The sequence below is a fragment of the Euphorbia lathyris genome, chromosome 1 (genome assembly GCF_963576675.1).
Source record: "Euphorbia lathyris chromosome 1, ddEupLath1.1, whole genome shotgun sequence".
In the NCBI taxonomy this organism is placed as follows: domain Eukaryota; kingdom Viridiplantae; phylum Streptophyta; class Magnoliopsida; order Malpighiales; family Euphorbiaceae; genus Euphorbia; species Euphorbia lathyris.
In genome coordinates, this window is record NC_088910.1 from 34160805 (window position 1) to 34232893 (window position 72089).

The 72089-nt window shown below is 35.4% G+C and overlaps 4 protein-coding genes and 2 long non-coding RNA genes across 8 annotated transcripts in view; 3 read left to right on the forward strand and 3 right to left on the reverse strand.

Annotated features, from left to right (window-relative positions):
• LOC136227526 (chromophore lyase CRL, chloroplastic) overlaps positions 1 to 2803 on the forward strand; it is a 3156-nt gene extending 353 nt beyond the window's left edge. Inside the window, exons 1-9 of the mRNA XM_066016220.1 lie at positions 1 to 97; positions 198 to 247; positions 385 to 445; positions 540 to 575; positions 840 to 890; positions 1482 to 1574; positions 2010 to 2114; positions 2310 to 2402; positions 2520 to 2803. The exon at positions 1 to 97 is cut by the window's left edge and continues 353 nt beyond it. Coding sequence (XP_065872292.1) covers positions 1 to 97; positions 198 to 247; positions 385 to 445; positions 540 to 575; positions 840 to 890; positions 1482 to 1574; positions 2010 to 2114; positions 2310 to 2402; positions 2520 to 2663 — 730 coding nt within the window. The 3' untranslated portion in view covers positions 2664 to 2803. The remainder of the gene's footprint in view (positions 98 to 197; positions 248 to 384; positions 446 to 539; positions 576 to 839; positions 891 to 1481; positions 1575 to 2009; positions 2115 to 2309; positions 2403 to 2519) is intronic.
• Positions 2804 to 5310: 2507 nt separating this feature from the next.
• LOC136229182 (uncharacterized) lies at positions 5311 to 6316 on the reverse strand. Its single transcript, XM_066017812.1, has 4 exons — positions 5964 to 6316; positions 5794 to 5852; positions 5588 to 5705; positions 5311 to 5497 (listed from the first exon to the last, which is right to left on the reverse strand). The coding sequence occupies exons 1-4, from the start codon at positions 6206 to 6208 to the stop codon at positions 5413 to 5415; spliced, it is 507 nt and encodes a 168-aa protein (XP_065873884.1). The 5' UTR covers positions 6209 to 6316; the 3' UTR covers positions 5311 to 5412.
• A 1499-nt stretch (positions 6317 to 7815) lies between these two features.
• LOC136227534 (probable beta-1,4-xylosyltransferase IRX10L) lies at positions 7816 to 11615 on the reverse strand. Its single transcript, XM_066016231.1, has 4 exons — positions 11121 to 11615; positions 9333 to 9721; positions 8904 to 9145; positions 7816 to 8623 (listed from the first exon to the last, which is right to left on the reverse strand). The coding sequence occupies exons 1-4, from the start codon at positions 11227 to 11229 to the stop codon at positions 8110 to 8112; spliced, it is 1254 nt and encodes a 417-aa protein (XP_065872303.1). The 5' UTR covers positions 11230 to 11615; the 3' UTR covers positions 7816 to 8109.
• A 16893-nt stretch (positions 11616 to 28508) lies between these two features.
• LOC136229243 (uncharacterized) lies at positions 28509 to 29450 on the reverse strand. The gene is made up of 2 exons (XR_010689027.1): positions 29305 to 29450; positions 28509 to 28915 (listed from the first exon to the last, which is right to left on the reverse strand). It is a non-coding gene; the product is annotated as an uncharacterized lncRNA (long non-coding RNA).
• Positions 29451 to 39523: 10073 nt separating this feature from the next.
• LOC136227544 (uncharacterized) lies at positions 39524 to 42874 on the forward strand. 2 transcript variants are annotated; one of them, XR_010688122.1, is made up of 4 exons: positions 39524 to 39874; positions 39945 to 39996; positions 40079 to 41619; positions 42609 to 42874. It is a non-coding gene; the product is annotated as an uncharacterized lncRNA (long non-coding RNA). The 2 variants fall into 2 exon arrangements; XR_010688120.1 differs by having other exon boundaries at positions 39945 to 41619.
• An 11531-nt stretch (positions 42875 to 54405) lies between these two features.
• Positions 54406 to 72089, forward strand: part of LOC136227551 (uncharacterized) — a 20041-nt gene continuing 2357 nt past the window's right edge. Inside the window, exons 1-6 of one of the 2 annotated variants that reach the window (XM_066016251.1) lie at positions 54408 to 54614; positions 54688 to 54943; positions 55022 to 55058; positions 55135 to 55240; positions 68694 to 68804; positions 68922 to 69176. In XM_066016251.1, the coding sequence (XP_065872323.1) occupies positions 54501 to 54614; positions 54688 to 54943; positions 55022 to 55058; positions 55135 to 55240; positions 68694 to 68804; positions 68922 to 69047 (750 nt within the window). In that variant the 5' untranslated portion in view covers positions 54408 to 54500 and the 3' untranslated portion in view covers positions 69048 to 69176. Of the gene's footprint in view, positions 54615 to 54687; positions 54944 to 55021; positions 55059 to 55134; positions 55241 to 68693; positions 68805 to 68921; positions 69177 to 72089 lie in introns of those variants that run through there. The other variant, XM_066016259.1, reaches the window with a different exon arrangement.

Consider the following 72089-nt stretch of genomic DNA (forward strand, 5'->3'; position numbering starts at 1 on the left):
TTTGATTGGAGGTGCGATTCTGGTTAAACGCCTCACCAAATCCACTACCCGTTGGGACCATGCTCGAATTGTAGCTCAATCTCTTGGCGGCGAGAAGGTCATCTTCAACTTTGCTATTTATATTTTCAAAGCTTTTGCGTTTCTTTCGCTTTTTTAATCGTGGTGCATTTTAATTTTTGTTTTTTTGTTGGGTTTAGTTTTCGAGAGAACAAGCTTCCAGAGATCCCGATAATTTCTTCAACATCAGGTAATCTTCTACTTCTTCCTCTTCCTTGTAGTCAGCTATGAAATAGGATGCGTGTATGTGTCTTGTTGAAAGTTAAATTTTATTTTGTAGTGGTTTTGTAAATACTTTCAATATTTATGGGGATTCTTTGTGGGCAGAATGCTTACGTGCCCGGCAGCAGAGATGGTAGATGGTTCAAAGCTTCACTACTTCGAACAAGTTAGTTTAGCCTAATACCTTGGCTACTGCTTTTGCAATCTTAAATTCAGTTAATATGTTCAATTATTTTTTATCAGTATTCTCTTTTTATTAGGCATTCTGGAGAACTCCTCAAAAGCCCTTCCGTCAGGTACTCTTTCACCTTCTCATGTCCATGTCCACAATCAATAATTTGACATCATGTGAATCTTTGTTGCCCTTTTTATTTGGGATTTCTATTTATTCATATTCGGTTGTCCTACTTAGATTGCTGAATGAACTTTTACAATGTGCTATATAGTCTAGAAAGTTCCTTTTTTATTCTTTTGTTTACTGCTTTTGACATAATTCAGCTCTTAATTTATTGCTTATGAGTCTTCTGCAAAAAGGTATTTATTAGTTGTATTTCCTGCAGAGATTCTTTACGGTGAAGCCTTGTCCAAAGGAGTTAAAATGCGATGTTGAGGTGAGTTTATACTACCATTTTGGTTCACAAGTGTGAAATATCCTAACTAGCATTCTCAATTAGCTTTTTCCTCACATTTGAAGTACTTGAACATAGATTATCCATCAAAGTTCAGAGGGCCCAATGAAAAAAATGGCTTATAATATCTTAAAGTGATATTAGTATTTAACGTTTGCGATTCTTTTTCCTTACATTGGTCATGCTATCTCATGCATATATTTACTTGAAACCCTTTTTAGAAGTAACCCCAATTAATTATGAAGAATTCCTCTTCCATTTTTCTTGATTGGTTGTTGGAATATATATACTCTTTTGGGCTTGGTGCTAATCGTGTAGTAAATTATTGGGATGTGTCATCTGTAGCTGAATGCTAGAACTTTACCCCTTATTTTATTATGACAAGGCTAATGCATTTTCTGGGTGAGTAATTTTTTTACACCACTCTCAAGAAGCCCTCTTTTCACCGCAATGTTCATTATTGGTGGTGTTAGATTATTGATTCATTACTATTACAATTTGAGGTAGTGAGGAGAATCTTATGAGCACATTGAACAATCTAAGATTCATTTTCATTGTTTCATGATTGGATAGGTGAGTACGTATGCTATCAGAGATGCAGAGGAGTATAAAAACTTCTGTGATCGGCCAAAGGATCAGCGTCCACTGCCAGAAGAAGTTATTGATGTAAGACTTCTGGATTTAATTTGATATTGACTTTAATTAATCAGCTTATGCTGTTGAAATCATTTTAAAACTTTTTTTCATGATGAAGTGAAATTGTTCCATTATAGCTTTGACAAAATTATCAGTTATAAGTTCATTAAATGGCTTCCTTAGCTGGGATTTTAGGCTGCCCTTTATCAACGCCTAATTTGTGCTAGCAACTTCTGAGTGAATTTGATTACCTTAAAGATTAATCGGGTGAAGGAAATGTTAGCTGGAGATTTGCAACTCTGTTTTTTTTTTTTTTTTTTTTTTTTATAGACTATTAATGCATAAAAGAATTTACAATGTCAAGTTCTGCTTTACCAAAATGGTTAGCTTTAAATTCTGTGGTCAAATGTGTCAAATTTGTATTTGTCTAATTTCGTCTATTTTCAATTTATCATGTAAGGACAGGATATCGCAGAACATTTGACAACAATACATCTTAAGCGTTGTGACCGTGGAAAACGCTGCTTATATGAAGGTTCTACTCCCCCTGGTGGATTCCCAAATTCTTGGGTATTTTGCTTTCTCACCCTTCTAAGCATTATTCAGTTTACTGTCTTCCTAGTCATTTTGTGATTCTTGGTGTGTAATCAATAATGTATAGTATAGTTTTTTCGCCTTTCAGAGACGTGGATAATTGAGTGTAAAGTGATAATAACTTATTGCTAAATCAGTATTGATTTTAATACTAAACAATCATTTTCACAGAATGGAGCAACCTTCTGCACTTCTGAACTTGCAATTTTGAAAAATAATGAAATACATACTTGGGATAGGGGCTACGACGATGATGAAAATCAGGTTAGTCTCATGATCTGCTCGTGGTTGTAACATAATTAATTGTCGCGTCTTTGACAATGAATTGAGAATGTCGTATAAGATTATATTTTATTAATTGTTTTGTTTTGGTTGTTGCAGGTTTGGGGAGTGAAGGTCGGACCATACGAGTTCAAGCCTGCACCAGCTTCTTCTAGTGTAAATGATTTGTTTTCTCCATTGAATTTCCCACCTCCATTATCAATGGATAGAAAAATTGAGGGTTCTTTTGTCTTAGAAGAATGATCACCTTCAAAAGCTACATATATAAGCGACTATGGTGTAAAGTTCAAAACTTATGTAATTATGTCAAATTGCTATTACCCAACCCAACCAGTTTTGGATGATTAAAATATTGAAATTCATGAACATTGCCATTGTGGATAGTCAACAATTGAAACGGGAAAGTGATGATCATGAACACTGGAGAACTAAGTTGAATTTGGTGATGGTGAGGCATTGACTCATTGCACAAAGTCAGTCCTTTTTTAGTTCAGATGATTAGTCTCTTCTAACAAGGGAGACTATTGTTTGATAACGCCTGAGAATGGATGTTTTCTTATGTATGCAGGATCGATCTTATGACCCTTAAAATGGTAGGAGAACAAAAAAACGTTGTGTCTCGAGATAAGTGCATTAAAATGTTTCGTATGTGTTTTTCTTTTCAAGGCTTAATACATGAATGTCCCTGAACTCGGGTTTTTTTACCACTTGAACTTTGGTGATGTACTGATTAGAGCCTCCAAATGCATAATGACAAAGTAAGAGAAGATTCGAGTAAATAAGCAAGTTTATGGCCTGATAGGTCATTTTAAATAGATTTAATGAGTTAAAAGGTCTTGTTTTTTTTAAGGAGGTTCAAGGGATCAATGTTACTTTAAGTAAATTTAAGATATAAATGGGGCCAATTGGTTTTATTGGACGGAATTTAAAGAGATTTGGATGTATTTTTTTCAAAAGGGTTAAGGTGCAAAAATACCTTTAACGTTTTGGGTCAGTAGCAATTTTACCCCTAATGTCTAAAATAGTGCAATTTTACCTCTAATGTTAGAAGTCAAGAGCAATTTTACTCTTAACGTTGATAAATTGGGTCAATTTGAGAAATAATTCATCAACTGTGTTCTCGGTCATGAATCTTGTCATCTATACTTCACACGTGCGTTATTTTATTAGTAACAAATCACAAACATATGTTGGGATGTGAAAAAAATAAGAAAAAAATATTAAAAATATACTGTCTTTTGTACGAATTAGACAAAAAAAAAAAATCAAAAAATTCACTGAATTTGTAAATATTAATCTCCAATTTTATTATTAAATTACAAAAAAACATTATATCCTTTTTTTTAGAACAAATTGATATGCAATTGGTGCAAAATAAAGAAAAAAATAACTGTATTTTATTAATAGTGTCTGAAATTGATCCAATTTATCAACGTTAGGGGTAAAATTGCTTTTGGCTACAAACATTAGGGATAAAATTGCATCATTTTAGACGTTAGAGGTAAAATTACTCCTGACCCAAAACGTTAGGGGTAATTTTGCACCTTAACCCCTTTTTAAAATATCAATCACTACCATGCATTTATTGATAGTTAATTCGAGCCCGACTATCATAAAACTTCTATTTCTTCTAAAATACTCTCTTTGGTTTCTAATAGATTTTATGTTATCAATGAACTTTTGACAACAATTTATCATTATCTGGGAGGGTAAATGTGTATCTCAACACAGAAAGGACAAAACCATGGAGTCTTTTTTGAAGAAAAAACCTGAAGTTGAGGTATGAAGGACAAAGTTTGTCGTTTATTTAAGTATTTATAAAGATGTTTTCATAGTTTAAAAAGTTTGTAAATGTTTATAAATTTATATATTTTTTTTTTACACTTGTAAAGATAACCATTCAAATTTATCTACATGATGTCTATTCAAAGTAAATTTTTTAGTAATGTTTATAAGTTTGTGTTTGTTTCCATTTTTCGAAAATGTCTCATTTCTTTTAATACTTAACAAGAAATAGAAAGTGTTTGGTAAAATTTCGAAACTGTTTTCTTTTTCTAGAAAAAACAACTAATATCTACTGCCTATCGACAATCGCAAACAGGATAAACGGAAACAAACAGACTTTAAATTTGTATCTTTTTTTTACACTTGTAAAGATAACCATTCAAATTTATCTACATATTCACTGTTCAAAGTAAAAAATTTAGTAGTCTTTGGAATGACTCATTATTATTGTGTTATACGGAATATGATTTATCTTTGTACTCGTCCCAAAAATAAAAAGAGAAGGTTTAATTTGTAGGGAAAAAAAGAAACGTCTATATCCATTCCTTTGTTATTCATCTCATTTGAGTAAATTGCCTGCTTAATTTGGTTATTATAAATAAAGTTGTAATCGAGCCGAACCGAATTTTGTCCTGGTCTTGTTCGGCTCGTTAGTTAGAGCTTAAGATCTTGTTCGTGAACTTGTTCACGAGCAATATGTTAATTTTGTTTATAAACTTCGCCAGCAAACAACTCATTAATTATGTTTATTTGAAAAAAAATTTAATACAAAACTACATACTTTTGAAAACAACAAAATTAAAATTTATACAAAACTATTTAAAAAATAGTAGAGACTATTTGCTTTTGAACGTAATGAATATTATAGTCGAGCTTATTCATGAATCTATAATCAAGTTTGTTTGTTTGAAAGCTTTCGAATGAGTCTCGCTGTGTTCAAACTTAATTTATTAATAAATAGAACCGAATACGGTTGAACTTTTACCAAGCTCAACTTATTTAGAGCACTAATCATAAACTTGTTGAGCTTGAATACCAGAAGTGATGCAGGCTTGATAATGATTTTGCAGTATGTGATTGTAATTGCATTTCAAATTTATCAAAGTTAGAAAATCAAAATTATGATTGCTGTCAAGGTATTTGTCTAATAGAACAAAATAACAATAACAAGAGTATATATTATAAAACTAATGGGTTGGGTTGGGTTTCAACCCTGAAAACTGCTATTAAGGTACAAGTATAGACCAGCAAGTGCAACAACTCCCACAAGGATTGCAATGGGCAACGCCTTCCTGCCAAGTTTTTAAAAAACACAGTATACATTTCAGCCAAAATTACTCAAACAGGAAAACAAAGTAGAAAGAAGAGGCATAAATCCAAACCCAATAGCTTCATCTCTCTGAAGCTGAGCTTTGCGTTCTTTTCTCGTAGCAGTTTCATTTGCATTTTTTGTCACAGGAGGCGTATATACCCTGAATCTCCTTTTAGGGGCACCACAAACTGCAACCATCATATTCATTTCATTCAGGATCCACACAATTTATCTTAAACAAACAGTAAAATTGGAGTACAGAAGAAGTAAAAGTACCAGGGCAGAAGTACTTGTCAGGCTGTTTCTCAAAGGGAGTCCGATCATTGTAAATATACCTGTATGTAATGTGATACCAATTCCCAAATTATTATAAAATCTCTACAATACAAAACACAAAGTGGAAATTAAATTAAGTTGAAGAAAGCTAATTATAATTAAGTACCCACCCGCAATCGCGACAAATATAGGATTGCTTGGAAGCAACACGCATGGAGAATTTGGGAGCCGGAGATGGAAGAAGCTGCTGCTGGTGATTAGAAGAAGTAAGCAAGAGGTGAATTGATGGAGCAAAAAAGGAAGATTTCAAAGCAAAACGATCAGATGGAGATCTGAGCCCAACATTAGTGCTAACTGGAGATAAAACTGCTGGGGTTTTTACAGATTGAATTCTTGTGGGTACATGAAAAGCCATTGCTTTAGTTTTCACTAACTAATTCTTCTTTTTTTCTCCAACAGTGATGAAGAAGAGATAGAGGAAGGAGATAAGAGAGTGGTGAATACTAGAATCATTTGGGGGAAACTGGGCTTTTGCCTTATTGTCTGTTTTGGACCAACGTCCAAGTGAAGCGTGGCTTCCATGTCTCCCACACAAGCCCCTACCCCTACGCACTTTTTATTTTTTGTTTGTTTTTTTAAATTCAATTGGAGAAATGCATATATACTTGTTAAGGTGAGGTAAGAAATGATCAATTTTATCTTCAATATCATGAATTTGAAACCTCATTCTACAGAAGAAAAAAATCATCCATTAAAGTTTCGTGGGAATCATTCAGTTGAACAGTTTAAGACCTTTTTTCTAAATTCATTTTGAACCAATATAAAGATTATTACCGTTTATATCAAGTAGTCACCGTTTCTGATTTTAGGATAAGATGATGACTCAATTAATGATTTTTACTTAATCATCAATTACTTAATTCAAAGATCTAATTGATAATTTTTATAGTTTAAGATCTTAATTAACTTTTAAAACAAATTTTGAGTTCATGTATATAGAATAATTTTGGATCAAATAATGTACTTATAAAGTGAGACTCTTATATGGACTCACACGAGGAGGAACCAACAGGTGCAATGCACCAAGGATCGTAGATAATCACCTAAATCGATCTTTATTTGTGAAATGTTGATTACACTTTTAATAAGGGGCGACTTTAGTATTTTAGAAACTATAGATCTAGCTTTAATATATATACATTTATAAATTTAAATTTAATAAATACAAAATTTAATTAATTTTTGAACCAAATAAAATGAAAGCCCTCAACAGTGAAATTAAAGATTAAACCTAGGGACAATTTGTAAAGAATCAAAACAATTAGTAATATAGTATACTTTAAAAGTGAAGGCACTCAAAAGTGAATTGAGGTTTTTTTTATCAATTTGTTTCAAATAAATCATTCATATAATTTTCCCTTAATCATTTTAATAGTTTTTTTCTAACCAAAAAGAAATTTTAATAGTTTTTTTTAGTCTTTATATCCTCTATGCACACTTTGCCCATTTAATTACTGATATTGAGTTTTTATTACAATTGATTCTCAAAAATACCATTCATTTCAATTTAGGTCTTTGGTCAAGAGGTTTTATGGTCTTTGTCTTTGACTCACTCATTAAACGACTCATCATTCCTGCACCATACCATGCGCTTCTCCTCGATGAAATTTCCTTTAAATTTTTTTAAGTTCGTTTCCCCCCTTTGATTTAAAAAGCGGTACAAACCAATCTCACACAAAACAACATCAACAATGTAATTTTAACTTATCGGTGCAACTCGGAAACACCACTCGCTTCGTCCAGATCGCTCTTCTTCCACGTTATACCTTATTCCCACTCCTTTCATCTCCGCGATATCATGCACACCTCCGCTTTAAATCTTCACCGTCCTTAAATTTTCAGCTTCCTTTCAATCCCAATTCGGTAGCTTGGCTATTCTTCACCTAACAATCTATCGCTATTGGTTTCTCTTATATCCAGCTTCACATTTTCGAAAAGAAGAAAATGTCCAACATAAAAACATCAACCAACTGTAATTTTAGTCATTCCAACTTACCTTTGAAGTACAAAATCATAATAAAGCTACAATGGTGCAACTAATTTAACTGATGAGACACATACCAGTTTTGCTATAAAATTTCCTTTACTAAATGGAAAAAAATACAACTCATAGCAAAGCCCCAAACCCTGTAAAAGCTAATTCACTACCCAACATATTGTATAAAATCAAGATTTACACTTTCTCACGAATTCTATTAGCGGGGGCTAAGGGAATAATGCTGAGAATTTCTTCAAGGAATTTGATGTTAAAATCTGCTACCATGGCTTCAGATCACCAACAGGACCAGCAGTCCAGTTCAACACCTTCTCACCTGGCCTCAAGTAAATACTTCTATCATGTGGCAATTTACGCGCCAGTCCATTCAGAACTTGATGGAAGGCATCTCCCGCTTGAGCTGGTTGTGGGAAAAGCATTGCTTGCTTCATTGAAGGGTTCGCGAGCAATCTCTGTTTCCTCAGTATTACATCTGGAGGAATTGATGTGAGAATGGTGTCCAAGTTAGGCACATCTTTCTCATCAACATACACGCCGATATCTTCCCATGGGATTGCATCGGCAAAGGGTAAAACGATATCATCTGCTATAATGACAGGAATGCAACCAAATATCACTGCTTCTACCAATCTTGGACTCCATGGGGCCCAGCCAAGCGGACATAGACAGAATACTGCTCGTTGCATGTCTTCATAGTATGTTGTTGGGTGCTCTGTCGATATGTCGAAGAGCGGATTGTCTTTAAAGTTCTCCCACACTGCTGCTCGTGCACCTCTGCAACAATGGGAATGTCAGGTAATTTGCGAGTATCAGCAAAGAAAGATTAAACTCGACCTATTCTACATTATTAATGTAGCACAATACAACTAATTTTATCTGAATATTCTTTTCTTTTGAAATTGACAACAAAGCTTACTTCATGACTTAAGGACATTCTTTCCTACAGACAAGTTTCATCTGAACAGTTCAAGAAATGGACTTATGCCTTGAATGGTAAACCAGATGTAAGATATTTGACAACTTTGGAGTATCACAAAAACCAAATGTGAAATACCTTGCATAGTAGCCTCCTTCTGGATCATTTCCCACATCATAGAACAATCCTCGGAAGTAAACAAAGATAGATCGTGGGGTTTTCTCAGGAATCAAGTGGGCTTGCATTTTCTGTGGAGGTGCATATGGAGGAATTGTGATTGAGCCTTCGTTTAAGCAAACATGATTTTTTTGTCCAAAAGTTTGCACCAACGTAGCACGTTGAAGCATAGGAAGAATTCCTCTTTCAATGGCTTTCTCTTCCTACAAATATTATATGATTTTAACAAAATTATAGCAGTGTAAGTTAATTAGGAAATCCAGGATCATCTCATTTTTCAAGAAAACTTAAACATTGCCGCACTTTCAGAATCCATAAAATCAGATAACTGGGAAAAAAACAGCTTCTCACCCTGGAAACAATAACATGAAAGAAATAGATCTACTTTACCTGATAATGGAAGCAAGCTCCAAAGTCATGGGGCACTACAAAAAAGTGATCAGCTCCTTCAGTCCGATTCCAATAGGGCCAGTTTGAAGAAATAAGCTGGATTGCACTTCTCATCATTCTTGGTGATTTAAAAGGTAAAGGAAGGCCATTTGGTGTCAAGTCACAAGTGGTGTACACAGGGGTATAGAACCAATCAGCCTCCTTAGGATTCAGTGTTCGAACTGGGCTAGACATGAGAAAACGATGCATAAAGATCTCAGCAGCAAACATGTGATTGAGGCATCTTGGATCCTTTTGTAGGATTTTCTTGTTGTATTTGCTTGGAAGTTCATAAACGAAAACTTTTAATCTGCCCACAGGATTATCTTCCAAGACATCACCAGCGCTACCTACATGTCATGCAACCCCAATCTTACACTACGTCTTGCACATGGAACTTTACAGAGAGCTAAACAGTTTTATTAACATAGTAATGACAGTATATGCAGAAAAAACTTCAACATAAAGAATAAAGACCTATTTTGGTCCTTCTCTTGTTTTAACCTTTACCATATCAACATTCATTCACCAATTAGGTATACAGATCTACCACAAGATGTCTGATAGATTTACTGCTCAAATTTCCTTATTCATACAACTTAATAGAAACTGAAGCATCAGTTTAATACAACTTCCCAGAGTCTTTCTAAGTTCAAATAACACTGGGCAACATCAAATAGGCAGGACAAACATCAGCTGATGGACTAAGATTAAAAAAAAAAACCTTTTACTCTTTCTATATATACCGATACTCCTACTAAGTACGGATGTCAAGTATATTCCATTCCATCCAGTTATCAAGTTATTTCAAAGATATTTTTAGTCAATCTACTCAGATGAACTGAGTCCAAATGTGGGTAAGCATTTTCTATTCGATTTAGGATAAATCTAAGACATTATATAGCTAGAATGATAAGCTCGAAAGCACCCCTTTGTACATTTAACTTAAGTATCTTTCTACCCTTTCCAAGTGATAAGACAACAGAGTATATACTATCCTGCCATGGACAATACATGATAATAACAAGCACCATTTACTTGTGTTTCAAACCTAATTTATTGTCTGACCAAACCCCTAATTAGTGTCTAATCAATTATATTCAAGCCAGGACTATCTCAGGTATCATGCACATACAATTTGAGTTCAAATTGCATCTCATAGACGTCTAACTGTACCAGAATACCTATCCACTTAATACCCAACCCAAGGACGAAATGGGGCAAAGCAGCAAAAAAGGGTATGGTAGCAATTGATCATCCTCTAGATGTAACCCCAAAGCAAGTAAAATGGAGGAAACAGATTACCCTAATCAATGATTGAAATACATAGCCCTCCAACACCAACCTATTTCACCTACTCTAAAGTAATATGTGTAGTTAGCACGGATTTTGATACTTTGGATCAGTATTTTAAAGTTGGACGATTAGTAAACTACACGAATGGAGTTACCTATGATTTCGGTAAAATGAAATTAAAATTAACCTCAAAGAACAATGTCAACTACGCAGAAGACACTTGGACTGGTGTTAGAAACTAACCCCTGAGCTTCAACTCGAGCGGATCCCAAAAATTCAGGTATTCCAACAATGCTACGAGAACCAAGGGATCAAAACCCTAAAACTTAGCCATTAAAATCCAGATACAAGGACTACTAAATCCATAAATCAACCGTATAAACATACAGAGATTCAAATGACAATTAAACTTATTGCCAATCTACCACCATATAGAGAGAGAAGAAAGCCCACCTGAAATTCTCTCTGTGGGTTGACTCCTGCCCAGCTTCAAAGCACAAACACTCGATACAAAAACAGCATACCAGAGAATTCCAACGAAAGCCCACTTCCAAATCTCCATTTTTACCTTTATCCCCTTAAATCAGAAACAAATTGAAATAAATCTATGGAAGAAGTCAGTTCAAAGAAGAAAACCCAGATGAGAAGGGGAGCAGAGTTCCTGAGGAAGTGACAAAGGGGGAGGAGTTTTAGCAGCGAAAGGAGGAGGAAGAAGAAGTTGAAATGTCACAAGAAGAAGTAGTTGCAGAGGTTTCTTAGAAAAGGAAGAAATGGGTTTGTTTCATCAATGGAGAAACAAGTAACAACGAGAGAGATTGATAGAGAAGGCGAAGCAAATATGGTTGAACCAAGAGATTCTTGAAGAAGCTGTATTACTATAAATTAAATATAATCTGTGAGTTCGATGGAAAGTCCACCTCATTACCTGATCCCAGATTTTCATTGTTCAACCATCATCAACCTTTTCTTATTATTATATATAAATTAAATTTACAATTTTTTGAGTAAAAATTCATTTTTGTTTATCATTTTCAAATATTACGTGTTTTGGGGGCTCAAATTGTTTATTCCTAAAAACATTTTCTTACTCAATGAAAAACTTAACACGAGTAATTTGATTTTTGAAGTAAAATAGGACCAAATTTGCAATTATAGAAGAATTCGAAAATTATTTTGTAATATTTTATATAGTTATACAGTGTCTTTTATACTTACTTTGTTTTTTTATAAAATAAATTTTACTTTGTTTTTTTCACCATTAGATGAGCTTACTTTATCAAAGTTCATCATTATTCAATAATGGAATATGATGGAAAAAACAAAATAAGATTATATATTCTATTTCAGTTTTTTTTGAAAATATATATTCTATTTCAATTAAATACCATACGTTGCTTTCTTTTTATATATATTTAGAAATTTTTATATGTTTTCGTGGTATTGCTTCTTTAGAGAATATTGATTTTCTTTTATTTCCTTCAATTAAAACATTATTTCATTTTCATCAACAACAATAATAATAATGATAGGCAGTTTGTTTTCAAATTTCCAAATTGTTTTTAGTTTTTAGTTCAAACAGTCGATAATATAATGTTTTTTTATAAAATTTTCTGACTATTCGGTCTGAAGTTCGTCAGAGACCTTTAAATTGATCATTTCCGAGGTTCGTCAGACACCTTTAAATTGATCATTTCCCAAATTAAAGTTTTCTCGATAATATAATGTTTAGTTAGGTTTTATAGCTTTATTTATTAGAAACAAGGGTTAATTAAAAAAAAAACATTATAGTTTCGCGTTTTTACAGTTCGGTACATGTGACTTTTTTAGTCCCACCACATGATTTATACCATTAACAAAAATGGGGCAATTTTTTTCTAAAAAAAAAAGACAATCCATGCGATTTCTACCATTAGAAAAAACGAGCAAAAAACCACCATATGAAAATGGGAGCGAAATCTTAAACATGTATACAGTAAATAAAAACATCATCGATGGTTTTAATCGTTGAGTGAATTCCCACACGGTTGAAACATAAATTTCATATAATTATCTGTTAGTTCATTAATCATTTTACTATCATCTTCACTTACACATTTTCATATTCCTTCTTTGTTAAGAAGAACAAGAGAGAGTAAAAAAAGAAGAAGTGAAAAGTGAAAAAAATTCCCGAAAATACCACTCCATTTTAACTATGTTAAGGAATTTGCAAAAACGGTAAAAACTACATGGTTAATTTTGGAGTAAAAAAACCACAAGTATCGATTTGCAAAAACGTAAAAACAATGAGTTTTTTTTAAATAATCATAGAAACAACAAATGTTTAGATATTTTCACTAAAAAAAAAAAAAATGAAAACACTTTTCATAATTATTTAATTTCAACAAAATCATCCTATCATATTTTCATAAACACATGTTGCTTTACTCAACAGGATTTCTATTTCATAAGTGTATCTTGTTCCTTGTTGAATAATTAAAACGATACTGATACTAATGATTTGAAGTAATGGAGAGCAATTCATAAAAATATATTCAAAATCTTGGATATATATAAACTAAAAAAAATAAAAAAAATTAAATGTTACCTTTAACCGTAACATTAAAACTTTTATAAAAAAAAAAAAAACCTTTTAACAGATAATTTTAAAGTTTTATTTATTTATATATATAAATTACTATGCTATCAGTAGCAAAATAGCTCATCAAGGTTGATATGTATACATCCTATTCATTTTAACGAGAGAGTATGATGTAATGAAAAGGGACAGAGACCCCCAATAAGTCTGCCACAAGCGAGAACGAGAATGGGACTACTAAAAAAAAATAACCCTCACCTAACAATAGAAAACCTTTCTCGAATGCAGGATTAAATTCCAGAAACTCTGCCGCCCTTATTCATCTATACTCGCTGCCACGCAACGCACTCTCCAGATAAGAAGCAAAACGCGCTGTATAATGAGTGGTTCATTATATCCCATTGAGATACTCTGACCATTCAATCACATCACATGTGACACTATTAAATCATATTTTTTATTAATATTTGGATAAATAATTTATTAGTCCCCGTGTTTTTACTTAATACACTGTTTAGTCCCTCTATTTTGAAAAACATATTATAAGATCCATATCTATTGTCAATAGTAACAATTTAGTCATTTTGTCTAGTTTTTTTAAATTTTTAACCGAACATATCTTAGCTTTCAGGATAACTATAGTAGATATTGTTATTTTCCAGCTGTCTCTTTATGCCAAATATAACGGTTAAAAAGCTAAAAAAAATTAGACAGAATGACCAAAGGGTTAATATTGACAACGATAGGGATCTTATAATGTGTTTTTCAAAATAGGAGGACTAAACAGTGTGTTAGATAAAAATGAATGGACTAATAAATTATTTACCCTTAATTTTTTTAATATACTCTAATAGCCATAATGGATTTCTCTAATATCAAAGGGACATGTAATGAGCTCGGAACTACCAATAAATATCTCTTGGAGCGCAAATCCGTTTAACAACAGCGGAAATAATCAACCTTGGCTCTGTATCCCGGAACTAGGAGGTTACTACACCAGAGGAGCAATTTCCGTTGTTCCACGAACTAAGAGCGCACACCAAGTACAGAGGGGGGTGGCGACTACTGAGAGAGGGAACAGAGGAATTGTCTTTATGCAATATCTGATCTTTTGCCTAGGGTAAACTAGCTAGTGTATTCTGTGTGTTATGTTTAAGCTCCATAGCTATCTATTTATAGCTATACTAAACTTAAAAGCCTAACCTTAACAGATCAAGTTACGGGTGGACCATAAATGGATCGGTAAATGGGACATACACGTTTACTCCATTTATTCCTATATCATTAATTTAACTACACAATTTATTTTCTAACAAAATAAAATATATAGCAAACTATATAAATATATGTAATTTTTTTTTGTAAATTTGTAGGGTATATATATCAAAATATATAAATTTTAAAAAAAAATATATAAGTGTTACACTTGGAGCAATGGTAATATTAGGGATGACACCGGGTAGGGTACCTGCGAAATCCCAAACGCTTACCCGTTTATTTTTTAATTATCTGTACCCGTCTCGTTACTTTAACAGGTATACTGGATATCCATGAGTACCCTTACATGTTAAGAATCAAGATATAAAACAAAAAATACTACAAATTTAACAATTTATAAATCCATCTAAAAATTAAACAAATTAAACCTTAATCAATAAAAATAAAGTAGCTTAATGTTATTGATTGAAAAACAAAAGATTGAGTTTTGAATCCCACCTCTTACATCTAGCTAATATGATCCTTCCAAAGATGGAAAAAAGAATGACAATTTGATATGTTGAAAATGCATGGAATGGGGTTTACATAGGCGTTGGATCCAATAACGTGCAAGCAGTGGCGGATCCAGGATTTGAGGGAGGGGGTAAAATTCTATGTAAATTTTTTTAGACAAAATAGCATTAATTGAAAAAAATAGGCAAAAGGCATCCTAAGGCCCCTGACCTTTCCTTGTTTGATGTATTAAGCCCTCGATCTTTCATTTAGACACATTGAGCTCTTGATCTTTCATTGTTTGGTACATTAAGTCATCGATCTTTCATTTAGACACATTAAGACCTTGATCTTTCATATATGAGTGTATTAGGTCCTTTTGTAAATCAATTCATATATGGACGTATTAAGGGTATGTTTGGTTCAACTGTTAGCTAATAGATGTTGCTGTTAGCTGTTTGCGGTTGTAGTAAGTTGTTTGTTATTAGTTGTTTAATTATTAGTGTTTTACTCCAAACCGTAGGAAACATAGCGTTTGGTTAGGTTTATATAACCGCGGTGCTTAGTATTTTCAATGGACACTGCAGCATATTTTAAATTAGCACCATTAATATAGAAATCAAATTTTATTTTATTTTTCTTTTGAATTTGGTTATTCACCCTTAGATCTAAACTTATTAAATCTGAGTATTGATATGATTCTAATAAGTCTAGATCTAACGGTGAATAATATTTAGTGTCACTTAGAGCAATATCGATACAATGTAAAGGGTAAACAAACTGAAATTACAAAAGAAAGAAAATATTTTGGATATATATGGATTATTAGTGTATGCGTTATTTATTTATTTCTTGAAGCAATGTGTTTCTTAGTTGTATCTAATATATCTTATTAAAATCATAAAATAATAATAATAATAAAAAAAAGTGGTTCCGTTGAAGATCCATAAGATCTGGATAATGGATTTAAAGGTTGTGTTGAGTGAGTTGGGCTAATGTTTTCCCGCCCACTTAAATCAAGCGATTTTTTCATGAAAATTAAATTATTATTTTAATATATTTTAAGGATTCAAATTTATAAATTAGACGTGTAAAATATATTTTATAGAATTAAAATTTATGAATTGGGATGTAAAATTTATAAATTAAAGTATAAAAATATATTTGATTTATAATATATAAAAAATAATGATATATTTTAGAATTTATTTTTGTAATATGATTTAATTATAATTTTTACAACTAATATTATTTTCATGTAAAAAATCTAAAATTATAATTACAGGGTTAGGATATGCTTACTTTATAAGTAAGCCTTATTTTGTTTTATTCACCATTGGATGGTGATGAACTTTGACAAAGTAAGCTCGTCCAATGGTATAAAAAACAAAGTAAGCATATATAAGACATACTAGAAAAAAAAATAATTCTAAATAAGTCATTATTTTCTATATATCACAAATAAAATATGCTTTTATATCCTAATTAAAAAAATTTAAACCCCAATTTATAAATTCTAAACTCTAAAAAATATATCCTAAACCCCTAATTTATAAACCATAGCCTTAAAATATATTAAAAATAATGATTTCTGATTTTTATAATTCATGTTATTGCTTGACATAGTTGTAAAGTATTAAATGATGGAATTGTTTTATAAATATTAAAAAAATAAAGCTAAAAATATTACTCCATCCATTTCATATTACATGCCTTTTTCGAGATTTTTTTAGTTTCATATTACATGTCATATTATATGATCAATACACATTAAGTCACATTCTGTGCAAGCACTATAAAACGTAGGTTTATGAAAAGTAATTAAAATAATGGATTTATCATATAATAAATAAATAGTGAAATCAATAAATAAAGGACAATTTCTACCAATAAATAAATAAATAAATAAAGGACAATAATTTTTTTTCCTAATATTATAATTTCTATACAACTCTAAAAAAAGATATGTAATATGAAACGAATGGAGTAGTTGATAATGTTAAATTTTAAATTTTAAAATAAATAATTTTTTTTTTTGGAACAGAAGGAAGGGCCTAGGCCCCGGAAACAAACAAACCAAAAACTAATCTAGATTCCGAGCTCTCCTGAGGATGCCCGAACCAGAATTGTCTGAATCAATGATGTCCATTAAGCCTGCAGGGGGATTCTCACACTCGTGATACCCTAAACACCTTTCGCCTGCGAAATTTACCATAAAATCCGCTGCTCTATTCCCTTCACGAAGGACATGAACAACTTTGACATCCCAATTCGAACCAATCTGTTTTCGACATTCCTCAAGAAGCCAATCATACCGATGTACCCGATACCCTTTTGTTCTGATAAGCTCCACCGTTGATTGAGAATCGAGCTCAAAAATTACCTTCTTCCACCCCTTTCTCCTGGCAAGTTCCAACCCGTAATAGAGGCCCCAAATCTCCGCCAGATCCACGGAGCAGTTACCCAACCTGCAGAAAAATCCCCCTAACCAGCTTCCGTTACTGTCCCGGGCGAGCCCGCCGCAAGTCGCGCGACCTGAAATGTTACTCCGAGCCCCATCGCAGTTGAACTTGATCCATCCCTCCGTCGTTGGCAACCACTGAACCAGACGATCCCGCGTATGCGGCGGCGCAGCACACGCGTTCCGACAGGTCCTCACCGCCTCAGCTTGCTCCGACGCGGCGCGAATAACAGTGTCAATCTTTTCCGTCAGCCCTCGACCGACGCCTTCAAACACCAATTCATTCCTCCATTTCCAAAATAACCAGCAGCATGTTCCAAAAACAATTGCCCAAGAAATACCATTCCACTTCCCTCTATCCTGTAACTTACACAACATCCACGGTTTAACCTCCCCTGAGAAGAACTCCGTCTGCCGATTCAAAGGAATGAAGAAAGTCCAGATTCTCCTTGCTTCACTACAATCCCGGAGAAGATGAATTAGATCTTCTCTAGATCCACAGATCCCGCAATCCTCATCACTGCTGATATGCCTCCTGACCCGGTCGGCATTGGTAAGAACAGCCTCATGCCCCATAGTCCAGAGAAACATTTTAATTCTCTCGGTTACCTTAGCTTCCCAGATACACATCCAATCTGCAGCCGACCAACTCGTTTCAGTAGCAGCAGATTGGTTGAATTGGAGCGCATAAGCCGTTTTCGTCGAGAAGCTGCCTGTTTTGCTCGGTTCCCAACTCCAACTGTCCATGTTATCGTCATTACTGAACAGGACTATAGAGGCAAGATTGTGCAGCTCGTCCTGAGGAAGCACACTACGTAATCTGTCCCAATCCCAGCCATGCCCTTCAACCCAGTAATCTGCCACATTCTGACTCATCTCCTCCTCCGACAAGGGGGCAAGAGCTTTGTCAATAAGTTTACCAGCCTGAAGCCAGTTATCTGACCAGAACCGAGTGTTCCGCCCATTTCTAACAAGATGGCAAATGCCTTTTTTCAGAATATCCGCTCCTAGGACAATTCCCTTCCAAACTGCGCTTTGCGGGTTCCGTTTTTTGAACATATCCAGCCCGCCCTTGTTCCCCCCATAAATACCTTTGAGCACTTTGGCCCAGACGCAGTCATGTTCAGTGAGCATCCTCCAGCCTAATTTCGCAATATTCGCGAGATTGGCTTCTCTGACCTGGCGAACACCGAGACCCCCTTGATCCTTAGTTTTGCATACCACCTCCCATTTAACCAGGTGAGTCTTCCTCCTACTACTCTCATTCCCCCAGATAAATCTTCTGTTAATGCTGTCCAAACATTTGCTAACGCTTACTGGAAAGACCGAAGTTTGCATTGCATAAATGGGCAGGGCAGACAGTACTGCCTTAACCAGCGCAGTTCTTCCTGCAAGTGACAGACTCTTCTCCTTCCAACCGGTGAGGCGATTCTGAACTCTATCAATCACATAGTCAAAAGAATGTTTGTTGACCCTCTCATGAGCAAGATAAATGCCTAGATACTTTCCAAGGTTCCTGGTACTTTTGATCCCTAGGGCCCCTGATATCCGGTTCTTAAGCTGGTCCTGAACGCCATTGGAAAAGAAACAACAGGATTTTTCAAGACTAACCTTTTGGCCCGATTCATCACAAAACAACCCCAGGATGTTTTTAATGACCTCCGCTTGCTTCACGGACGCTTCAGACATCAAGACAATATCATCAGCGAAGAAACAATGAGACAGTTTAGGCCCATTCTTTGATAGAGTGACTGGGACCCACTCCCCTGCTTCCACCGCATCCTGGATAAGGTGATTCAGCCTTTCAAGACAGAGAACAAAAAGATAAGGAGACAGCGGATCCCCTTGCCTAAGCCCCCTAGACGGCTTGAACCCATCCCCTTTCTCTCCATTCCAAAGAACATGCATGGTCGGGGTAGTAACACAGCTCATGATCACAGAAATTAGCCCTGGGGGAAGGCCAAGCCTGTTCAGGGTATCTTGTAAGAAATTCCAGTTAATCCGATCATAAGCCTTTTCAAGATCAAGCTTCAAGAGCATTTGCTTCTTCTTGTTCTTCTTGCATTGGAAGGAGAAGATAGTTTTGAGTCTGTTCGTAATACATTTTGTGATAAGCTTGTAGCTAACATTGCATAAGCTGATTGGTCTGAATTTCGTGAGGCTGTCAGGATCTTTGACTTTTGGGATAAGAGAGATAAGGGTACTGTTCATTCCCTCCTCGAGGACCCCGGTGTTCAGCCCACGAAGAACACACCCCATGGTGCTTGTTCCAACCGTGTCCCAGAACCGCTGAAAGAACCCTGCTTGGAACCCATCCGGCCCAGGAGCTTTCCAGGGGGCCATACTCCGGAGAGCATTCTTCACCTCTTCTATTATAAACGGTTGGTTCAGCTCTGTGTAACTCGAGCTAGTGATCTCAGGAAAACCATGAGCCGAATGGATGGGGACCCTGTTAGGCATCTCATCTGAATACAGCTGGAAGAAGACGCTATCAGCCATAGAGCGCAAAACCCGTGCATCCCAGATCCAATTACCTTCGTTACTCCGCAGCCCCATCTTCCAGTTTCGACGATTTCTAATGACCGTTGATAAATGAAAAAACTTGGTATTCATGTCCCCCTCCTTGAGCCACTACACACGAGATCGCTGTGCCCAGAAGAGTTCCTCCTACTTAAGGATGGTATTTAGCTCTTGCCTAACTTTATTTTCAAGCCGGAGCATCCCATTAGTGCACTGAATAGCCAACTTCTTCTGAATCCCTCCCAAATGAGCAAAAGCTCTCTTTTTGCGGTTAACAAGGTTTCCAAAATCCGTCTTGTGCCACTCCAGGAGCCTCTCCGCCAAGCTACTCAGAGCGCTTCCAAGGGGGGCCGTATCATTCTAGTGGTGGTTAATCAAATCTTTCACGGTAGTACCTTCCAGCCAGGCGTTCATAAAGCGAAAGGGGCTTTTGATACTATGAGAATTATTCAGAACATCAATCAAAATCGGAGTATGGTCAGACTGTGATCTCGGTAGATTTCTCACTACTGCGGAAGGGAACCGAAGCCGCCATTCAGAGTTACACAAACCCCTATCAAGTCTGCAGGCTACACGGGTTCTTGGGGTTGAGCCCCTGTACCAAGTAAATTTTGGCCCCTCGTACCCCAAATCCACAAGCTCAAGGTCATTAATCCAAGAGATGAAGGGATTACACCTGTTCAGCGTTCTGATCGACCCTCCCTGCTTCTCACTTCCATCCTTAATACAATTGAAATCCCCGCAAAGAAGCCAGGGACCCGTAGTGTGTCTGCTGAGCTGACAAGTATCCTCAAAGAATTTTCTTTTATGCACCAGCTGAGGTCTAACGTAAACCGCCGTCAAGTCAAAAAACTGGTCCTTCCATTCCCCTTCTTTTAACGCAACAGTACAGTGAATAAACTGATAGTTCTTCTCCTTCACATTAACTTGAACCTGGGCTTCATCCCAGAACAGCCAAACTCCTCCACTAAAACCCTGCGCTTCCACTATTTCGCATCTATTGAACCCCATCTTCCTACCCATAACCAGCGCCCGAGAACCCGGGATCCGAGTTTCAAGGAGGCCAACAATATCGGGCTTATGAACCTTTACCGTGTGTCTTAAAGATCTCTGAAAATTAGTGCCACCGGCACCAAAGCAGTTCCAGATGATAATCTTCATAATCAATGAGATAACAGGAACGGGGTGCCCAAGGCAGATCAATTCAGATTCCGGCCTGGAGGCTGATCCTCCAATCTTACCGATTTACCCAAACTTTGCACTACAGATCTCTCTCTTAGCTTCTGAATCAACCTATCATTCCCTTTGAAAACAAGCTCTTCTTGTTGCACATTAGCGTTGAGAGAACTGAGTGGTTCTCTGTGGTCCAAAGAAAACCTGGATCTCTTCCCTCTCCCAACCATAGCATCCGATGATTCATTCTCCCGAAATCCGTCAATAAACACACTACCTTCTTTTTCGATGTCCATCGAGACATTGCCCAGGGTTGCAAACTTGTTTGGGTGAATATCCAACCCTTGTCCCTTATTTTCCTTCTGTTTACTAGCAAGCTTACCCGTCCCCTTGTGTTTCTGCTTTTGGGTGATCTTGCCTCCTGTAATCTCCTTCTCACTTCTATCTGTCACCAAAGCACTGAATCCAGTGAATTTTTCTTTGCTTGTGCTTCCCTATTCTAGACCCTGCTTCCCTGCGGATGGATTTGGATTTGCTTCATTCCCACTATCAGGTTTCCCTTTATTAGCATATCCCTGCATCGAGTTTCTGGCAGGATACTTCCGTCTAGGCACAAGCATCCAGGGGCCATATACCTCCGAACCTGCATCCTGGTTATCAATTTCGGAATCAGGCATCGCTGGGAACTCCGTGGCACGAGGTTCACCATCAGTTCTCTGCTCCGTCTCTCCCACAACCATATCGCAAGCCTCGACGGGATTCTTTATAGGGAACTGCACTTTGCCAGCAACATTCTGTTCTAAGATGGCCGTATCTACCACAGAAGGTACAAGCCGTATGGAGGCCTTCGTATTCCACCCTCTGAATTTCCCCATCTAACTCAAACTGAGCAATCAAAGGCTTCAAGAGATCTATTTCCACACATACTCTAGCAAACCGCCCTCTAGTTTTCTTGGCTGTATTCTCATCCACACGCATTGGTTTTCCAATGGTGGCAGCAATTCCCAATAACACATCCACATCATAAAATAAAAGAGGAAGTTGAGGAAAGCGTACCCAGACCATAGATTTCTCCACGCTTGCTTCAGTTGGGCTGAACGTTGCAGACCAGGTTCGGACAATCAAATAGTGCCCCTGTATCATCCAAGGGCCATCATTAATCACGTGGCTTCTATCCAGCTCGTTATCAAATTGAACCAAGTGGAAGCCCTCTCCCAAATCCATCATGCTTACTCCTGCTATTGGTTTCCAAATCTCCATGGTTCTGCGTTGTAGAGCTACATAGCCCAGGCTCCGTCCCAGAATTTTGATGATTAGTGCATTAGCCCAGGGCACCGCTAACCTCTTTTTCAGCTCGGGATCAATTGTGACAATCGGGATCAGGGGGTCAGCAGAATTGGGACTAATTCGGATTAGACCTTCAGCGTAGAGATCCTTTCGGGGCCGAGGGGGGATGGAATCAGAGCTAGCAGCGGCGATGTCCTTCCAGGACAGCTTTGGTGGCGGCGGGTCGGTCACAAACGGGGGAGAGTGGCCGTCCGGAGGGACGAACACGGTGTGGCGGAAGGAGTCCGGCGAGGAAGGCCCTAGGGCAGACGCGGGTTCGGTCATCGCGAATTTTAATCTACTTAATTTTGACTTAACTAATTTTTTTTTTAAGTGGTAGTACTAAATAAGCTAAAAAAACCAATCAACAGATAATATATTAATTTGAAGTGCTAAAATAGTTGTCAAAAAAGCCTCTACAATCTGCATATTCTTAATTGGCAAAATACGTGTATTTTTTTCTCCAAATTATAGTGCTTAAAAAATTTAAAAAAAAAGAGATAAAAAATCGTTTGGAAAAAATACTATATATTTCCAAAATACTATATAATGGATTAATATTGAATTGAATAGAATATATAGTGTCAATCAATTAATCTAGATCTTCCCAAAAAAAAAAAAATTCAATTAATCTAGAGATACAAGACTTTCGACACACAAAAAGGAATCTAAGGTCTTGTGAATAAATCTAGCAACCTCATGGAGATATTTCTTCTTAAGATGATAGGAATAAATCTTTTCATCGAAAAAAAGAAGAATGATATCTGGATCATGATCAGAAAAACCCAAAAATCTACCATAAATTAAACATGAGCAAGTAAATTCATCAGGTCCTGCAACAGAATATAAATGAGTCCAAATATTACTATTAGTGGTCCTAATATATAAATCAACCTCATCTTGATCCCCAGGATGAATCCATGGATTTCGTTTGGTGTTCCTGATTGATAGACAATCTCCAAAAACATCGCAACCGATGATTTGATTTCCTGGAGGAGTTTGGCGTAGTATGGAGAAGGTCTCTTTGGCAACATCAAATGCTACAATTGTAGAAAAATCTTGTTCATCATCATAGCAAAAGAAATGGATAGCACCATCCGCGAAGCCATCTCTATTATATGTAAAAAATAAAATATCATCATTCTGTGTATAAGGAAAATCATCCTTCATCCTTGTCCAATTAGTAACACGACCTGTTGATGACTTGAATCTAAGAATCCAAACCTGAAAGATATCTGATGACATGGATGCTAAAATTAGCAGAGCCTTGTAATCATCTGCAATGGAGTCGTAACTGAAAGTGTGGAATCCTTGATTAGGTTTGATTTATTAGTGAGGTATATATACCAGTGTAATACAACTGTGAACCCTACACTTATGGTATGTAGAGTCATACGAGAATGCAACTACTATAATTACAAATATGGCTAACACAATTACTATAATTACAAATATGGCTAACACACCCCCTTAGTCGAAACGGGAGGTGGACGAACGTTGAGACTAGAGCGGAAGTCATCAAAAAGAACTTGTGGTAGACCTTTTGTAAAAATATCGGCAATCTGGTGACGAGAAGGAACATGAAGAACTCGCACTTCTCCTTTGGCAACCTTTTCTCGAACAAAATGTATATCCATCTCTATGTGCTTTGTGCGCTGATGCTGAACAGGATTTCCAGATAGATAGATTGCACTGATGTTGTCACAATACACTAGAGTGGATTTGCGAATTGGACATAGAAGCTCAAGTAACAAGTTGCAAAGCCAACATGTTTCAGACACGACGTTAGCTACTCCTCGATATTCTGCTTCAGCACTAGAGCGGGAAAGAGTAGGTTGGCGTTTAGCAGACCAGGAAAGCAGATTATCCCCGAGAAAAACACAATAGCCGGAGGTAGAGCGACGTGTGTCAGGACATCCACCCCAATCAGCATCAGTGTAGGAGACCAGAGAATCAAGCGATGACGACCCAATAGTGAGACCATAGCCTAGGGTGCCTTTGACATACCGAAGAATCCGTTTAATGGCAGCCATATGCTGAGTGGTAGGAGCATGCATAAATAAACACACCTGCTGTACTGCATAGCTGATATCGGGACGAGTCAGCGTCAGATACTGTAAGGCACCTGCCAAACTGCGGTACTCAGAGTGATCGTGATAGGGTGAGCCAGAAGTCAGACTGAGCTTCTGCTTTGTGTCAACGGGAGTGGTACAAGAATTTGCAGACGTGAGACCTGCTTTGTGAATTATTTCCGATGCATATGTCTTCTGAGATAGAAAAAGAGTGCTAGGACTGCGAGTGACGGATATGCCCAAAAAGTAACTCAAGGGACCCAAATCCTTCATGGCAAACTCACTACTTAAGCGGCCGATAATGGACTGTCTCAAAGCTGATGAGGAAGCCGTGAGGATGATGTCATCCACATATAAAAGCAGGTAAGCTGTCGCAGATCCTTGATTAAGCACAAAAAGAGAATGATCAGATTTACTATGAGTGAAACCCAAAGTAAAGAGAAAAGTTGCAAACCGTTGGTACCACGCCCTAGGGGCTTGCTTAAGTCCATAGAGTGACTTCTTAAGCAGGCAAACATGATCAGGATGAGCCGGATCCCGAAAACCGAGTGGCTGATGCATGTAAACAGTCTCAGTCAAGTCACCATGGAGAAAAGCATTTTTCACATCCAGTTGATGTAGTCCCCAATCCTTGGAAAGAGCAATACTCAATACGTCACAGATAGTAGCTGGTTTGACCACTGGACTGAAAGTTTCTCCACAATCAATGCCAACAAGTTGATTTGCTCCATTACCAACCAACCGAGCTTTATACCGCTCAAAGGATCCATCTGCCTTGAATTTGTGCCTGAGAATCCACCAACTACGAAGAATGTTAGCATGAGAGGGACGGGGTACAAGGACCCACGTCTTATTATCAATAAGGGCCTTGTATTCATCGGCCATGGCATTTTTCCAATTAGGGTCTTTTAATGCAAGAGATGGATTAGGAGGTATAGGGGAGATAGTTGCGGTGTGGAGGTTAAGACGGCGTTGAGGTTTAAAAACGCCTAATTGAGATCTAGTGGTCATATGATGAGTAGGCAGTGGTGGTGGAGGAGGTATGGTAGGTGAAGGGATAGGATGGGAGGGGCTGGAATTTGTGGAATTATTTCGTACAGTAGCATTAGCTGGAGAAGTGAGGGCGGGAGAAAGAGATGGGCTAGGAGAGTGGTTTAGGTGTGTAGCGTGAGGTGGGCGCGGTGGAGAAGGTGGGCCCTGAGAGGGGGAAATAGGTGGGCTGGTTGGTGGGCCGTGAGAGGAGGAAATAGGTGGGCTGGTTGGTGGGCCACACGTAGAAGGGAAAAGAGAGATAGGTGGGACTGTTGATGAAGCTGTTTGGGCTGAGGGAGATGTGATTTGGGCCGAGGGTTGAGATGGTGGGCCAGGAGGTGGGGCAAGTGGAAATTTGCACTCATCAAATAAAACATGTCGGGAAATAATTATTTTCCGTGTTGAAATTTCATAACATTTATAGCCACGGTGATTTGAAGGATATCCTAAAAAGACACATGGGGACGACCTGGGTTGAAGTTTGTGACGCGATGTGGAGGGAATTAACGGATAACAAAGACACCCAAATACACGAAGATGCTCGTAACTTGGTTGACGATTGTAGAGAATTTGAGTCGGGGAAAGATAACCTAAAACTCTATGCGGACGAATATTAAGAAGGTATGTAGCATGTGCAAGAGCGTGAGGCCAGAGAGAGAAAGGAATAGACGCATGATTGAGAAGTGTTCGGATAATGTCATTAATTGTTCTAATGGTGCGTTCGGATTTTCCATTTTGAGGTGAGGTATGTGGACACGAAAACCGAAATTGCAAACCATTTGACTTGCAGAAATTATGAAATTGCGCATTATTGTATTCGCCCCCATTATCACATTGAAAGGTTTTGATATCTCGTTCGAATTGATTTCGAATAAAATTACGAAAAGAAAGAAAAACAGAATAAACTTATGATTTTTGAGCAAGAGTAAACGTCCACAGAAAATTGGCGTAATCATCCAGAAAAAGCACATAATAACGACAACCACTAGAGCTTAAAACTGGGGATGTCCATATATCACTATGAATAATGTCAAAGGGCATGCAAGAGGAATTATTAGACTTATAAAAGGGCAATTTAACCTGTTTACCAATAACACAAGAAGAACAAATAGAAGTTTCCACATGTTTTGGACAATTTATTAAATTATTTGTTCGAAGATTGCTCAAAACATTAGAGCCTGGATGTCCTAATCTATTATGCCAAATGGAAGACGACAAAGCAGGAAAAACATATGAAACAGAAGACGCAGAAGAGGGAGTCACGGGATATAGATCACCGGTGCTATTACATCTCATAATAGGCATCGCCGTGCGCAAGTCCTTCACAGAGAAACCAAACGGATCAAATTCCACAGACACATTATTATCAGTAGCAAATTTACGCACAGATATAAGGTTTTTGATCAATTTGGGAGCATGCAAGACATTGTTTAGGTTCAGGGGTTTAGATTTAGTAGGTAAAGATGCATTTCCAAGACCAATAACAGGAATAATATTGCCATTTCCGACTATAATACTATGATTTAGACCCTTATTAAAATAAGATGTGAGTGTACCTCCATCTCCAGTCATATGTGAAGTCGCTCCAGTATCCATAAAGTAAGGTCCTGCAGGTGGTGAGATCGTCAGTGTGTGCATTGCAGTATCAATATTGGTTGGAACGCAATCTTGGGTCTGAGCCAAATGGGCCTGCGGTCGAGCTCCTAGCAAACCTGGCATGGGAGAGGCAGCTGAGCCGTTGCTAACATACTGGCCCAAGTTTCTATTAGAGCTTGATGGGCTGTAATTGTTTCCTAGCCCAGTAGGAAAAGGACACGGTGGGTAACTCCATTGCTGAGGCCCGCCCCAATTCATCATATTCCAGCCCATATATCCATTTGGCCAACTATTCCTCCAAAACTGGCCCTCGCTGTTCCGTCCTTGCTGCCATCTACCTCCACCATCAGACCACCGATTGCCACCATTATCCGACCAGCGACCGCCGCCGCCTCTTCCGTTCCGTCCCCGACGTCCACCATGACGTCCCCGGTTGGAATGGAAATTCCGATTGGAAGAAAAGGAGGCAGCCGGCGTTTGAGAACTAGCAACTGTTAGCGCGGCTGTTTCCGTTACCGGTGCCGGTTTCTGAGCACGAGCAGACTCTTCAAGAATGAGCATTGAACGAGCCTTAGTGAACGTTGGTAATTTGTCCAGATGTCGGATTTGAGACCCAATAATTTCATATGCATTGCTAAGGCCGGATATTAATTGTAGAACCAAATCATCATTCGTGACCGGAGCCCCCACGTTGCTTAATTGATCGGACAATGATTTTAAGTGCTGACAATACGATGAGACGTCCGTAAAAGTCTCCAATTTAGCATTGGACAGTTCCTGTTTAAGATAAATAGCACGAGATGATTTGTTATCGGAGAAAATTTCCTCCAAGCGAGTCCAAGCCTTTTCCGCCGTGAGGTCCGGTATGATAATGGTGTTGAGAAGGTCACTTGAAATTGTTCCATAGATCCATTGCAAGACAATTGCGTCAATACGCTTCCACAGACTGAGATTCTTTGTTTTCATGACAGAAGATGAGGTTTCAGATTTATCATCCGTAGATGGGAGAATATGATCGAGGACGAGAAACGCACGAGCATGATTTTTGAACAATTCAGCCCATGTGGTGTATAGACCCTTGCCGGATTCCAGAGGGTCGCGAATAAAGGAAGTGATATTGGTTACAGTGAGGGCGGGGTGAGAGGAGATTGCCGTTCCGGTGGGTTGTGTATTAGTCGGCGGCATGACGGTGATTAGGGTTTGAAGAAAAGAAAACGGTAGAAAGAGAGGATCGGAAATTAGAGAGTAGGGTTAGGAGAAAAAGTGTCTCTGATACCATGAAAGTGTGGAATCCTTGATTAGGTTTGATTTATTAGTGAGGTATATATACCAGTGTAATACAACTGTGAACCCTACACTTATGGTATGTAGAGTCATACGAGAATGCAACTACTATAATTACAAATATGGCTAACACAATTACTATAATTACAAATATGGCTAACAGTAACCTAAACCCAACGTCAAGATTGTGTCATAATCAGTAGTGAGACAAAAAGGGGCAGCATCAAGTATCCATTTCTTTCTGGTGGATGGATTCCATAAACAGAGTTGGTGAGAGGCTAGATAAAAGAGAACCAAGCCGTTGCAGTGAGAATACAAGGGATCTTTCACTGATAAACACGGTTTATCTAGCGCAAAATCACAAGAGTACTCTTGTTCTATTTCTTCTTGCAACTCATTAATATTCTCGAAATCCAAAACATCAAGTCTTTGAATTCTTCTTCTCGTTCCATCCCGATTAGGAGTTGGGTGAAATTGTACTTGTAGAGTTACCAACTTCCTGCGAGAAGATGTACGGAGATGATCATTGATAAAATCTTTGCTGTTAATAATCTCGCACAATGATTTTGAGACGCATTTAAAACGAATAAGAGATTTGGCCGGCAACCGTACCAGAACTTCCCTCACTATTTCTTCTGCTACATATGCCATTGATTATCTATTTGCTGCTTAAGATGAGACCTTCAAAACTCTCTATATTTATAATATTTCTGATTCCTATTCCTATTGCAATTCCAATTCCAATTCCTATTGCAATTCCTATTCCTATTCTCTAACAATTCTCAATAAACATTTTCGAGTTCTTGATCAACCAAAATGACAAAATACAGGTCCTAACAGTAAACTAGCTAACAGATAGACTGATATACAGAATCGTTATATTCGAACCTGACGTCTTCCTTTAAGGAGAGAGGAAGAAAAGAAAGCGAGAAGGAGAGAGGTGGTCGGAGCGGAGAGGAGCCATCGCGTAACCGGCGTCGCCACTGTGACGAGGGGGATTGCGGCCGATCGGAGGGGCTATCCGGTGGAACGAGGCTGCTGCCATGGAAGAGGAGCTCTTTTGAGAAGAGGAAGAAGAGGGATGGAGGCTGTAAAGTGAGTCTCAACCCTGAAAAATCCAAAGTTTGCAAGCCCATTTCTCCCTCCTCATTGATGGGCCAGACCATGTAAATATTATTATTGTTCCTAATTTATTGTTCCCTAAAGTTACGTACAGTAGTAACTTTGCAAATTTTGAATTTTGTGACTTTGTTTGCCATTATGAGCTTTTTAATATTTTTTTTATTCTTTAATTTTAGTATTTGTTTTTCATTCTGATATTTGATAGTAATTTAACTTTATTTGTTTGTTTTTAATTTACTTCATCAAAATGTTAGAATTGGCCAGTTTATTTGTTTGCTTTTAATTTAATTTATTTACATTTTCGGATACTTAAATAATTTTTATTAATTTTTTAAATCTGTTTTTATTGAATATATTTTTTTCTTAAACATATTTGTTGATATATAAATTTATAGAATTATTAATAAATATTAAGTATAACTATTTTATTGGATAAAATATTATTGTTTGTATATTAATAAAGTGTCTGAACAAAATTATATGATAAGTGTGTCCTATCAAATATTGAAGTAACAAGTATAGTTGAATATTTTTTATGGATGTTTTTTATGTTTAGGTGACACCTCTTTGTAACTTAAAGGTGTTACAACCACTAATATTGCTTTAAGGCGGTTGTTGGGTATACATCACTTCATTAAACAAACGTTCAATGACACAAGATGACACGATTGACATCACGGTACCGGTTGAACTAGTGGTTGAAAAATAGGATCACAATATTTTGCTCCATGTGATAGGAATTGTCGGAGAATTAGAGTCGCCACACTTGATTTTGGATAAAGTAAAGAAACTTACCAAAGATTTCTTAAGGGAAGCACAACGGTTCCGAGAATTTGGATACATATGGTGAAAGTCAATGACTCCTCGGAAAGAGAAAACAAGCACCCCTAATATCTCTGGTAGAAACTCGTCGACCTTTTACTCAACCACTCCTAAATACAAATGGTTTAAGTTTTATAATGCAGAACACACTAAATACAAATAAATGGTTTAAGTTTTATAATGCAGGAACACACTTCATGTTATTTTTTGTGTCATATTGCAGGTTATTTGTTATTTAGTATTGGCAAAAAACATTATTAGGCCGCGATCTTTCATTTTTGTTCATTAAGCCCTTGATCTTTTATTTAGATATATTAAGTTATTGATATTTTATTTTTTGTCACATTAAGCCGTTGTTGACAAAAAAAAAGAGTTTTGAACATAAAACTCAGTTAAGAGACTATTTTCGTTTCACATGCCTTTAAAATTTGTATTTTTCACAGTTTGAAAGTAGTTGAAAACAGTTTCTAATATATATGTTATGCTACTATAGAAAACTATAAAACCATATTTTAAATTGTGAAAAATATAATTTTAAACACAGATGAAATAAATAACTCTTTTTTAACTGAATTAAATGTTTATAACTAACTAATTTCATAAATAAGGGCTTAATGCAATAAAAAAAATCATTAGGTAGTTAATGCGTCCAAAAGAAGATATTGAACTCTTTTTTCTCTTAAATAAAGATTTTGCTCCACTAAAAAGGGTTTTTGATGATGTATTGTCATGTTTATATATAAGGAGAAATAATCAAGAGGATTTTTTTTTGGATAATAAAGAGGAAATACTATTAAATATATATTTAATGAATGTTGGTTAACAAATATATATATATATATATATATATATATATATTAATGATTCTTTTTAAATGTATGTATTAATGATATCAACTACCCATATATAATTTAAAAATAAATGTAACAATTAATAGTAATAGATTTATGTTTCTCAATTATAAATACATTAATTTTAAGATATTTGTAATTTATTTTCATGTAATTTTTTATTATAATAAATTAAATTAAATATTCATAATTATTTTATAATTTATTGGTATATTATAAGAAATGATACTTTTTGTTGTTGCAGTTGAGAGTTGATATTGATAGTGTCGTGTTTGAAAATTGGGTAGAGAGAGAAGGTCCCCCTTCTCTCTAAAATACCAGACCTCCTCTTCTACTGGTCTTCACCGCCGCCTCCCCCTCACTTTTTTTCTTTTTCTTCTTCTTCCCTAACCCAAGCTGCCAAGCCGAACCTCCTCGTTTACTCCTTCCTGCTGTCTAGTTGAGGAGGAAGAAGGAAGTTTGTCTTCCTTCTTCCTCCTCTCACCTTTCTTGTTTTTCTGGTTTTCTTTTGTGTAGTTGGTTTTATTCGCTTCGGGTTTCAGTTGGATCTTATATATTTTATCGGATCTCCAGATCTGTTCGAACTGTGTCTGTTGGCTACAATCTTTGTTTTTGTAACCTTTTCTGTTGCAGCAAGGACGGAAACGGTAGATCTTATCCGTAGATCACTGGATCTACGAGGTTGCAAAAGAAAGGACTTAGATCCGAAGGTTCAGAATGGTTCAAATATTGAAGATTGGTCTACAGTTGCTTTGCGGCAAATTTGGAGTTACGATCAATATATATTTCAACTGTTGTTTATGTTTGTTGTACCTTTAATGGTATTTTCTGCTTTTAGTAGTCATTTTCTTGCCCTAGTGGACTATTTATTAGACTTTGCCTATATGTATGTGAGGTTTTATTCCTTACTAATCTCGTGTTGTACTTGCAATTTTACTTCTTAATGAAATATTAGCTTTACTATCACAAAAAAAAAAAAAAAAAAAAACTTTTTATTGTTGCCATTTTTAGAAATAATAGTGGGGTAGGTTGGTCTTGCATTGCATACATCTTGATATTGATAGGGAAAAGCAAGCCATAATGCATAAATAAATGAATGATATTCCCCCAACCACATTTTTGTTTTTCTTTATATAAAACTTATGTGCATTTTGCTTAGATCCACCGAAATAATTAATTAGGTGGACCATGCCCACATAATATTTTTTTCAATATGATTAAACAATCATTTTACATACATTTGGTCATTGATTTATTTAAAATATTAATTTTTACTATTTACTTTCAACATTTGTTTTCTAATCTATCTAACTAACTTTTTTTTTTTTATTAACTTTGATAGATCGGGGCAAGTATCAAATAGTGGTGTTCGCTATGGTTACTTTGTTTTTTAGAAAGTACCGTTACTTGGTGGTTTTCACCATTGGATTAATTTTATGCTCTATCATCCAATGGTGAAAACCACACCAAGTAATTATAGCGAACACCTCAAATAGTATGTCTTTAATTATATAATTGATTAAAAATAATGATCATAGACTTAAGTATGATAAAATAATTGATTAAAAATATTTATATATGTAAAAATTCTGAATTTCAAAATGTCTTTTAACCTAAAATATACATCTTTAATTATACTAATGCAGAGACATACAATAGGGTCAATTGTCCTTGCTCAAATTATTATTTTCTTTAAATTATATAAAAATATTTAAAGACGATGAAATCAAACCATGGTGAGCGATAAAGAGACATCGCTGTCCCGTCACCTAATATTGAGCCAAATTCACTTTTTTTTCCTTAGTTCACAAGATCGACCAATGGATTTCATTACCCAACTCGTCTTCGCGGCAATAACTGTGATGATTGGGCTTGAGATATTCAGACGGCATTGGAACCAGATCGTAAATTCGAGTTCTTGGATGGTACATGTTGAATATACAATAGAGATATATAGAAACGATATAATGTATAATGAATTTCCCTTAATCAGGATTGATCATAGAGTCTTATATATATATAGTAGATTACATGAGTTAGAGTTTAACTAAGATTGTCAATACGTAAACATAACACTAGTTATTAGATAATACTAAACAAGCTTAATAGTTATACGTTAGTATCTAATGATAACTAAAGAGATAATTAACAATAACTATCTCCAACACTCTTCTCTCAAACCGATAGCGAGAGTGAACCAAAAGGCGAGATCAAAGCATAACGAACTGAACTCTTGCAAACGGCAAGATCAAAGCATAACGAACTGAACTCTTACAAACGGCTTGATTAAAATATCTACAACTTGATTAGTCAGAATGAAGTGGATGCCGTGGTGAAGTCATTGACGGGCTAAAACCTCATATCAGTTAATTGAAGAAGAAGAACATGATTTTCCAACTCCAATGTTGCCGATGATTGATGATGTACTTGTAAGATATATCTTCAAGTGAATTGATCCAAACTTGGAGGATAGAGAAAATGAGATAAAGGAACAAAAGACATTTTTCTGGTCCTGTTTACTATGTCAAACATCAACTGCCCAATTGAATCGAATCAATCGATCTTCGTTCTGATAGCCAGAAAATCGATTCATGGATCAGAACCCTGAAAACTGATTGCTGGAAAAGAATAAGAACACGAAGCCAAACTTCTTCAACAGAGGATTCAAATCAACTGTCATTTAAGAAATTTGATTTCGAAGACTAAAAAACGGTGATGAAGTTCATCCTCATTACATAGAAACTACTGCTCAAAATTGCAACGATGTAACGACGCAAAACAGAAAGGAGAATCGGAACAGAAGCAATAAAACTGGAAACTGGAAATATAAATCAGAAAGAAATATCAGCACAGAGTCGTTGAAACGCAGGTAGATAAACAAGTATTTTGAAAAATGGAGAAGATAAACCGAGGAGAAAGACGGGAAGGATATTGAACAGAAAATTCGAAACAGGAGCGATGACACGCTAACAGAAGAACAAAGCGAACAGAAAATACCAGAACGAAGGCAACTGACACAAAACCGAACAGAAAACTGAATAACAAAGGTAACGAATCAAAGATAGACAGAGGTAGGAAGGTAGAACAATATGATGATAGAAAATATGCAGCAAGGTAGAAGACAAGAAGAGCTATGTGAGGAAAATAATTACAGTAGGATGAGAAAGAGATTGAAGTGGAGACGAGCAAGAAGAAGATGGCAGGCTAGGATAGGTCGGCCGAATTGAAGAAGGAATTGGAGATCTAGAATTTCCTAGAGGTCTATGGATTAAAGAATTAAGAAAAAGAAAAATCCTATATTTAGGGGAAAGCTTGAAACTCGAGTAGAATAAGAAAAAGAAGATGGTGAAGAAGACTAGGGGAAAGCTTCTCCAAAAGAAGCAAATAAAGGAGAAGAGAGAATTGAAGATATAAAACACATATGGGAATTGAAGATATCAAACACATACGAGAATTGAAGAGAATTGCAGAAAAACTGAGGAAGACAGTGGAAAGATGAAACATAGAAAGAGTAGTCGGCAAAATTTGAGAGAGGTAGGCTAGGGTTTAAGTGTTTAGCTCTAAGTAATATATGTCAGGTTATCCTAATTCTACGTGAAGGAGGGAGATAATTGTATGTGAAGGAGGGAGGAAGAAAAACAGCAGAGTCAATGACCGGAGGAGGGATGATAGATCTGACACATTGGAAGCTGGATTTTAGAAAGAGAATGCGAAGCGGAAACAGAAGCGGTAGTTCTGATACCGTGTTGAATATACAATAGAAATAGATAGAAACGATATAATCTATTATATCTATTATATATATAAAAGCTGGAAACTAAAGGTACACTTGTCCATATTATAGAGTTTCTGATGATGTGTAATTTTCAGAATTTTTTAAGTTGATGTGTAATTATTAGAGATTATTAACCTGTTAAAATGTGATTTTTATTCGTGGAAGCGTGATACTAATAATCTGTTGAACAACCAACTCTATCTGCTAATTAAACTAAAAAAGAAACCTGCTCCCAAAAATCTCTTTGAACAAAAAACTCTATCTCGAGTACAAACAAATTCAAAATTCAAAGCATCTAAAATCTAAAACCACCTCTTCCTGTCCTCTGCTGTTTGTTTTTGTACGTATTTCTTCCTTTTAACTACTGCTAAATAAAGAGAGAGCCACACTACTATAAGAGGAAGAGGGAAGATCAAGAAGTACTATTAGTTATGTGGTATGATTCTTAAATTCTCAAACTATATTCTGTCTACTCTCTCTCTTTGATTCTTCATCATCATCCATGCTTCTTTTGGCTAAAACTTAAAACGCAATAATATTGGCATAAAACATGTACTTGAAAATAAAGTTCATCATATAAGTTCATGCTTCTCAAATGGTTTACATGTAACAACTCAAGTATCAACTGCATGGTTAATACATCTAAAGATGCAGTAATTGTCAATTATAGACAAGAGCAATCTCTCTTAATTACATTCTTCTAAAATCCATTAAAGAATAACTATTCTAAATTGTATTTGTTTATTAAGTTGAGGTGCTTAAATCCAACTCAGGGTAAATCCATATAGGCAACAAATTAAAATCCAATATAAAGGGGCTTTACTGTGATTTTTTTTTTGAAACTTTACAATTCCAGAAAGAATGGCATTCTGAATGACTATTCATTAATGGTAATCTCTTTGATACGTTTCTTTCCTTCTCACTTCCTAGCTATCATTCCTTTTGGAGAATTGTTTTGCTCGATTTAATCCGCCACAACTATCTCTGGTTTGTTATCACTTATCAAAATTATGGTTTTGGACTAGGGTATCAAACAATATTTTCAAGAAGAAGAAGTGTTTTCATGTTAGATTTGCAGGCTGATTAGTAAAATGCATAATAGTTACATAAATGCATAATAGTTACATGTAAATTATTACTGTTTATATTATTTCATGCATAATTGTGATAATTTTGTAAATGTATTGCTTTTTTTATATCTAAAATGTAATTATGAATGCTTTAAAAAAAGAAATGTAATATAAATGGATGGTTATCGATTTTAGATTTTAGATTCCTAAATGAAAGAATTGGCTCTAAGTTATATATTTAAAATTAAATCAGTTTTTTTATTATTTATAAAAAGACTAAAAATATTGAGTATGATATTAATTTAAAACTAAATAATCAAATTCCTAAATGGTAGAATGACCATTTGCAAATCAATTTGTTATCAGGATAGATAAATGAAAATTTGAGTTTCATTTTAAATTAGAAAAAATAAATCAGAATCCTAAATTGAAGATTGAATTCAGAGTTTATCTATTAAAAATTGAACTACAAATTATCATTATGATTTAAATATGTTAGATAAGAATTGGAATACAAATTAGATTTCTCTTTTAAAATTTTAAATAACATAGATTAGAAATTGGATTTAATCAATTATAAACCATATCCGAAAATGTAGTAGTGATCTTAATAATAAGAGAGGATGAATATATTTTAAATTTAAAAAAATTCAAATGAGAATTAGATTGGATAAAATTCAATATTAAATTTTTGGAGATCTAATCATGAAAATAGTTGTTCAAATTTAAGATTACAAATCTCTAATAGAAAAAAAAGTAGTTTTTGTTACGTTTTTTTTATTGCTTTTTTCAAAATTTGAATTTTTTTTTTTTTGAAAATATTTACACAGTGTTTCTTACTTTTTTAATTCATTCCAATTTTTTTTGTAAGGTTTTATTCCATATGATTTTCTGACTGTAGTTGAACTTTTTTCATGTAATGAATATACAAACATTTTCATCAAAAAAAAATTCATTCCAATTTTTATTTTTTGTTTCTATTAGAAGAATATGTCTCTAAATTAAGATTCTGTCATAAAAATTAATGTGAATAAATGGACGTTCTTTGGCTCAGATCACAAGAGTGTAAACAATTGCATATAATATGGTTGTAAAAGTATTGTCATGATATTTTAGATGAAAATATATTTTGAGTTTAATATATTTTTAGCCTCTTGAAAATTATATTATTTTGCTAAGAATTTGGACCTTGGATCGATACTATATTTTTATTGATTTTTGGAATCAAAATGAGTCTATGGCTTTTGGGAAAGTATCAAGTTATGCTCTATATGCAAAATAACACTAATATAGGCTTAACGTTTAAAAAAATACCAGTTTAGATCTCGATAATAGAACGAGACATGTCATTGATATTACATCGTTAAGTTCTGTCAATTATACGTGGATGGATAAATCAGAACTTAACAGGGTAATAGGAATCACGTGTCCAATCAGTTATCGATACCTAAATTGATACATTTTTTAGATGTTAATCCTATATTGGTGTTATTTTGTACATGAAGCCTGAATTGATATTTCTCCAAAAACCATGTCTATTTTAGTATCTTATCTCTTGATTTTTTTTTTGCTTTTTTTATATGTTTTTTAATAGTTTTTAAATTGTTTTTTTTTACTAAAATTATGAAAGACATGAATAAATAAAAGTTTTTAAAAAGAAAGTTTATTTAAAATGAAAATATATTGAAATAAGTTCGCGCATTGCGCGGGTTCAAAGCTAGTGTTTAATGAATTTCCCTCAATCAGGGTTGATCATAAAACCTTATATATATATATATATATATATATATATATAGTGGATTACATGAGTTAGAGTTTAACTAGGATTGCCAATACGTAATATAGATAAACATAAACACTAGTTATTAGATAACTCTAAATAAGCCTAATAATTATCCGTTAATATCTGATGATAGCTAAAGAGATAATTAACAATAATTATCTCCAACAGTACAATCACCAAACTAGTCCCTCCTTGTACCCAATCAGATTGGAACACATTAATACAATGTTGATATAGATTATAAATACCATTGATCTCGAGGTAGAGTTCTACCTATCCAAATATAAAGATGCAAAACGATATGGGACACTTTAAAATCACGTTATGCATTGGTTAATAGCTCCGGAATTCAACAATTAAAATCTTCAATCGCTAAATGTGAACAAAACAAATCAATGCCCATGGTTGAATATTTTGGTAAACTCTCTACTTTGTGAGAAGAATTACATAACCATGAACCAATTATCCATTGTTCTTGCTATGAATCGTGTTCGTCGGGCAGTATATATGAGAAGAGGCGTGAGAAAGGTATGCTTAATAAATTCCTTATGGGTCTATATTCTGATTATTATGCAACCCTTCGCACTAATATTCTATCATATGATCCATTGTTTTTGCTATATAAGATTTTTCAGTTGGTTGTGCAGGATGAACGGGTCCGACTTGCGAAAGCAGTTCCCAATGATAAGGAATAAAGGTGCCAAAGAGTGGGAATCTGAGGCACCTCTTGGGAGAAAGAAATGACAGATTCATTTCACTACAAGAAAATAACAGTTTACAGACGACATTTTAGTGACGATGCATATGTCGTATGTATTAACTATGATATACCCACGACTTACTTTCAAAATTATTCTACTAACATTATAAACTAAAATACCAAGAAAATGCAAATGACTTACCGACGACAGAAGTTACCAACAACATATATGTCGTTGGTAATTGTAACGACTTTACTTGTCATCTCTATGTCGTCGGAATTAAGGACAACATACCAAGGAGATACATACCTCTAAACAAAATGTATATAAAAATTATTTACTACAAATTATTTATTAAAAAAATACCAACAACTTATCAATAATATATATGGAGAAAGTGCAAAAATACTGTTAGCGTCGATAGTCAATAACAATTTTACTCTTAACGTCTAAAATAGTGCAATTTTACCCCTAACGTTGGCACCAAAGAACAAATTTACCCGTAAAATTGATAGAGTTGAATCAAATTGAGAAATAATTCAACATACTGTTTTCTCAGCCATGAATCTTGTCATATACACTGCAAATGTGCATTATTTTATTACGCATTAGTAACTGATAAAAAAATATATGAATAGACGTGAATAGATATAAAAATAAAAATTAAAAAATGATATTGCTTTTTGTACGAGTTGGATAAAAAATATTAATTTCCAATTCTATTATTAAATCACAAAAACGTCAAATCTATATTTTTACAACCAACAGACATGCAACTGGTGCAGAATGAAGAACAAAATATAAGTGTTTATAATTATGTGCGGAATCGACCTAATTTTCCAACTTTAAAGATAAAATTGTATCCGACTCTCAACGTTAGGGATATTTTTACATTGTATCCTGTATATATACACACACGTATATATACACGCTAACTCACCAAAATTTTGCCTCTTTTATGTTTAAATTTCACGAAAAAAAATCCCGCTTATTTCACCAAAATTTCCATCTTTCCCACTATTTCCCCTAATTTTCACTCTCTCACCCTCTCTCTTTACGTTTCGGTGTAGCCCTCGTGACCTAGAATCGAACCGATCTTCGTCCTTCTTGCTCGATCCTTTTTCTTCTGAAGCCATCGTCGAATTTGTTACGGCTGATTATATTGTGCCCGCACAGATTAATCGCCTTCGTTTGCTCGTTGTTCATATCTTGTGTTCTTTGATTTGTTGTTTTCTACTCTTCAACTTATTTAATGTCTCTGCCACATCCTATTTTTTCCCTTTGTCTAAAACTCTACCTTTTCAGCTTCACCATTTTGTCAAAGAAACATACAGGTAAAGATTGTTTTCAGGTTATGAAGATTGAGATTCTTATGATAATTTGAACTTCGATGACCCTTTACAGGATGGATGGGCAGTCAAGGTCAAATTGAGATCTTATGGGGAAAAAGGATACGGTAATCATTTGAATTATTAATTTGCATCTTGTTATGTAATCGATCTTTTGCTTTGTCCCTTGGGTAAATTTGTGCTCTTTAGGTGCTTAGTCTCTACATGAGTTGATGCAAGCTACACTGAACAACTCTAAAATTGAAATGAATGTTACTTTATTTATGAGGTAAATCACTTCTCTTAACTTTCCATAGGTTATGATGTTGAGTTATTGTGTTTGCTTCATTCATTGTTCAATATAATAGGGTATTGCAAATTTTGTGATTTTTTCAGACGAAAATATAGTTTTGCTGTTATGTCTCTTTTTAATATATGTGAGGAAATTGAAATCTTATCTCCTCTAAGCTAATTTACATTTTTCCAAAAATATATTGCCCTGACTTTAGAAAATTGCTCTGAACCCATAAAAGCAAACTCCGGCACTGACCACCAAACTAAAATCGCCCGAAATGTAAATTCGTGAATCTGCCACTTCCGATATAAAACCTCTCTCATAAATCCATTTATCACTTGGGAACTTTCTCTGATTGAATGCGATACATTGGAGTAGTGCTTGTATATACAGGGCACTTGCCATTAAGTTATGTGCAGAAAACCCTCATCCATTCTTCCCAACACATATCTCCAATGTTCAATGTATAAATTTACTTTGTTAATTAATCACAAAGTGATGGATTGATCTGATTTACATATATGTTATATTTGGTTGTTATACATTAGCATTATTAATCAGTAATCAAATTTATCAAAAAAATAAAAATAAAAATAATCATTAATCAAATAGCTATTGTCTATGGAGAATAAAATCTTAACTTGTGTCTTCTCACAAATAATTACCATATTAGTGATCCAAACTTAGATTTGGTTTCACAACAAATCTGGTAGTCATAGAATGAAAGAGTATTGAATTTGAGACATTACAATGCTAATATCTTGTTCGGACATGCACTTGGCATTTTCTTGGCTTTCTACAATACCAATAAAGTCTCTGTTGCATCCTATGTATCGATGAGTCTTTCATTTTATGTCCACTTCTTTATGCACTGGGTTTTAAATCTTTTTTGCCCACTCCAAACCAAAATGGTGTCATTTTACTTTGGACTCCAAAATAGCAGTCTTTGTTGTGGCTCCCGACGGTCGGGGGCGTTCAAGGGCGCTTCCTTGCCTCCGCCTATGCTTGTACATTAGCTTAATTTTTTTAACTTCTAGTTCATTGATATGATATAATATTGGAATCTCTTAAATCAAGAGGTCATGGTTTTTGGCATTGCTTAGTTTTAAGTTAAATTTTTTGTTGGGTTCAAAACGTTTAAACCTCTCAAGGACATCTCTACAATGATATTGCGATCACTGTTGGATTTTACTTGTCAACTTAAGCTTGGGTTCAATCCAGCTTGTGAAATCACTGTTCTTTGAGCATTTAATTTGAGACATTACATTACTATGTCAATTCTGATGATCAAGACCTCTTTAGCAAGGAATTGCAGCTCGACACCAAGGCATTTCTTCCCCTTCTTGATTTCCTTTTCTTTTTTTCTCTATTCCAATCTTAATTTCATTTCTTATGATCTTCCTTACAGATTTTCTACTTTGACATTGGTGAAAACAGGAAGGGTTGTTTCTTGAAGGTAATCCAAATCAATTTCCTTTCTCTTTTCTTCTACTCCATGCCTTCAAACATATGCTTGCCATAATTTTGCTTGCCTTAATTTTGACTTGGTGTTTCTCCTTCAAATTTTTGCTATTGTACATTTGCACGGACCTTTTGCTAGCTTACTTCAGGCTGATACTTGTTACAACGTTTACTTTTGATGTTTATGTGTGTTAGCTTGTCCAACCCTTTCTCTAGAAGGAAAAAATGGTTTTGACTTTATGTTTCTCCTTCAAAATCATGTTATTGTTTAGTTTAGGCCTTTTATCCCCTTTTAGCTTTCGGTAAACCTACTTCAACATCTAGGAACTGCAATGATATAGAATTACTCTTTTTGTTCTGCAAGGTGGGTGCTCTGTAAAATAACAAATGTTAAGCCTCTTTTATCCGTTTTACCTTTGAATGTACCCACCCTAAACAAATCAGTATTTGACATTAGAGAACTTGTGGATAAATCAATGCAGCAATAGTTGTGAGCTCTTTATCTTATACTATTAGATGTATATATTTTACCAACAGGCGAAATGGCTTCGACAAAAAATGACTTCCACTTGATTCTCGATCAATTGCCTTCTTTTTTTGCTATGAACAAAATTCCTAATCTGCTTTACTATATCTGAATTACTTAAATTCTGAGCATGCTTAGTGCATAACTTGTATTTACTGGAATTCTAAATTTTCTATAGTCATGAACAATTCAAAGATTTTCATGTATTAATTTACTTCTTCCATGATTATGTCTACATGATCGGGTTCTTTATCCAACTCAATGACTTGACCTCCTATACCATAATCTGATGTGCATGGACAAATTCCTTTTCACAGGTCACATATTAATTTATTTTTTGGGTGTGACATTATATAATGGTAAAGTTGGGCACTTGGAAGTAATTTTTTATTGTTTATTCCTGCTATCCATTGGTTTATAATGACAACAACTCATATATGGCTTTCACATAATTGTAGGTACAAACTTCCACAAAAATTCAGTCAGTTTACACTTTGCAAGGAAGTTCGTCATTTAAAATATTTAAAGCCTTCTATGCTCTTGGGATAATTGCCTTCTCATTTGGGGATGAAGTGCTTCCTAAAACACATGTAGTCTATTTTCTGAGGAACTTACATCTGGAAACTTTCTCACTTTCCTGTTGTTTTTGTATCATTGTTCCGGTGATATGGAAAAGCTTTGTTGATTGGGATTAATATGTTCTTTTTTTTTTGTCAGTGATATTATTTATTATATATCTGTTATAAAATTGATTGAAAATGATAGAATGTAAAGTTTTTTGATTTCTCATATATATACTAGTTTGTTAATGCTTAATTCAGCAACGACATGCAAACGACAACTTACAAACGACTTAGCAACGATACATATTACCAACGACATACAAACAATACCATACCAAATTTGGTGTGAGAAATGCCAACGACATACCAACGATGCAACATTTACCAACAACTTAACAACGACAGTAGTAGAGGGGATTAACGAGAACTTATAATCCTATTAGGTCATCACCTACAATTTACAAACGACATTATCGTTGCAAATACAAACAACACTGATTTTGTCATTGGTATATATTTTACCAACAGGCGAAATGGCTTCGACAAATATTACGTTGGCATGTCGTCGCTAATGATGATTACCAACGAAAATATGACAATTACCAACGACATTGTGTCGTTGGTAAACTGTTATTTTCTTGTAGTGTTTGTCCGAGCCTGTTAAAGTACCTCCTTTGCATGGTCCAAATAAGGTTGGATATCAGAAGAGTAGGAAGACGAAGAAGAGGAAAGTTCAATCAAGCGAAAAGATTTACCAATAACAAGATCCTCAGCTCCTCAAAAAGAGCTCCTCAAAAAGAAACTGCCAAAGAGCTCGAAATTGGATGGGTGGAGCCAACATGAAGAAAGAGAAGAATAAGTTAATCCCTTAGGAAGAGAGGAAGAAATATCCACATCTACCCCATCCCCCCCCACTCATAATTCGCCCACTTCTCTTCGACAGCTTAACGAGCTGGCATTTTTTGGCGAACATAAGGCATGTTAGAGTCTGCAAACACATGAAGGAATAAATCAAAACATGGTAAAAACTAATGTTATAAAAATCGAACCAAATTGAGCGGTTTAATCGGTCAAATCAGGAATCAGCCAGCAGTCCGGTCCGAGATGGTCTGGTTTATTGAATCTTCAACAAACTGAATTGGCCCGGGATTGAATGGGGAACGGGAGGTTCGAGTGGGAATCGATGCAACCCTAGTTTTTTTATCATTTATTTAAAAAAAAAATACCAATTAGACCCATTTGAATGGAGTTTTGGGTAAAAAATAATGGAACAAAGCAAAAGTAGGTCGGTCTAAAGGTTCCCATTTCGCATTACCTATGTCGTACGGGTGCGCTCCTAACCTGGTTGTGTTTTGACTCCACACCCCCCGTCACGTGAGAGAGCATTTTCCATAGTAATTAATTAAAAGCTTGTAAATGCCATTTACTTATAAACTAGTGAAAATTCTCGTTTCTTTCCTACGTGGGATGTGAAAGCTCAATTTCTTTTTATCCTATTGAAAATCATTTCAAGTTTTTCACTTTGAGCATCAATTTTTCATTCATCATTTGTCTGGTTTGAGTTTATAATATACTGTTAAAAAGATCTCATGGCATATAATACGTTGATGTATTTCAAGTTATTCTAAACTACACTTATCCTTATATATTTAAGCTTCAAGTTGACCCAAAAAAAAATTTGTTGATATATATATATATATAATTTAGAAAAATAATTTTTAATTAATTATATAATATATAAATATTATTTATTTATTTGATGCGGGGCATCTTTCCCTAGGATCGGGTCCGGACGAGGGAAGTCGGAGGAAGAATCTAGCACGAGCAACAAGCGAGCAATGAGGCCAAACTGTGCCACACAACATGTGGGGCACGCTCCGCGTGGGGTATTACACGCTCCGCGTACTTGAGGGTTTGATCCAAAGAGAAGTCCAGGAGGTCATCTACGCAGGGCTTGGATCGGGCACGCTCCGCGTAGAGTTAAAACACGCCCCGCGTGTAAGAAAAAATGATCCAGAGAAGAGTCCAGCAGCCAAGGCATGCCCCGCGTAGAATTAGGCATGCCCCGCGTGCCTTCAGTTTAAAAGCCTACGCTCCACGTAGATTTGGGCACGCTCCGCGTAGAATGGGTACTGATCCGGAGAAGAGCTCAACAGCCAACCCACGCCTCGCGTGGAATTAGGCACGCCCCGCGTGCCTTCAGCTTAAAGAACTTGCTCCTTACTCCAGCTTTCTCCTTATTTACAATCCTGCCACTCCTTATTTACACCTTTGCCACTCCCTTATTACAACCATGCCACTCCATATTTACCATCCATGCCACCCATTTATATTTCACCAATTTATCCCTTATCTTTATGTTTTAATTAGCTATGTAATTTGCCCTTTATGTAATTTGGCAATTAGGGTTTTTGAGATGATATAAATTCATCTCTTTCTCTTTGTAATGTTTTAACTTTTTATCAATCAAATTATAAACTTCTTTGTGAAGCTTTGTTAAGGTTCTACCTTCAACAATGGGGATTTTATTATTCCTATGGATTTAGTCCATAAAATTGGGATTCACTCCTTCTAGTTTAGCTAGAGAAGAACATCTTTGTTAGTTTACGATTAAAACTAACACGTCACGAAACCGATCTGTATTAGTTGGTATCAGAGCCGATCGTTTTCCTTGAACGGAGACTTCTTTCGACTATGGTTCAACCAAATTTATCTCCAAGCTATGAAGAAACCTTCAACAAGGGGTTGGAAACCTTCAATAAGGGGTTGGAAACCCTCAAAGCCATGGTGATGAGGTATCATGAGAGTTGTAAGGAGGATTATTGGGTGATAGATGAGCTAACGAGGGATCTTAAGACATCTGTGAAGAGCCTCAAGCAAGAATGCCGAAATAACTCCCAACCCGCCCTAGAATTTCCTCTTGAAGATCCATCGCCAATCTTTTCTCCTTTACACATTGAAGAGGTAAATCCTAAACTTCCAATTTCTCATATTGAAGTTGTGGATAGTCCTATTTCTAGGAAGAGATTGGATGTTTGTGATGTTATTTGTAGTGTTGAAATGGGTTTAGATTCTCATTGTGGATTATTTGATAATGATGATGTGAATGAGAATGTGGATTCATGTGTGAATGAGGAGAAAGGAGTTCTTGTAGGTGAGGATGTTGAGGAAACCCGTGTTGCAAGGGATGCTCCCCATGTATTTGATAAAATACCCCTTAAGAATAACTTTACTTGTGTGTGTGAGGAAAGTGGGGGTATTACTCTTGAGGAAGGGGAGAGTGACCTTGGGCTTATTAATCTCTTTGGGAAGAATGGTGAAATTCCATTATGTGTGGAGATTGATGGCTATGGAGATGGGAGAGACGTTGGTGGTTCAACCATGTTGGGTGGTTGCATGTCTTGTGATTCAAGCGACTTGGCACGTGAGTTGGTCGGCTTGAACTATAAGGAGAAGTGGAAGGAAACGAAAGGTCTTGGGAATAGACGGATCGTGGATGAAGATGGAGATGAATGTGACTATAACCATGAAGAAGAGGAGATTGATGAAGAGGAGAACCAATCCGAGAATGAGCTAGTAAGAAATGAGGAATGTGATTATTATGAAGGCGAATTCGAGGATGAGGTTGGAAAGAGAGAGCACGCTTCCGAAGATGAAAAATGTGAAGATGGTGAACTTTGTCATAGTGCAAATGAGTTTGATTATGATGAAGATGGTAGAGTTTACCATGGGGAGGATGAACGTCGACGCATTGAGTGGAACCAATATGGGGTCGCTTATGAGCAAGACGAAGATGGGGTCTACTATGATGAGAATGGGCGTCGGTGTGTTGAGTGGGATCGACACGGGGCTCCTTATGAAGATAATGAAGGTAGATTCTATTGTGATGATGAATTGGAGGATGTTGAACGGAACTGAAATGAAGATACTTATGAGCATGATGAAGATCGGTTCCGAGATGACTATGAATCGGGAAATGTTGGGTGGAACCGAAATGAAGATGCTTATGATGGTGAAGAAACTCGGTTCCAAGATGAGGATGAGTCGGGAAGTGTTGAGTGGAGCCAAGATGAAGACACTTATGAAGTTGATGATGATGGCAATGAGCATATTGTGTATTTGGTGACTAGGGTGCCAATGCCTAGTGAAGAGGAGCCTAGCCAAGTGAATATCATTAGTTGGTCCACCATGAGCAAGTTTGGGCTGGTTCCCGAGCCACATCCTAGACCTTACCGCCTTGGTTGGGTCAACGAGGTGGAAAAGCTTCAAGTTACTCATTGGTGTAAAGTTCCTTTCACTATTGGAGCTTATGGGAATGAAGCTATGTGTGATGTTGTGGAGATGGGTGCTTGTGATGTGCTACTTGGTAGGCCATGGCAATTTGATTGTGATGCCTCACATGCGGGAAGAAGCAACACCTACACCATACGCAAAGGCGGAATCCGATATGTCCTTACACCTTTGAAGAGTTCTCCTAGTAAAAAAACGGAGACCATTTTGGAAGATTGTCCAACTCGGGAGTTGAGTGTGAATGGGCGCATTGGTGGAACAGGTGATACATTGAATCATCTTGACTTGGGTTCCATGGATGAGTTAGCTAGCCACTCTCCTAATGAAGTCAAATCCAAAGAGGAGAATGAAGTTGAGAAAGGGGAGAGCAAAGTTGGAAGTGAGGAAGTTGAGCCGATGTCCGAGGGTGACAAGTACGTGTCTTCCAATGAGCCACCTAAAGGGCTTCGTAAAGGGCTTCCACTTTTGAGAAAGCTACCACATGACATAGCATGGGATCCGGGAGATAGTGCACCTAGCCCTACACATGGTGAATTGAGCTCGAGAGAGGAGGATGAAGGTTGCTTTATGAAGCCTATTGAAAACACAGAGATGTCTAGCACATGCCACATGCAAAGGAATCGAGTCACTCATTGGGTAAAATCTGAACTTATTCTTTTGTACTTTGTTGAGATATTTGTGTGGGGATCTTAGGTGTGTATGTTGAGGGAGAACCTTCCCTATGATGAGCCCATGAGAGGGGATATTGTTGTGAGAAATGTGAGCTTTATATTGAGGGAGAACCTTCCCTATGATGGAACCATGAACGGTGATCTTGTTGGGGGCTTCAGTGTTTGTTCATTGAGGGGGAATGACTTCCCGGGGAACATAGAAAATATGGAAGGAAGTCAAGACTTGGTAAACTCGGAACTCATTATTTTGCTCATTATTGCTATGTATGTGTGGGGGTATATGTGGTGCTTGTTGAAGAAGCGTCAACCCTATGAGGAGTCAATGAGAAGTGATCTTGTGATGAAGATAGTGGGGTTTATGAAGTCTTTGATGAATGGGGATAGCCGCCCGAGAGATGTTGAGAAGGTAGAAGAAATTCAAGACTTGGGGGTTGAGGGCCAAGTTAGTAAGGTGGCAAGTCTTGAAGTTCCGGGATTGTTAACCCAAGGTGAGGATGGAGCTACTATATGTGTACTTGGGTTCACTATGATGTGGGTTGACGAGTGTCGCCGGGATATTCCGTTTGATGTGGGCCATAGGTAAGAAGAGAATGAGCATGATAGCCGAGTTAGTGGAATGAGTGATAGCCAAGTCCGAGCATATTCAATTCAAAGTCATGTTTGGGTTGTGAAGAGTACTCAAGGGATCGCTCCCATTTGGGTTGATATATGGCACCGGGACATGTCACTTGAGTTTGGCTATGAGCGAGTGGAGATTGAGCCTAGCATCCGGGTTGATGGCGTGAGGTACATTAAGTTCCGAGCATATTCGACTCAAGATCGTGTTGGGCTTTTGAAGAATATTTGTGAGATTGATTCTAATTGGGTTGATACGTGGCGTCGGGGCATTCAATTCGAGGTAGGCCAGGAGCGGAAGAAGATTGTGTTGACTCCTCAAGTTCGTGATGGGGAGATCAAGAGGATCCATGGGTGGTCCGTGCAACCAAATGAGGGACGTTGGAAGACCACCCAAGAAGTTATGGGGAAGTGGTTTGACAAGCTTCGCCAAGACATACCATTCGATGTTGGTAGAGCATCCGAGATTGGTGGAGATTGGGAGATGAGTACCATAGAAAATGAAGTCTGGGGTGAGGCACTTGTGGAGATATGGGGAAAAGCTCGTGAGGAGGAGATGAGTCCGGCAATAATTGGAGTGGACTCTTTAAATTCATCTCGGACAACACCTTGCTTCGATTTGAGGGCTTGGGTCCCTTCACAACGAACACGTCTCATCAATATGTGGCAAGCAATTTGGGGTCAAGTTATTTTTAAGAGAGAGTGTATGATGTGGGGCATCTTTCCCTAGGATCGGGTCCGGACGAGGGAAGTCGGAGGAAGAATCTAGCACGAGCAACAAGTGAGCAAGGAGGCCAAACTGTGCCACACAACATGTGGGGCACACTCCGCGTGGGTTATTACACACTCCGCGTACTTGAGGGTTTGATCCAAAGGGAAGTCCAGGAGGTCATCTACGTAGGGCTTGGATCGGGCACGCTCCGTGTAGAGTTAAAACACGCTCCGCGTGTAAGAAGAAATGATCCAGAGAAGAGTCCAGCAGCCAAGGCACGCCCCGCGTGCCTTCAGTTTAAAAGCCTACGCTCCACGTAGATTTGGGCACGCTCCGCGTAGAATGGGTACTGATCCGGAGAAGAGCTCAACAGCCAACCCACGCCCCGCGTGCCTTCAGCTTAAGGAACTTGCTCCTTACTCCAGCTTCCTCCTTATTTACAATCCTGTCACTCCTTATTTACACCTTTGCCACTCCCTTATTACAACCATGCCACTCCCTATTTACCATCCATGCCACCCCTTTATATTTCACCCATTTACCCCTTATCTTTATGTTTTAATTAGCTATGTAATTTGCCCTTTATGTAATTTGGCAATTAGGGTTTTTGAGATGATATAAATTCATCTCTTTCTCTTTGTAATGTTTTAACTTTTTATCAATCAAATTATAAACTTCTTTGTGAAGCTTTGTTAAGGTTCTACCTTCAACAATGGGGATTTTATTATTCCTATGGATTTAGTCCATAAAATTGGGATTCACTCCTTCTAGTTTAGATAGAGAAGAACATCTTTGTTAGTTTACGATTAAAACTAACACGTCACGAAACCGATCTGTATCATTATTTACTATGTCATCCAGTTTGACTAATCCGAGCCATCCAGTCTGACTAAATAACCTGTGACCCTTCTATAAATCGAGTTTGATGTCCGATCCGATTTTGACAACATTGGTAAAAACATAAGAAATTACCTTTCAACAAAACTTCATATTCAGGTGACCCTTTGGGTATCGGAGAAGAAAGGGGATATTAGGGTTGATATGATCTAGTAAAGTCTCTTTAGTGAAGGACAAGTTGCACCAGAAAATCATGTACGATCTTCTCGTCCTTCGTCAAAAATTCCAGAAGAGGTCATTTCGCCTTTGTTTACTGGGTCATCGTTCCACAACGTTCGAAAAGGAAATCCATCGGGATATAAAGCCCCACTCATAGACTTTTTACCTTCGTCTTTAGGGCCAAAACATAGAATATTGGGGCTTGAAGTCTTTGTTGCTGGAAGTCATATTTTTAACAAAAGATTTTTGGTTAAAAGGAAGTTTCGAGATCCAACCCCACTCTCAAAGATGGAGTCCATATGCGACGAAAGAGAGACCCAACCATCTCTATGTTAAGATCTTCACAAACCTTGATCAAACCAAGAAGGTCCATCCATCCATCCATAAATTTGGAGACAGTTGCGTCAGACAAATGCTAAACTTGTTTATAACATTTATGATACCATATGAAAAATGGGGTATGACCCCATTTTACAGAAACAAGCGGTAAAACCCTAAATGACCTTCAGTTGCTTGGATTATCACTTGCTCTGAGGCGGGAACAACAGCTCCTAGATGTTCAAACTCATGATATTGTGAGATCACCTCTACTAAAGAAACTTCATCTAGTGTTGAAGGTTGTTCATAATTTTTATTTTTATGGACTATATGTTTCTTAGCCTCTTGATTAGAAGTCTCATCAATGATACTAGGTTTATTTCCATCCATGATAGAACAGAAAATAAATAGGAGAAAAAGGGACAAACATAACTTACTGGTAAAGATGAACTACCTGAGGAAGAAGACGCAAAGTAGAGAAAACAAGGAATTATGACAGACTAAAAGTGAGAAGAAATAGTAAAGAACAAACTCAGGAGCCTTTATATGAATGGAGAAGAAAAGCAAATGGTGGAAAACGGTTTGAGAAATCCATTTAATGTTCGCACTGATGAATAGTCATCACACCAATCAGAAGGGAGAGAGGGAGAGATGACTGACAAGCTACATGGACAGTCGTGCAGAACAGAAATGTTCCAAGTTCCAAGAAACAACTACTTCACATGTAACAGAAAATTCACATGCGCGATGAAAAGCTGAAGGTGAAATTTGCAAAGTAAAGACAAATCTGCACCAAACTCTACTCTTTTCAAACAAATTGAACCTTAAAGAGTTCAATTTTTATCATAAAAAAGGGAAAACATATGATACCATAGGAAATAAAACGTTGACACGTGGAGCGATGAACCTTCGAATCTAATGACTACGTGGAACATTGATAGGGGTATTTTACCCCTATCTTTTAGCGTGATTTACGGGTTGATTTTGGATAAAATAAATAAGTTTAATTATAAAAATAAAGTGTTTTTGATAAAATAAAGAAATAAAAATAAATCTCGTACTTTCAGTTTATTTTCCTCGTTTTTGATTAGTTTAGAAAATAAAAACGTCAAGCTAACTCGGCTCTCAAGTTTTGTGTTTCAGGTACGAGAAAGGAGCAAAAATCCACTCCATACGCGGGGCGTATAATCCTCTACGCGGGGCGTGAAACATGGTGTCAGTAATGATTGCCTTATCTGCAGAAGCCATGTGGAACTGACTCAGCATACGCGGGGCGTATGCCACTCTACGCGGGGCGTATGACACATGTCGGCAATAATTGGCCTAATCCTGAAAGTCAGACTGCATTGTCTCCCAGAGTCAACTCTCCATACGCGGGGCGTATCACCATATACACGGGGCGTAAAAGGCAGTTCTTCAACGTAAAAAGATCAGAGACTGTTTTACGCGGACGTACTTCAGCTACGCACGACGTAAAAGCACCAATTCAAGCTATAAAACTTCAGAGACTCAAACATGCGGGGCGTACAATCCTTTACGCAGGGCGTGCTTGAGACAACAAGACAACGAATTGGTCCACATGCAGGAGATTTCTGACGGAATGGGCATTTACGCGGGGCGTAGACCAATTTACGCGGGGCGTATCATGGGATTTCTGCACCAAATAATGTTGCTCCATACTTGTGCTTTGTGAAATTACAAACTTGCCATTGCTTGATGCCTATAAATAAGAAGCTCTTGAACTTCATTTGACACCAAGAAATAATTTACACACTAGAGAGCAAACTATACTTGTTTTGTTTGTGGTAGTATAGATTCAGTTTTTGTAGCTAAACTCTCCACCTCGAGAGCTTGTTCGGTTGTTCCGGCATTCCATCGAAGTTCCGCTCCACCATTCGTCACCAAGCTCGAGAGTTCCACCTCCACGACCTAGGAGACGGCTTTGAGTCCGGTTAGCTAGTTTCAAGGGCGGATTCTCCCCTTTTGCGTGCTAATTAGCTTGTACTCTTCCTATGTACTAGGCTTGGTTGTATCCCATTTATATACATTTCATATTTATAATTTCATGATTTATAATCTCTATTTCCCTTCACGTGTTAGTATTTACTACTTGTTTTGATATTGATAATTGACTATTGTGTAGGAGAACGCGATTTCCGACGCCATTCGGGTTATCTTTAGAGAGTTATATAGGTGTTGCCCTACCGGAAGTGACAAACCGGAAACCGTAGGAATTGACAAACCACGGAACTTACGGGCCCTAGTTTCTAATTCTCCCGCATTAGACACGCCTTGACTAGGAATTACGTAGTCTAAGTGCTTCACGGGTCGGTTTTACTATACTTAGTCGTCTTTGCAAGAGTAATTTACTATCCGTTTACATTTAGAGTCATTATTTATCGTGGTTATAACTTATCGATACTCATCCCACTTCATAGGGTTTTAGCTACACAAATCTGAGTCGCCAATAGTTAGGATAGTGTGTAGTTGTATCTTGCTTCACCCCAAAGTAATTGCCGCTTAAATAACATATGAAACCGAGTCGTCTAATACTTGTAATTATAAATCCCGTGGATTCGATACCCGGTCTTAACCGGATTATTACTTGATACGACGGGGTACACATGCCCCTAAGTAGCCGTAGCATCTAGTAGAGTTAAGAACATTTAAAAGATCACATCCATAGATAATAGCACATTCACCGCAATGCACATTTAATCTTCGTAAGAAAACTCTACCTAGGCGCGCACGCTATCAAACATCACGAACTTTCAGATTCATCTGACTTCTAGAAACCATTTTCTACTAGGAAAGCCCTCCTACCAACTAATGGAAGACGTCTCCTAGTAAAAGACTACTAATGGAAGACTTTCCTGATTGGAGAATGATTCTTATTAAAGAATAGATTCCTAGAAAAAGAAGGATTCAACAAAAACATTATAATAGACAGTATAACAAACTACGTTAGCATCACTAACCCTTCAAACATTTGCTTATTTTAGAAATTAGAGCGGGTTCGTTGGACTCTGACCTTTTAACTGTCTGTTTTCTTGTAGATACTTCAGAGAATGATATAAATGATGCTTCGGAAACAAATATAATATACATGTGAATTAAATATTTATTTTTTTGAAAAACTATAGAATTTAAATATTTCCACTCATTCATCTGAAATGTCTGAATAAAACCTGTTCAAGACAAATGTCCAAGTCTTACAAACTTAATGTGACTTGTTTCTGGTTGAGAATTTAAAGCCCAGCTTTTCCGGAGGGGTATACAAATTGAGCACAATTTTCATATGGTCTACCTAAGTAAATAAAAGGGAAAACTACAAACTTAATGTGACTTGTTTCTGGTTGAGAATTTAAAGCCCCACTTTATTGAAGGGTATATAAACCGAGCACAATTTCGCATGATCTATCTTAAAACTAAAAAAAATAAAACTTATGTTTTGACATATTTATAAAGACAATCCACGGTTTACAAGTTTACAAACATTTATATTTTGTGAAATTTGCACTTAAATGATATGTGGGTCAATTTTTCAATCAAACAATAGTTATGGTTTTAGTTAATTTACAAAATCAGATCTTGTATTTTCAGTATTTTGCAAATCAGTCTTTTTAATTGCTCTACATCCCTCCATTTGAAATAAATAGTCATCATAATATTTTTGGACGGAATGACTGAGCATAAAATACAAAACCCTTATTTGCAAACTTTTAAACCAGGAATACGATTTTTACAAATTTTCCTAAATAAAACATATTACTAATTGGATCATACTGTAAAAAAGACACTATATCTCAACTGGTTAAAAACCTTTAAATTGATAGTTAAGTTTAAGTTTAGTTTCTACTGTTAAACACAAAAATATATTTTATTAATTTTTTTTGACACTGTACTGTGGAGTGGTGTCCATTAATTGTGTTGAGATCCATACCATTAACCATTAGTGTGATGGTGACGATGCCGGTGGCCTGATTTCTTTGATGCAATTAATGAATTAGATAGAATAGAGTAGACTTACTTACTTTGTCAGTTTCTGTATATGCTGATATTTACATATAAATCTAACCAAAGTTGAGATTCAAGCTAGCGGTGCAACATTTCAGGCACAATTAAATGATGAGTTCAACTCCGGAAGAAGCCATGAAACAAGATAATCAAGAAATTGATCAGAAAAAACTAGCTTTACTCAAAGCCTCTCTTGAAAGACAACAACCCTCTCCTTCTAAGGTATTAATCCCTTTTTTCCTTATCTTGAACTGTAAAATTTCTCCTTAAAATGACATGAAATGAAATTAAGCAGGAAGTAGATGAGGGGACACTAAGAAGATTTCTGCGAGCAAGAGATTTAGATGTAGAAAAGGCATCCACAATGCTCCTAAAGTACCTAAAATGGAGGAAGGGATTTGTTCCAAATGGCTCTATTTCTCCATCTGAACTCCGAAATGAAATAGCTCAGAATAAGATGTTTCTCCAGGGATCTGATAAAAGTGGACGTCCTATTGCACTTCTTTTTGGAGCAAGACATTTTCAGAACAAAAATCTAGATGAATTCAAGCGTATGCATCCTAATAACCCTCTTCCTGTTAAAAAGAGCTTTTATAATTGATTCACGGTTTTTATGTATCTATATACAGGTTATGTTGTCTGTGTTTTGGATACAATAGCAGCAAGGTAACTTGTTTTTTCTTAATTTATTAATTTAAGGGAGAGTGGGCTGAAAAATATAAGGGGGGTGTGATTGGTGCAGGATGCCAGCAGGACAGGAGAAATTTACAGTAATAGCAGACCTTCAAGGTTGGGGTTATGCAAATTGTGATATTCGGGCATTTGTTTCTGCTCTATCCATTCTGCAGGTATGCATTACTTTGTGGCATTAAAAATTGACATGGTTTGGATAGTGATATGCAAATAATGGAAACGCGTGAAGGAGTCAATAAATATTAATGAAAATTGAATTAACTCACAATAGCATCCACAATGGTTGCTAATCCACAATGGTTGCTAATGACTTATGTAGAGTAAGTAACAAAGTGTAACAACATCCCACTAGAAGAGATAAAATTTTTAAAACATTTGGGGTCAAAAAAATATATTAATTAACAATATATAGGTATTGAAGTTGTAATTTTTCAAGTCCGAAACCGTAATTTTGTCCCACTTTTACTATAAAAAAAAAAGACAATTTTCTACGCGTGGGGAAGCAGCTTCACTTGCTACTTCTGGGGCATGTATTACACACGCCAGACGCAGCCAATCAAGCTCCTCCGTGCATGTAAAAAGTTCCAATAAGACAGAAAATACTTTATGAAGATGAGAGAGAAAGACTTAGTTACTTAATTATGTAACTTACTTAAATTTACGCCAACATTAGAGATAGTCTAAGTTAAACAAGGTAAACATGAAAGATAATACTAGTTAAGCAATGGATTTGATAGTTCTCACGAATCCATTGAGAGGGTTGCTTTTTCTCGTTAAATGAGAAGTCTGTGTCGTCAAGGGTTTGTTATGTGGAGGAAAGTTAGAAATTGGCTTTAAGTTGTGATGAGGAGGAAGAGTGGGTTATGTAGAAGGGGCAAAATGCGTTAACGGTGCCCTTAATGATTTTTATCTCGTCGGGCAGTTTCTCATGGATCACGTGATCAAATTCCTGATGATGAAACGTCACATGACGAAGTTTTGGCGACAAGGAAAAAGGATCACTATCCGTGACCTAAGAGGCAGTCAAGTATAAACTTCAGTCGATTGGCAATTTCTTTGGTCATGATCTTCATCAGAACGTTGCAAAGGGCAATAGGGCGAAGGTCTGAAATTCCCATCGAAGCAACTTTTTTCGGAATAAGAATCAGATTTGTTTTATTTAGCTGTTCTGGAATATTACGTGAGTTGAGACATGATGTACAAAAGGTTGAAATATCCTCCCCAAGCGTGTGCCAATGTTGTTAGAACAATCCTGGGTTAAGGCCATCCGGGCCCGGGGACTTATCGGGATGCATATCAAAGACCGCATGCTTAATCTCCTCTGATGTATATTCTCGTAACAGTTGATGCGCTTGCCTAACTAAAATCCTTCCTTGAATCAACTCAACTGCCTCAAGCCTTAGATGGTCCTACGCACACAATATAGCCTGAAAATGCCCTTGTATTGTCGAAGCCAGACCCTTTTGCCAAGAGCCGCTAATCTCAGTACTGTCCACGAGTCTACTAAAATCATTTTTTCGCCACCGTCCCTGGAGTGAAGAGTGGAAGAATCTTGAGTTCCAATCTCCCTCCCGAAGCCACATTGTTTTTGCCTGTTGCTTCCAATAGAGCTTATGCTCATATCTAACTCTTTAAAGCTCAATACTAGTCTGTCGAAATTCTTCACCGTCTACTGGTCCCCTTAATGTCTCCAATTGATTTTGTAACCATTTTGCTTGTCCCCTGAACCGAAGCCTGTATTGTTGTCCCTAGAAGTTATTTTGCCTGTCCCCCGAACCATTTTATAGTCTATCTGTGAACTGTAGACCCCTGGAGCCATTCCATTCCTCACTGATTATTCGTCGGCAACTCTCATCCTTTCCCAAGCGTTCTCATAGCAGAATTTTGGTACGGTTGTGGTCCTAATGTTATTCATCTTTAGAACCAAGGCTGAGTCATCCGACCGAGTTGTCATAACATTTAAAATGACAGCCATCGGAAATCTGCCATGCCACAATTGATTAGCCAAACCTCTGTCAAGTTTCTCTTCTAGGAGCGGCTGACCTTGTCTGTGTCTGTACCAAGTAAACGAGTAACCACTCATCTGAATTTCAATAAGTGCATAATAATTTAGTGCCTCATTAAAGCCGATTAGTAACGGATTCGGTTGTTGTTGAGCGATTTCCGCAAGTGCACGGTATACGCTTGTAGTAATAAAAGATATCGATCCCACAGGGAACATTTTTCGAACAAAACTTATTTATAATCGGTTAAAGTTACTTTTAGGTTTATAATATGGAAAATCGTTTAATCGGTTTTGGTTTTGAATTTGTTAGAATGAGAATTAGATTAGATTATGAAAACGTTAGAAAATACTCTGATTTAAGAATGAATTTGCAAGATAGGAACGTTTAGTACTTTTTAGAAAAGTAAACATATGTATTTATTTGCATTAAGCAAAGAAAACAACTTTAAACTTTGTACGAATTATAAAGATGAAATAAATGACGGAACCTCTAATTAATTGGCTTTGAACATGACAAAACCCTTCCGGGATAGTTGCCTTTAATCAAATTAAAACTCTTTCGAGATAATAATTTGCCTAAGTGTTCAGCAAAGTTTCCTTGTAAAGATTTTGGATTAAATACGTTTTAATGAAAACACCAGCAGTCACTTTAGTGGATTGGTTACCATAAGTGCTGCATAAAAATCTATCGAATAGAACGGACTTTATTAGATGAAATATAAATTGATACAAGTTTACAGAGAACATGGAGCATGGAAACATTCGACGACTTGCAAGTGAACGGGTTGTCAATCCTTTCCTTGGGTTTCGTTAGAGTTTGTCAGGCTCAGGGGCGGATCCTCTACTCAATCTTCTCGTTGAATCTTCGTAATAGAGACTGGGTCGGTCTACTACCAAAATGAAAACTAAACTGGAACAATGTCTAAACGCTACTAAACTTGTTATTATTGAATAAACAATGTGTGTACAGCATATTGCTTTGAACAGAAATGAAATCTAATCTCTGACTCATTTCTGAGTCAGAGTTTCTGCATAACTCTTGCACTAATCTAAAAATCTAACTATCTCATCATTCATCTTTCAACTCTCAATCAACTCTTTATTTATAGATGTTGAAGAGTCGTGATTGAAGTGTCGTGTCCGTTGTGAAGGATCGTATCCGTTGTGAAAGGACGTTCTTATCCACCCGAACGAACGCGTTTCTTGGATTTTAACATGTGTTCATTGTACTTGGCAGAATTTCTGCTCTTACCGAGAATGGAAATTCTCTGCCGAGAATGAGGAAGTGATTTTTCAGCTTTCAGAAGAAAGGGCGTGTCGCGACCGAGAATTTGAGATTCCCTGTCGCGGCCCCAAATTCTCTACCGAGAATTTTGGATTCTCTGCTTAGAATTTGCATTTTTCTCTGTTTCTGATTTCGTCTTTGTCCTCGTTTTGGTGTAATTGATCTTTGTTGTTTTTGACTCCTTTTGTAAGGTTTTTCTTCTGTTTTTGAGCTCTTTTTGTTCCTGTTTGGATTTTACCAAATATTTATGTACCTTACAAGAAAGAAACATATTCGAGAGTAAAAGTATTCTAAACAAGTATAAACAGCACGAATTCATAGCAAAACTGATGTAAATATTAATGATATTTTAGATATATTTTGGGCTTAACAAATCTCCACACTTAATCTTTTGCTAGTCCCGAGCAAAATTTCACTGAATTTATTCTCTAACTAATCTCTTTATGAAAATAAATCATATATCTTGGCATTACCTTTTAAATTAGTTAAGCCGAAAAGACTAACTTCGCATGGCAAATTTATACGCAAAATATCAAACTAACTTTATATAATATACGATATATCATTCGTCTTGTATTTCCAATTTTGAATTGAAGCATTCGGGACGATATAAGCACACATGTTATTGAGTCTTTCGTCTCAAGGCATTTCAAAGCACAAAATTTCCTTTCCCAAACCTAAACTAATATATGAGATATATTATTTGAATAAGTACTTTATTGTAATTTATTTGCTTAGTTACGCCCGAGATAAGGGTGGTCTTGATCGTAACTTTATACGTATTTAATTGCTTTGTGTTTGCTTAAGAGGTACCGACCATGCCATGGGTGGACGCAATCGTTACTTTAAACTTTTACACGCTTATTATTATATTTTTTTTAACGTTCCTTCCATACCTCGATTGTGATAAGGGTGGTCGCAACCGTGGCCAAAAGTAAACGGTACTTAATTTTCTTCCCTTTCATACCTCGATTGTGATAAGGTTGGTCTCAATCGTGGCCAAAAGTTAAGAATTCAACTAATTGATTAATTAATATGAAATATAATTGTAATTGTAACTTTGGAAAAAGAAAGATAGCACATTCATCCTATATTGACTTAAAATTCAACATGTATTATGGCTAAAGTTTCCTTAAAAACTTCAATTGATGTTAATGTAAGACGAAATCAAACCGAGCTAAAATTGTTAGTCAATTTAATGCCTATAAACCTAATTGAAAACTTAAAATAAAATTTATTGTATCATGAATTGCATGATATAAAATAGAGATTGAATATAAAGAATTTTTGTTACTTAAATACATTCACTCGAGACAATTTTACTTAAAATTGTGTCGGAGATTTGTGAAAAATTTGAAAAATATTACCCGTATAGAAATATTATTTCTAACGATAATGATAACCTAAAAATAAAAATCATATTAACTTATGATTAATTTATAAACATATGAAAATGTAAAGTTAATAAAAATAGTGTGAAAATAAAATGTGTTGCAATATATATGTTGCATTTGCATAAAAATTATTCGTTGCATTTGAAAATTATTTATTCGTTTCATAAAAATTATTTGTTGCATAAAAATTATTCGTACTAAAAATAAAATGATATATGCAATATCTCCTCCCAAACTTAAATTGGACCATGTCCTCATTGGTGCAAAAATTGATAAAATACGAAAAATTGTACGAAATATAGAAATATGAAATGGATTTTATCCAACAGAAATAGAAATTTGAAATTGTACCAAACTTTAGCAAAAATAACATAAAAGATAAATGAGTTGAGAAAAGATAAGATAAAACCTATTCTTGTGAAGGTGAACCCGGTGGAGATGGTGTAGCCACGACGCCTCGACGACGGAAAAATGAGAACAACTGGCGTCGGGTTGACGTGTGCTTGTACCTCAAAGTATGTATATTTGCATCCACCGCGTAAATTCTGGAACTCATTTCTTGATTGTTTTCAACAATATCATCTAACCGCAAATTCATTTGACGGTTTGGTGCATTTATATGGTTCAAAATGTGTTCGCAAATGAACTTGATCAACACTGTGCTCATCACCAACATGTCCTTGTGCTTGTTTGTGGCTCAACATGCTCCGCTTCCTCACCTGCTTCATCCTTTTCATCCTCATGCCCACCAAAATTTGTCTGCTCATTACCATCCTTTGTAATACCATTACCATGTGAACTTGGACTTCCAATATCGGAAAATAAGTAGGAGTAACTGATGGAAAACCAGTCCAAAATACTCGTAGATTCCAAAACAAAATCCGTTATCAAAGTACTTATAGTAATTCGCTTATTTGTGGAGAATGGAAACATGGACTCAATTGTCAAAAGGTAATCCAATGCTATCTACCACGAAAACCAACGATCTTTAATGAGCGTGCTAGAAGCATTCTTAGGATTAAATCCATCCAAACTAGGCAAAGTATGTCCAAACCGGATTGGTTGGAAAATTGATGGCTTAACAATAAATCATTTTGTATGATACCCAAACTAAGTACTCATCTCGTCATCCCCAACTTCATAAATTAACCGAAATCCCTAATGTAATCCTCTCATTCCTTTTAGAGTAGGAAAGAGTAACCAATACAATAATGTCTGTTTCACTATGCACGATGTCTATAATAGTACTTGTACCACGTGCCTAACCCTATCTGAAATAAGGCTGAATGGAGGTAGAGGAAACCTGATGAGTAACCTTCTTATGTTTAGGCATGGTGTGGAAAAAAGGGTTAGGATATGGAGGTGGGGTTTGGGAAAGATGTATTTTGGGTAGGTAAAAATTTGGTAAAAGTAAAGGTGATATGGTGTGGAACTAATTATACTAGGAAGAGTTTGGATTGTGTTATTTGGAAAAATAGGAGGTGATGTAAGGTTTGTGTAAGGGATAGGTATATATAGGTATGGATTTATGTGTTTAGGAGTTAATGTAAAAATAGGAAAAGGTTGCAAAATTGGATAAATTTGTGCCTATACTCGTCCTACAGGGCGCGGGTCGCGACCGAGAATGCTTAGCCGCGGTCGCGGCACACGAATTTCAGAGAACAAATTGCTCGAAATTCGGCCTGTTTTCGCTGGACTTACCGAGAATTAAAAAATTCTCGGTAGAGAATTGGTCAAAAGTGCCTGATTTTGTGCATTTGGACTTGGTTTGTGCAATTTTGTTGATTAATTGTGTCCTGGACATAATATAAACTGTACCTGCACTTGAGAACTTAATTGAAAAACATTAAATGCAAGGAAAACCAAGGGTTTGTCCTTATTAAATTTTTAGTAATGAAACATTAAATTCCTAATTAGAGTTAATGTAGAATCAATGTGCATTAAGTCACATAAGGTAAATTAATCATCTAAAAGATAATGAACGTAAGTTCATGTAGGTATTTATTCATGCTTAAAACTTAAACATGATCTTTAATCAAATTGACTAAACATTCAGATAAAGAAACATTTAACCCTAAACATTAACCTTATTCTAATGGATACAGATTCATATGAAAAATTGTATGTTTTATTTTAATAAGTTCATACTGATATATGCAATAATCAACACGATATAAGTTCATAATTTCATAATTAAAATTAAACTCAATGATTGCATGAAAAGGAAAATTTATTATTACGTTCAATAGTTAATAATGATAATAACGTATTAGCATTAAAATGATTCATACAGATTCAGGTGCTATCAGTGTAAAATCTGAACAGACATAAATCAGAATGAAAAATTTGATATATGAAATGAAATGAAGTTTTATTGCATAACACATGTGTACATAAATGAACAAGAACATATGTACTAGAAAAATTAAAAACGAACCTATATACAAAAACAAACAAAAATTAAACAAATCAAATTATTAATCACTGATTCATATTAAATCTGAAACATTGAAACTTATGCAGAATAATGAAATGACATACAGATTCATTTTAAAATTATAGACAAATTCATGGTGAAGGTGATACTGTTCCATATGAACATATATACAGATTCATTCAAATAATTTGCATAGTTAACACATACGAAAAAAAAAACCAAAGAATCAAAGTTGATATGTTATCAAAATTGAAAAACATATATACAGAACAAAACTTAGAATTATCATATAAAATGAATGTTCATGAATTTGTTCAATAGTTAGAATTATCGTATAAAATGAATTAACATATACTGTTCCGTATTAGTTTGTAATATATATGAAAAGGTCAGATGTTCAGAACCATTTCTGAAATGAATACAGATTCATGAAAAATAATTACAGATTCATGTTAAAAGTTAAACTATTTTATTTAAACTTAGATTCAGATGTATTCGTATAACTTGTATGGTTAACGTATATTTAAGCAAAAAGAAGCAAAGAATCAAACTTGATAGTTTTATTAAAATTAGAACACATATATACAAGTTACAAAAAGAACAAACACAAAAACAAACCTATGTACAAACTATATACAAAAACTTGTTTTATAATATCTTCGTTCTTCATCATGTGTGTGAATGGGAAACGATGCACCGTAGTATTCTGATAAATCATGACACTTGTTGCGTGCAGAAGTAATCTTCATGGAAGATTTATGCTTGGAAGTCATGGTTATAAAAAAGAAGAAAAAGTTTCTGTAACTTTGTCTTTTTTTTTAAATGTGTGATAACTGAGGAGAAATCAGATTTTGTCTGATAGAGATGAATAGAAAATGTAAGCAACAAAAATCTGATCTTTTCCAATTGTTTATAATGATGTTAGGATGAATTAAAGTGTTTCTTGGTGGCGAAAAGGTACAAATTCACACCATTTGAACATGAAGAAGCTTAATTTTTCGAAATGTATAGAAAATGTTCATGAATTTAAAGAAGAAAGAAGGATACAAGTCAAAACAAATGACCCGTGTCGCGACCGAGAATGGCGATTCGCGGTCGCGGCATGTCATTTTTAGAGAGAAAATTTGCTGCTGAAGTTACTGAGAATTTCGATTCTCCACAGAGAATTTCGATTCTCGGTAAGTTTAGAAGTTTTTTTTTCTCTTCCTTTCCTTGGAAATCCTGAATTCTCTACTGAGAATTCATATTCTCAGTAAGTTCAGAAATTTTCAAGGCAGAGAAAATAAGATTCTCAACTGAGAATTCACATTCTCAGTAAGTTCAGAAATAAAAAAAAATTTGCAAAACATTTAGAAACATGACTTTAAAGAATTAGATAAAAGTTGTTTATACACAAATCAAACTTATGAAATAAAACAAAAATAAATTAAACTAAAAACAAATAAACATAAAAATTATGAACAAGGGATAAGAAGAATAAAAATTTAAACGTAAAAACTAAGCGAATTAATTTTCAAAGAACTAGTTCACAAATTCAATTGCTTAAATTGGAGCTCATTCATATTCAAAATATTTTTATCAACTAAATATGGCCTTGTTCATTTTAACTTACCTGGAAATAATTTCAATTTGGAATCAAAAAGTAGAACTGTATCCCAAACTTTGAAATTATATATATTTTTTTTCTTTTTTTTTTAAACGCTTTCTTTTTTTTAGCGTTTTCTCAATTTAAGGATCTAGTGATTTCGGTTGAATGTTCGAACTTCTGGTTCAGGCCTCGAACAAAAAACTACGCACATGAACCGAAACTTTCAAAACTATATTAAAAGTATACAACTCCTTCCTGGTGGATAAGGTAATTTCATCCTAATTCTGATATATCTTTCTTTGATTAGCTATTTCTTTAGAGAGATAAATGTAGGTGTTTGTAAGGAAATGATAAAAAGAGAAATTATTTGGGTTTAGTGTAGGAATTAATATCTTTTTAACAAAGAGATATGATGTTTTGGTGAAGGACTAAGTGTATAGAAAAGATGTAAATGTGTTTGGGAATAGGTAAATTTTCTGGAAAAATCATCTGTCACGCCTGACATCCTGTTTCATAAAATTTCTTTTCCTTCTGTTTGCGAATGTACTGATAATCAAATCTCCATGTTATCTTTGAAAAAACTTGAATTTTTTATCTGCAAATATCTAATTGCAAACGTTAAATAACAACGAGGATTTAGTCCTAGTGACCATCCTCAAAATAAAAAAAAAAATAAAACTATAAAATAAATAAATAAATATATTATAAACAAAGGTTCGAAATAAAACACGAAAAATTTAAAATTTTGTCAAAAATTTTGGCGTTCCCCGGCAACGGCGCCAAAAACTTGTTGAGCGATTTCCGCAAGTGCACGGTATACGCTTGTAGTAATAAAAGATATCGATCCCACAGGGAACGTTTTTCGAACAAAACTTATTTATAATCGGTTAAAGTTACTTTTAGGTTTATAATATGGAAAATCGTTTAATCGGTTTTGGTTTTGAATTTGTTAGAATGAGAATTAGATTAGATTATGAAAACGTTAGAAAATACTCTGATTTAAGAATGAATTTGCAAGATAGGAACGTTTAGTACTTTTTAGAAAAGTAAACATATGTATTTATTTGCATTAAGCAAAGAAAACAACTTTAAACTTTGTACGAATTATAAAGATGAAATAAATGACGGAACCTCTAATTAATTGGCTTTGAACATGACAAAACCCTTCCGGGATAGTTGCCCTTAATCAAATTAAAACTCTTTCGAGATAATAATTTTTCTAAGTATTCAGCAAAGTTTCCTTGTAAAGATTTTGGATTAAATACGTTTTAATGAAAACACCAGCAGTCACTTTAGTGGATTGGTTACCATAAGTGCTGCATAAAAATCTATCGAATAGAACAGACTTTATTAGATGAAATATAAATTGATACAAGTTTACAGAGAACATGGAGCATGGAAACATTCGACGACTTGCAAGTGAACGGGTTGTCAATCCTTTCCTTGGGTTTCGTTAGAGTTTGTCAGGCTCAGGGGCGGATCCTCTACTCAATCTTCTCGTTGAATCTTCGTAATAGAGACTGGGTCGGTCTACTACCAAAATGAAAACTAAACTGGAACAATGTCTAAACGCTACTAAACTTGTTATTATTGAATAAACAATGTGTGTACAGCATATTGCTTTGAACATAAATGAAATCTAATCTCTGACTCATTTCTAAGTCAGAGTTTCTGCATAACTCTTGCACTAATCTAAAAATCTAACTATCTCATCATTCATCTTTCAACTCTCAATCAACTCTTTATTTATAGATGTTGAAGAGTCGTGATTGAAGTGTCGTGTCCGTTGTGAAGGATCGTATCCATTGTGAAAGGACGTTCTTATCCACCCGAACGAACGCGTTTCTTGGATTTTAACATGTGTTCATTGTACTTGGCAGAATTTCTGCTCTTACCGAGAATGGAAATTCTCTGCCGAGAATGAGGAAGTGATTTTTCAGCCTTCGGACGAAAGGGCGTGTCGCGACCGAGAATTTGAGATTCCCTGTCGCAGCCCCAAATTCTCTATCGAGAATTTTGGATTCTCTGCTGAGAATTTGCATTTTTCTCTGTTTCTGACTTCGTCTTTGTCCTCGTTTTGGTGTAATTGATCTTTGTTGTTTTTGACTCCTTTTGTAAGGTTTTTCTTCTATTTTTGAGCTCTTTTTGTTCCTATTTGGATTTTACTAAATATTTATGTACCTTACAAGAAAGAAACATATTCGAGAGTAAAAGTATTCTAAACAAGTATAAACAGCACGAATTCATAGCAAAATTGATGTAAATATTAATGATATTTTAGGTATATTTTGGGCTTAACAGTTGTCTCCTACCACCCGCTTTTCAAAATTAAAAAGAATATCATTAAAGTCAACGAGAATGACCCATGCTAGATTAGAGATTTGATATAAGTCTTTCAGACATTGCCAAGACAATCCACGTCTACTCCTCTCTGGGAAACCATCGAACCCCATCAAACGCCAATCATCAGAAGCAGGCGATCATATTTTAACATCAATAAAGTTATTCCCAAACTTCAACAAACTAACTGATACCTCCCGTTTCCATAGAAGTGCCACCCCACCTCCTCCATGAACACTGCTTACAGTAAATTGTCTATTAAAACCAATGGATTGCACTAAATTCACAATAGCTTTAGAACCCACCATAGTTTCCATGAGAAAAATAATAGTAGGTTTATGGGTCTGCACGAGCTCCTTCAGCTCTCTAACTATCTCGAGGTTACCCACTCCTTGGAAGTTCCAACTTAGGACGATCATGGCTTCCAGTTGGCCCGCTCAGTGGAACCTGGAGATATCTCTTTTTCATTTGATAGAAGCTCCATTACCTCATCTTGTACTACTTCAGCTTCACCTCTCTTGCATTTTGGATCCACTACCTTCTGTAGTGTTGCTTCCTTTTGTCAAACTTCCTCCATCTCTTCATCGTCCTGTTGCCTGGATGTCGCCTCTTGTTGTTTCTCTATTAGACTGCTTAGGTCCCCCAAGAGAAGCGGGGCCGATTTCAGCTATGGCGAAGTGTTTTGTGTGAACCGTTGGGGGACAGCCCTAAGGAAGGCTCCGCATAGTGTAGGTTGATTTGGGTCGTTTATTGCCCTGTAGGCCGAGCATTCACGTTCATTGTGTCCCAAAAGGCCACAGAAAAAACAAAAGTGGGGTAGGCATTCATATTTAAAGTTGACCCATACCCATTGGGAGATAGATGTGCCTAGCTTCATTCTTCGTCTCAGAGTTTTGCTAATATACATAAGAACTTGCACTCGAAGGTAGCCTATAAACAATTCCCCAGAGCACAGTTCCAATCTATGTACCATAAGTTACTACAATCTTTTCTGACCTGAAGCCCCCTGGCAAGTCATGAAACTACACCCAAAAGGTGACCTCTAGAAGTGGCGTAGTGTGGAAGGCTTCTTGATCATACACTCGTTTGATAACGAGTAGTTTGTTATCAAAAGGACTAGGGGGCCCATTCAGTACATCATTGACGTCGAAGACATGGTTAAACTGAAAAGGAAATCTATTATCATCAAGGTCAACAATGGATATACCACCCGAAGGTTTCCACAGCTTCGAAAGTGTGACTTCCATTCCTTCAATATTGATCGGTTTATCAGTGATAAACCATCCCACACAACTCCATCGTAGATCATACCCTGGGCCAACACTTTGTTCAGGGACAATTATCAGTGCTTCTTCTTCCTCTACAAGCGTTAATTGCAGACAATCTTTTGTGAGGGTGTCCATTGTAGAGTAACGTGTAATTGGGAGAGGGGTTTCAAATGTGATGGAAAGGGAGCAGATGACCAAACTCAGACGGCTAGTTGAAGGAGGCTGGAAGGGAAGGTTACTGTAAACCCCAAGTTAGGGTAGAGCAAAAAACCCTACCCGTAGGGTAAAGGGCGCATTTTTTTTTTTATCTTTTTGCTGACTCTTGGTCTCCTTCAACACATAATAGATAGATAAGTATTGTTGTGTGATTCTATAATAATAATAATAATAATAATAATAATAATAATAATAGGGGAAAGTACGAAAAAAATATAACAGAGGTATGTGGTTTAAAAGTTCGTAAATAGAAGTCTGTGGTATATTACAATTATACATTTATGTTCTGATTACAACTAAATGCATTTTTATTTTTAAAAAATTATTCTTACATATCGATAAAACACAAACCCCAAAAAGACAACTCCCTAAATCGAAACAATAAATCATATGGTGGACATTTTACGTTTTTTTTTATTAATTTGTCAGTTTATGAACTAAATTTGATATTAAAGTTCATTTTACAAAGTTACAATTTAATTTTGGGATCTGTGTTGTGTTTTATCGATGTATAAATGTATTTTCAAAAAAATTAAAATCCTCTTGATTGTCATCAGAATTTAAATGTAATTTCAAATAATCTGTTTTATAAAAAAAAGCATATCACATACTTTTATTTGCAAATTTTTAAATCATAGACTCTATTTACAAATAAGTCAAATCACGAACATTGTTTTTGCACTTTACTAATAATAATAATAAAATATATAAAATATTGTATTTGTTTTTTGAAACATAAAATATTGTATTTGATCCTGACATTTTTCTTGCAATGAGTATATATTATTATTTTGCAATATTTAGCTTAACTGTTTTTTTTTCAGTTGAGCAATGGTATTATTATTATTTTATAACATTTAAACTGTTATTTTATTTATTACTAAATTTAGTCCTTATTTTATTTATTACTAAATTTAATCCTTACAATACTCAATGGCAAAGTAGAGAATTAAAGTTAAAATATGATTTGTAAAAAAAAAACAACCAAAATGGATATGCTTTTTCTTTTCCAAAAGAAATTTTGTGTTTTATATTTTTTACGGTGAAAAACAACTTTTCATTTTTACTCTTGCAGGATTACTATCCGGAGAGATTAGGAAAGTGTTTGATCGTGCACATACCATACATTTTTATGGCAGCGTGGAAAATCATTTACCCTTTCATCGATAACAATACCAAGAAGAAGGTAATATGTGTTTCGGATACGAAAAATTGATTTTATTTTATTCCTCTTGAATTAGGGATATGAAAATAATAAAATTTATTTTTTCTTTATAAATGAAATTTTTGCATACCTTTATAGATAGTATTTGTGGAGAACCAGAAGCTGAAAGCCACTCTTTTAGAAGATATTGATGAGACCCAAATCCCAAATATCTACGGAGGGCAGATGGCATTACTTCCAATTGTTGAATTGCAAGAAAACTGATTTAATATGGTCTTGTGTAAGATGTAAAATTAAATACATTTTTATGTTATTTATAGAGCAAAACAAATAACTTGCACCCTCAAACATTTAAACTATATATGTTTCACTAATATTATGTGATTTTGAGAATGAGAGTCCATAAATGTGTCACTACAGTTTTGAGCCCATGGATAAACTAATATTATCATAATCAGACCGGAGATCAAATTAGATTTATAGAGAAATCACAAGTCACTTGATCGGATTGGTCGGACCGGATGACATAATATATAAATAAATATTATATATATATATTATTTACACCAAAAATAAAGTTTGCTTAATACATATCTAGTTTACACTTTTCATGGGATAAACTTTTCATTTTAGAAAACTTTTCCTTTTAAGAAACTTTTTATGTTTTCATCGTACATCATTTACTTAGAATTTTCAAGAGTGAACCCCAAGGGGAATTAGGGGAAACCAACTTCCTATATGGGATCCGAGGGGAAACCAACTTCCTATGGTGAACTTCAAGGGGAACTGGGGGAAACCAACTTCCTATATTGAACCTCAAGAGGAACCAAGGGAAACCAACTTTCTAGAGTGAGCCTCGAGGGAAACTAGGGGAAACTAACTTACTAGAATGAACATCATGGGATACTTGATGTAAACCTATGAGATCATGAGGTCATTTAATATTTTTAACGTGTATTCTATGAGCCAATTAAAATACAGAAAAGTTAGAAAGTGTCAGTATCAATCCATCATGGAAGTTAATGTGAAATAATTACTCAATATGATGGAGACCGTGGATTGGTGGAAACAACATGAAGTTACTCCCAACATCTACAAACGATAGAAATCATGATGAAGAGTGACAACTCAACACATACTCAAGCAAAACTCTAATAAATTATCCTAGACTTCAACAATTTAATTTTTCAGTCATTTTCTTAGTTTTAATTTTCAAAGTTCAAATTTACTCAAGCTTCCAGTACAATTTTAATTTGTTTTGTTCTTAATGTTTCTGTAAGGTCAGTATCGTTTTGATAATCGAATTCTTTGGAATTTTAAATCTTTTTATTTCTTACAATCGTTTATTACTTAGAAGTTAAAAAAACGCACTCAATTTAATTTCATAGTTCGAGAACACTATAATTCTCTGGCACACTCGCATTTTCCATGAAAGAGTCAAACATACATATAATTAATTTAAAATTATTTTTCTAAATTATAGATCCAAAACAAATTATAAACAAATTTTGGTTTGTTATTTTTTGTCAACTTGAGACTTAAATATATAATGGATAAATGGAATTTAGAATAACTTCAAATACGTCAACGTATTCTATGCCATGAGATTTTTTAATGGTATATTATAAACTCAAAATGGACAATTGATGAATGAGAAATTAATGCCTAAAGTGAACTACTTGAAATGGTTTTAAAGATGATATAAGAAAATTAAGCTTTCACATCCCACATAGAAAAAAAAAATGAGAATTTTTACTAGTTTAGAATTAAAGGGTCTTTACAAGCCTTTAATCACTTACTAGAAGAAAAACTCTCTCATGCTCATATGGATGTAGTCGAAACAGAAGGAGATTTTGGTACTAGACTGTCACACCCGACCTTAAACGATCTCAATCAGCATCAGACGTGAAATAGAAAGATCACAATCAACACTTATGAGTCTCCAAATTATCCAAATTGAATAATATCATACTTTTCAAGCATGCCTCTTACATATATTATAGAATAAATCTATATTTCTACTACATTCAAGTCCCAAAATATTACTCAATACAAACAAATCTCCAAATGAAATGCAAATATCCTAACTAAAGACAAAGTTGATAACTTGATACTTCAACCTTGTTTATCAACCAGTATCTTCTCCTACACCTTGCTCTTTCTCGTCTAAAGCATTAAAACATTTAAAAACATGAGACAAAAATCTCAGTAAATGATTATCAACTACATAAATTAATTATACTCAAAATAACTATATATTTATAATTCGTTTACAAAATACAGCATATCAAATCAACACTCTTAAAAATAACCCATTTATCACTTAAATCACAATTAAATACTTGAAATGTTACGTTTACCAAAAACTTACAATAAAAATATTCTAAACTTGTGCTCTAATATTATTTCTCAAAATTATCACAATTTGTTAAAACATAGATCACTGTATCAAAATATTTAATACAAAACTTGTGTCCATCCTCGAATTCCACCCATTGAGAATATGAAGTTAGTTATGTTGTTGTTGTGATTTGTATTTGTATTTCAAGTTCGTTCCTTAGTTCATACAATAAAACTAAGTTTTTAAAAAAATTCATTTCATCAAACGTCAATAAGATTTTCTCTAAACCGTGCTCTTTTTTTTATCATTATGAACTCCATTTTTGTCTTTATAAGTTGTGTTTTATTCAATTATGAATTGAAAACATCTTAGTCAGGGCTAAGGTGATATTTGTTTATTGAACATGAGATTATAAAATTAACGTATATGTGTTATATTCATAAACAAGAGATTTAGTAAAACATGATTAGTCCCTTATAAGACTAATCATCTACTACGTGTCGATAGTTATTTTAACTAAACCTGGATCATAATCCGACTAGTGCGGTGTGGTGGTTCTACCAAGTTTTCATAGAGATTAATGTTTTTCAAATTTAATTAACTTAGAAACCTAACATGTAAAAGTTTTAAGTAAGAAAATAAAGTCATAAGTCCTAATCTAGTTATTAACTTCTAAAGAAAAAAACACTCTAATGAATATAACCGAAAGTTATGTTAAGTTTATAATTTTATGCTAGTTTGCCAAATGAAACATGCCCTATTTCTCATTCTCATTGGTGAAAAGGAAACTTAAATTGGTAATTTTATTTTATTATTCTTTTTAGTCTAAAATCAATCAAACTCAATTAAAAGATTGTCTAAATAATCAAGAATTTTATAAGAATTGTTATTTGAAGGTAGTCCTTGTAAAATCGAGTTATACTTTCATTTTATTACTAGGCATCAAAGATTTCGGTCTTTTCAAT

Bases quoted from the DNA above. Each gene is read 5' to 3' on its own strand.
- LOC136229182 (XM_066017812.1), bottom strand. From the start codon at position 6,208: ATGGCTTTTCATGTACCCACAAGAATTCAATCTGTAAAAACCCCAGCA. The intron at 5,706-5,793 runs GTACTTTTACTT...TGATGGTTGCAG, and splicing joins TGACAAGTACTTCTGCCCTG to TTTGTGGTGCCCCTAAAAGG. The intron at 5,498-5,587 runs GTTTGGATTTAT...AAAACTTGGCAG, and splicing joins CAGAGAGATGAAGCTATTGG to GAAGGCGTTGCCCATTGCAA.
- LOC136227534 (XM_066016231.1), bottom strand. From the start codon at position 11,229: ATGGAGATTTGGAAGTGGGCTTTCGTTGGAATTCTCTGGTATGCTGTT. The intron at 9,722-11,120 runs GTGGGCTTTCTT...CATGACATGTAG, and splicing joins ACCCACAGAGAGAATTTCAG to GTAGCGCTGGTGATGTCTTG. The intron at 8,624-8,903 runs GTATTTCACATT...CCATTGTTGCAG, and splicing joins GAAGGAGGCTACTATGCAAG to AGGTGCACGAGCAGCAGTGT.